General features: G+C 42.4%; 4 protein-coding genes across 11 annotated transcripts in view; all 4 read left to right on the plus strand.

Moving 5' to 3' along the window:
- Positions 1-3,762: 3,762 nt before the first annotated feature.
- LOC106597314 (lectin) lies at positions 3,763-8,168 on the plus strand. The gene is made up of 6 exons (XM_014188521.2): positions 3,763-3,866; positions 3,976-4,076; positions 5,473-5,600; positions 6,073-6,222; positions 7,314-7,422; positions 7,667-8,168. The coding sequence occupies exons 2-6, from the start codon at positions 4,004-4,006 to the stop codon at positions 7,810-7,812; spliced, it is 606 nt and encodes a 201-aa protein (XP_014043996.2). The 5' UTR covers positions 3,763-3,866; positions 3,976-4,003; the 3' UTR covers positions 7,813-8,168.
- Positions 8,169-27,476: 19,308 nt separating this feature from the next.
- bfsp2 (beaded filament structural protein 2, phakinin) lies at positions 27,477-39,515 on the plus strand. Of its 3 annotated transcripts, none has more exons than XR_001326818.2 (8): positions 27,478-28,133; positions 33,997-34,079; positions 34,346-34,502; positions 34,809-34,970; positions 35,263-35,391; positions 35,635-35,902; positions 36,173-36,255; positions 39,363-39,515. XR_001326818.2 is itself a non-coding variant. In XM_014188240.2 (8 exons), the coding sequence occupies exons 1-8, from the start codon at positions 27,687-27,689 to the stop codon at positions 39,383-39,385; spliced, it is 1,320 nt and encodes a 439-aa protein (XP_014043715.2). In that variant the 5' UTR covers positions 27,482-27,686; the 3' UTR covers positions 39,386-39,515. The 3 variants fall into 3 exon arrangements, 2 of the variants coding, with proteins under 2 accessions (XP_014043721.1, XP_014043715.2); XM_014188240.2 differs by having other exon boundaries at positions 27,482-28,133; positions 35,635-35,870; XM_014188246.2 differs by lacking the exon at positions 36,173-36,255 and having other exon boundaries at positions 27,477-28,133; positions 35,635-35,870.
- Positions 39,516-44,398: 4,883 nt separating this feature from the next.
- abcf2a (ATP-binding cassette, sub-family F (GCN20), member 2a) lies at positions 44,399-56,881 on the plus strand. 3 transcript variants are annotated; one of them, XM_014188178.2, is made up of 15 exons: positions 44,399-44,593; positions 47,665-47,836; positions 48,116-48,328; positions 48,608-48,790; positions 49,365-49,536; positions 50,293-50,388; positions 50,955-51,057; positions 52,048-52,143; positions 52,433-52,552; positions 53,212-53,301; positions 53,469-53,579; positions 53,679-53,741; positions 54,234-54,362; positions 55,356-55,559; positions 55,857-56,881. In XM_014188178.2, exons 1-15 carry the CDS (start codon positions 44,414-44,416, stop codon positions 55,971-55,973), a joined length of 2,049 nt encoding a protein of 682 aa, XP_014043653.2. In that variant the 5' UTR covers positions 44,399-44,413; the 3' UTR covers positions 55,974-56,881.
- A 5,120-nt stretch (positions 56,882-62,001) lies between these two features.
- faim2a (Fas apoptotic inhibitory molecule 2a) overlaps positions 62,002-71,778 on the plus strand; it is a 15,632-nt gene continuing 5,855 nt past the window's right edge. Inside the window, exons 1-10 of one of the 4 annotated variants that reach the window (XM_014188263.2) lie at positions 62,002-62,091; positions 63,180-63,385; positions 64,490-64,614; positions 67,518-67,582; positions 68,475-68,528; positions 70,042-70,092; positions 70,618-70,657; positions 70,836-70,873; positions 71,043-71,130; positions 71,758-71,778. The exon at positions 71,758-71,778 is cut by the window's right edge and continues 75 nt beyond it. In XM_014188263.2, the coding sequence (XP_014043738.1) occupies positions 63,214-63,385; positions 64,490-64,614; positions 67,518-67,582; positions 68,475-68,528; positions 70,042-70,092; positions 70,618-70,657; positions 70,836-70,873; positions 71,043-71,130; positions 71,758-71,778 (654 nt within the window). In that variant the 5' untranslated portion in view covers positions 62,002-62,091; positions 63,180-63,213. Of the gene's footprint in view, positions 62,092-62,129; positions 62,384-63,179; positions 63,386-64,489; positions 64,615-67,517; positions 67,583-68,474; positions 68,529-70,041; positions 70,093-70,617; positions 70,658-70,835; positions 70,874-71,042; positions 71,131-71,757 lie in introns of those variants that run through there. The other 3 variants (XM_014188258.2, XM_014188281.2, XM_014188255.2) reach the window with 3 other exon arrangements.

Here is a 71,778-nt window from a genome sequence, read left to right on the forward strand (position 1 = left end):
TCCTTCACAGACTCCATGAAATGATGACCTCTTCCTAAATATCACTTATTTTCTTTCTCCTATCTCCCTTGTTCTCACTCTTTTAGATCAGGCAACAGTTGGCCCAAGCAAAGATTTTGTATTTGAGCAATGCCCTGGCCATGTTACTTGGTACAAACTGGGGTCCTACTGTGTTAAGCACTTCAACCAGAGGTTGGACTATACGTCAGCTGAGGTAAATTCAGACTTCTTTCAGGTTTTATCCCACATACCCATGATGTCTCAGTTAAAGGTAGACATACAGTAGCGTACCTCACCACTGGGCACAGACGTCAGTTCAACATCTAGTTTTGATTTAACATTTGACTGAGTTGTCAAATAACATCACCGACAACGATGAGATAGCCTATAGGGACGAGGTCAGAGACCTGGCAGGGTGGTGCCAGGACAACAACCTCTCCCTCAACGTGAGCAAGACAAAGGAGACGATCGTGGACTACAGGAAAAGGAGGACCGAACACGCCCCCATTCACATCGACAGGGCTGTAGTGGAGCAGCTGGAGAGTTTCAAGTTCCTTGGTGTCCACATCACCAACAAACTATCATGTTCTAAACACACCAAGACAGTCTTGAAGAGGGCACGACAACACCTTTTCCCCCTCAGGAGACTGAAAAGATTTAGCATGGGTCCCCAGATCCTCAAAAAAATCTACAGCTGCACCATCGAGAGCATCCTGACCGGTTGCATCAACGCCTGGTACTGCAACTGCTCGACATTCGACCGTAATGCGCTGCAGAGGGTATGCGTAAAGCCCAGTACATCACTGGGACCAAGCTTCCTGCCATCCAGGACCTATATACTAAGCGGTGTCAGAGGAAAGCCCAAAAAATTGTCAAAGACTCCAGTCACCCAAGTCATAGACTGTTCTCTCTGCTACCGCACGGCAAGCGGTACCGGAGCGCCAAGTCTAGGTCCAAAAGGCTCCTTAACAGCTTCTACCCCTAAGCCATAAGACTGCTGAACAATTAATCAAATGGCCACCCGAACGATTTGTTTTTACACTGCTGCTACTCGTTGTTATTATCTATGCATAGCCAATTTACCCCTACCTACGTGTACAAATGACCTCAACTAACCTGAACCCCCGCACATTGACTCGGTACCGGTACCCCCTGTATATAGCCTCTATATTGTTATTTTATTGTGTTACTTTTTATTGTATTTTTTAATTGAGTTTATTTAGTAAATATTTTCTTAACTCTATTTCTTGAACTGCATTGTTGGCTTAGTAAGCAAGCATTTCACGCTAAGGTCTACCTACACCTGTTGTATTCGGCGCATGTGACAAATCAATTTTGATTTGATTTGATATGTGCTGGTTGGGACAACATACCACGAATAGATGATACTTTAGTTAACATCCACTATAAGATTAAAGGATGCTGCATCAGAGTGAGGGGCTGAAGCAGCCTTGACAGGTTAGAGATGGACAATAGGTTGAACCCATAGATTTAGAATGGATCCCATACCTTCCCATTCATTGCCCTGTTGGAGTAGTGCACCCAAACAGAGACTGGCATGGCACAGCCTAGTATTATAAGGGTGCACGTCTTTCAAAATTGCTCGGTTGGTAGATCAGGGCGCTTGTAATGCCAGGGTAGTGGGTTTGATTCCTGGGACCACCATTACTTAAAATGTATTCACGCATGACTGGGAAATGCTTTGGATAAAAATGTCTGCTAAATGGCACATTATATTATATTATTATTACGTCAAGGTGAAATGAATAAATGTTGAATCTAAATAACATAATGTGTAGAGAATGAGTCTTACATTCCTTGATAAAATATATTTATCGTTCCAAAACCTGCTCATGACAATAGTTCAGGCACAAACCGCAGCTGAAACACAAATTGCTCAAAAACGAATGGTACGTAAGTGGTTTCTGACTGTGCAATTGAAATCAAGGTGAGAGTGAGGTTGGCTCTAAAATGCAGGTGCTGGGGAATGCAGTGCAATCAGGTTTAGGCAACTGCCTTATCTAGCCATATCTCCTAAAATGTGGGTCTGAACCACTTTTGAAGGCTAAAACGCAGCTAAACTAAAGACACTATAACAGCTGCTTGTCTTCACTATTCAAATTGATCATCATGATAAAATCCAGAAGAGTTGTCATGGCCCCCCAACTGCTTCTGTCCTCATGCTTGGTCTCTGTCTGTCTGTTCTCCCATAGCCTCACCAGTACCTCTGCACTGTCAGATACCTTTCACCTTATAGCTTAGTCTCAGACATCACAACCACACCAAAACTCTACAAAATGTTAGAGAAAGCCCATGGTTCAAAGACAAAGCCTTTGTCAGTTCAAGATTTCCATCACAGTCAAGATTTTACAAAAAGGACTGTGATTAAAAAGGCTAAACACAGTGTACTTGAGACTTCTGTACATCGATTTCTTGCTCTTTGTGAATCTATTTTCATAATGAATGATGTTGATATTGCTTCAGTTATTTTAATTTGAGACATCATGCATTGCTACAAATATCTTCATTCATCAATAATCTTTGCCCGACTTTTTTGGACCTGGCCTTATACCAATATTTAGGAATCCGATGGGGACAAATACCAATACACCCTAATGTCTATTGGTGTAATGTGTGGGAGGAGTAGCTGACCAGGAGGGTGAAGTTAATGATTACAGTATATTATGAAATGTTCAGATAGAAATGCGTTGTGTAGAACAGATTATTATTAATATTTTTGTTATTTTTATTTAACTAGGCAAGTCAGTTTTAAGAACAAATTCTTATGTACAATGATGGCCTACCCCAGCCAAACTCGGACGATGCTGGGCCAATTGTGCACCGCCCTATGGGACTCCCAACCACGGCCGGATGTGATGCAGCCACAAACGTGTCCATTTGATATCTAAGATTAAAACAGAGTTGAGTTTGCATATTAATGAATAGTTTCACAGACCAAATCAATCTGTAATATTGTGCATTTATCCCTGTTCTTTTCAAACCCCACACACATCTGTTGTGAACTACTCAGGTCAAGGCCTAGGGTTACCAGGTGCCATAGGCCTATGCAGAGCATAAAGATAAAAACCAAAAAAACAGGACAGTCCAATGATGCCATGAGTGAGTAAATATCCCAACTCAACTCTGTCTTAATGGGATAGTTCACTCAAATCACAAAATGTAATATTGGTTTCCTTACCTTGTAAGCAGTCTAAGACTGCGATCCATGCTTTTGTTGACCTGCCCATTGTCTCCAAATGCTAACGTTGTGTAAATAAAGTTTGATTTGAAAATGTCATTCAAAATAGCAATGCAAAACACTTTGCTTATTTGTCAAATCCTTCAGAATCTATGTGTTCTATTTGGCCTGGTTAAATGAAGGTTACATAAAAAATACATTAAATGTTGACATGAACCCAGTTAAAGCCAGTGAACATGTCTTCTATTCAACAATCTAACGTCAAATAAATATACCAACATAAAATTATAATTGACACATCTCTTCTCTCTAGCGGGCCAATATTGTGTTGGAATGCACAACTCCACTTCATGATAAGCCTAACTTCAAATATGCTCAATAGGCTACTACATTTTAAGATGATAAAATATGATGAACTTTCTTCGTTGTTATGACATTTTGTCATATCTTCTGAAATGCTTTTAAATGGTTAATTGTACTCATAAGGTACTGAATTAAAAACAAACCAAAACAACAGACCTTATAAGGATAGAGACAAACAAGGAAGCATGCAGAGGTGAAGAGGAGATAGAGGAGGGGTATGAGACAGATACACTATAAAAGCAGAGAGCGGTGAGTGAAAGAATTAGAAAGTCAAAAGAATAGAAAAGAAAGAGTTCACACTTTGGTAAGACAATTGTTTTACTTCTTGTATCCATTTTTTGCATCAATCTTTTATTTTTCTCCTTTAGCTAACTTATGCTCTTTTACCTGTGTTAATCAATACAAACAAACAGATAGAGAGACAGACAGACAGAAGACAAGATGAAGGTCCTACTCGTTCTGGCGATGATGTTCCTCGGGGCCTCTGCCCACCCCTGCCCCCATACCTTTGCAGGTGAGCATCAATGCTATCATGATCATGTCAAACCCAGAGTGGCTACTGTATACTTTGAGTTTGGAAGTGGTGTTGTTTTCAGTTTTAATTGTCTTTAGGGGTAAAATAACCAAATTATGAAAGAGGTTGGTTAAACATTTCCAGTTAAGATAGTCTGTTTATAAGGAATTGACTTAAGTCACAGAGTAACATATTTCTAATGTAAACTACTCAGAAGTGGTAGGGGGTATGTTGAGTCATTTTTTACATTCAGCATCACTACATCATAGTATTCTTTCTAACAAATATATCTACATATATCTCAAGATGTTGTGTATCCCTGGAAATAATCAGAATTCATGTAAACATAACAGTTTTGAAAACATAGCTTGTCCAAAAAAAGAGGTCTCAGGGTATGGGGTAATAGAGAATGGGTAAGTTGAGCCGCCAGTTGTCTTGAACGGGGATGTTGTGCCAATTCATAGGCAAGTTCTCTACATTTGAGTCTACTAAACCCATGAAAATGTCTGCCGGATTCTTGATATGTTTAATAAGATCAGACTCCATGTCATGACTCTATCAGACTCTATCAAAGCCTCTCTTTCTCACAGGAACATGTTTGTTTTCTTGTTTGTCAATGTTCCTCTTCAGTGTCACTCTGTCAATTTTTCCTCCCTAACTGCTGCTTGAATGGACTTTTTCCCTTCTCTCACTTCCTTGGCTGCTCTTTCAAGAACCTCAAGGGAGGCTAGACCCCTGCTTGTTTTGCATTTGTATACACGGGGCATGATCGTGCATTTTTATTGCTACAGAGCAGACACTACCTTGAGTTCATATGCATGACAAATGGAAAAAATACTATGCATATTATGTATAAAACTGAGTAAATGTAATTAGCATTTGTATGGGGTGTGTTGAGCTATTGGCTTAACTTGTCCCTGGCCAAATGACACAATTTACCCCAAAGCAACCATTTTGACTGTATTAGCTCATGCAGCTACAGGGATGCACTTTCATGCTAGGTTTAGGACCTCATTTTGTTGCTTATAGAGACCCCAACTGATATATGAAAGAGTCTTAAAACAACCTATTTTGTTTTAGATACAAGCACCATGAAATCTATAACACAATACATTTATTTGACTTTGTGGAATTCCGTTTTTTGGAACTAGCAACACTTTCTCCATGTTTCTTCCTTCATGAAATGATGACCACTTCCTAAATGTTTGGTCACATTCATTTAATTAATGTCGTGTATGGTTTCCTAGAAACAAGGGGTTGCTCAACTAACCCGTTGGCACAACGTACCCCACTCTCCCCTACAGCCTTACCTCTGTTTTACTTGCTATATTATTAGCTCTGTCTGTTTGTATCACTTGTTTTCTCTCTCCTATCTCTCTTGTTCTCCCTCTTTTAGATAATTCAACAGTTAAACTACTAGAGAATTATGTCATTGAGCAATGCACTGGTCATGCTGCTTGGTACAAACTGGGGTCCTACTGTATTAAGCACTTCAACCAGATGTTGGACTATACGTCAGCTGAGGTAAATTCAGACTTCTCTCAGGTTTTATCCCACGTATCCATGATGTCTCAGTTAAAGGTAGACATACAGTAGTGTACCTCACCACTGGGCACAGATGTCACATCTAGTTTTGATGGATTGAGTTGTCAAGTATCGTGAATTCAAAGTGAAATAAACAACAATTTGAACCATGTCATTGGATTTAGGTTAAACTTTGGGTGAAAAAAAATCCTAAATTCCTGTACTGTACGCTAATGACTTTTTCCTAATCCAACCAGTTTTCCACATTGATTCAATGTCATCAGAAGGAAAAACATAGATTTTTTGATTGAAACGACATGGTAACAACTTTGATTTGATTTAACAAGTTTGTGCCCACTGGGTCTATATCTGCTGTGTGATTTTACCTCCATAAGTAACTCTCAAAGCATCATCAATATTAATCCAACTCTAAATATGTTTTCTCTGTTTCCTTAATGTCTACATCACACAGAATCACTGCAAATCTGTGAAGACTGGTGCTCATCTGGTATCAACCCACAATGCTGAGGAAAACAATGCCCTGGATGAATTCACTCAGTGGAGCAGCCGACCAAACCCTCGCATCTGGCTCGGTGGTTATGCACTAACTGACCCTTCACAGGTGTTAATAATCATAAGAACTAGTGGTGGGCACCAAAATCCATGATATCGATATTGCTTGATGTATCAATATGAGCAAGGCATATCGTGATATTGGTTTATCCCTTCCTGTTAACATACACTTTTATGTAAAAGGGAATACATGATTGTGCCTCTCACAGACCTTCTCACAGGCTCTCAACTGAGCATACATAATTGCCTGCTATTGGGCCATCGACAATGGATGGAAACTGGTTGGGTGGGTTTAGGCTTCTAGAACATTCACACCTGGTCCAATGGGCAATCAGCAAGCCGTTGTCTAGACTTCATAGAACCGTGGAAGTCAACAGAAAAGTGAACATTCATGTGGTTGCAAGGTTGTCATAAAGCCAGTACATACACTGAGTGTATAAACATTAGGAACACCTTCCTAATATTGGTTTTGAAAGCATTCCACAGGGATGCTGGCAAGGGAAATGTTGACTCCAATGCTTCCCACAGTTGTGTCAAGTTGGCTGGATGTCCTTTGGGTGGTGGACCATTCTTGATACACACGGGAAACTGTTGAGCATGAAAAACCAAGCAGTGTTACTTTTATTCACACACTCAAACCAGTGCGCCTGCCACCTACTACCATACCTCGTTCAAAGGCACCTAAATATTTTGTCTTGTCCATTCACCCTCTGAATGGCACATATACACAATCCATGACTCAATTGTCTCAAGGCTTAAAAATCCTTCTTTAGCCTGTCTCCCTTCCTTCATCTATACAAATGTAAGTATATTTAACAAGTGACATCGATAAGGGATCATAGCTTTAACCTGGATTCACCTGGTCAGTCTATGTCATGGGAAGAGCAGGTGTTCCTAATGTTGTTTACACTCATTGTATATCAATATTGTTTGGGGAAAAAATGCAACTGTATTGACATCAACTTTTTGATATCGGTGCCCATCACTAATATGAACTGACTAAAATGAATCTCAAAACAAGTAGTGTTCACTGTTCAAATTGGCCATCATTAGCAAAAGCAGGTGGGCAACACCAGTTATACCCCCTTGCTTGCCCCTATGTTTTGGTCAGTTATATGTCCTGCTCTCTCTCTCTCACAGGCTAGCAACTTCCTCTGGACCGATGGGTCTAATATGGATTTCTCTGCCTGGATTCAGGAACCCAAGCAACCATCCGGTGATGGACGTTGCATGGAGATGAACTTGTTCGGTAAGCAAGGGATAACTGGCTGTGGTTGGAATTGTGCTGGTGAAACCTTTACATTTCTACTGCTTGAGTACTGGCACTTCTTCTAGAATATTCTGGGACCTTTTTTTTTATTCCAAAAGGTGTTGTGGGGGTGGGAGGCAAGAAAATGTTTCATTTTATTTTTGTTTCTGACATATCATGACATATTCTAAGAATACTATACATTTCTTTCATTTAACGTCTCCATCTCTATTCATCTTCTCAGAAACCGGCAAATGGAATGATAAACCATGTAGCCAGAAGAACTTCTTTGTGTGTGCCTTTAAACCTGACGGAGGCTGCCCAAGAGTGGAAGATACCGATAGATTGGAGCCTGAGGTGTCTCAGTTGAATCCGATGACAGATGAGTAGTATATACCTGTCAGATATGCTTTGCCTTATATAGCTTTAGTCTCAGACATCACAACGACACCAGGACCCTGTAAAACGTTAGAGAAAACCCATGGCTCAAAGACAAAGCTTTTGTTGGATTAAAGATTTCCACATCACAGTCAGTTTCAATCCACCCAAAGTATGAATTTCTGATACTGGTTGTATTTGAATATTCTAAACACATTGCATTTGAGAATACTATATTTTGTCAGAAAACAATGTAACCCAATCTATTTTCTGGATGAATGGTGTTGATATTGCTTCAGTTGTTTGGAAGATGAGACATTACGCATTGCTTGGTTAGCAAATAAAAATGAATATTTTCATCCATCTTATCCATGACCTCCCTCTCTTTTCTAAACTGGCGATTCAACAAGTGTCTCCACAATTCCCTCTTGTGATTCCTCATGCAGCTGTAGGCCTATACATTTACCACAACTATTCACTTACTATGTAGACAGACAGTAAGTAATGCACTTCAAATGAGATGAACCCAATTCAATTCCCTAAATGGATATGTGCTGGTTGGGACAACATGCCACGAATAGATGATACTTTAGTTAACATCCACTATAAGATTAAAGGATGCTGCATCAGAGTGAGGGGCTGAAGCAGCCTTGACAGGTTAGAGATGGACAATAGGTTGAACCCATAGATTTAGAATGAAATCCCATACCTTCCCATTCATTGCCCTGTTGGAGTAGTGCACCCAAACAGAGAGCATGAGTGATTGGACTTCAATACATTTTCACGCAAGGCCACTTATTTTAAAAACAAGTAGACGCTATTGTAGCGTCGTTAGCTTAGCTCTGCTTTAGAAAGATTATACTCAAATCAGTCACATCGTTGGTTTAGAGCGCAGCTGTGCATTAGGTTAAACGTGATTGCTCTGTCCAAACAAGAATGAGTTCAGCTGAATTGCTGCAAAACTGTTAACAAGTCAAGTGTCTGTCCAATCAGCAACCTCTGATAAATAATGGGAAGGGGGCCGGTGCGGTTTTAGACACATGAACCAATGTGGCGTGCTTCTTTACATATGGCCAAAATATGTTTATCTTGTTATTAGAATTGCAGACTTCGCCCTCATTACAGGTAAACTGTCAAATTGTACAAATGCTGTGATTCCTTATAAACACGAGGGTTTCTCATGTGGAATTGCAAGGATTAATGTAGCCTAAATAAAGATGAGATTGTAGTTACATGAAAACATTTGTATTATTTGCCTTCCAGGTTTCTATTTTATGGAGCTCGATTGGTGAAATTAGGCTACAGAAATGATTGTAAATGAAGATGTTTCCATAATTGAATGATTTCTAATGAATAGCCTTGTTTTACATGGAAATGCTAAAGAAATATTGGACTTCCACTGTAGCCTAGGCTAACCTAGTCTTGTTTTCGATGGTGAGAGTTAATATATTACCCTGTTCAATTTAGAGTTGATCATTTAGGACATCTGTCTACAAAATTGCCCTGCATGGCACAGCCTAGTATTATAAGGGTGTACGACTTTCAAAATTGCTCAGTTGGTAGAGCAGGGTGCTTGTAACACCAGGGTAGTGGGTTTGATTCCTGGGACCACCCACATGTAAAATGTATTCACGCATGACTGTAAGACGCTTTGGATAAAAGTGTCTGCTAAATGGCACATTATATTATTATTATTATTATGTCAATGTGAAATAAATTGTAGTAAGATAATGTGTAGAGAATGAGTTTTACATTCCTTGATAAATGATGGTTTATTTGTCCTAAAACATGTTCATGAGGTTAGTTCAGCCACAAACCGCAGCTGAAACACAACTTGCTCTTCCACTAATGGTACAAGAGTAATTTTTGACTGTGCAATTGAAATCAAGGTGAGAGTGAGGTTGGCTTTAAAATGTAGGTGCTGGGGAATGCAGTGCAATCAGGTTTAGGCAACTGCCTTATCTAGCCTTATCTCCTAAAACGTGGGTCTGAACCACTTTTGAAGGCTAAAACGCAGCTAAACTAAAGACACTATAACAGCTGCTTGTGTTCACTATTCAAATTGATCATCATGATAAAATCCAGAAGAGTTGTCATGGCCCCCCAACTGCTTCTGTCCTCATGCTTGGTCTCTGTCTGTCTGTTCTCCCATAGCCTCACCAGTACCTCTGCACTGTCAGATACCTTTCACCTTATAGCTTAGTCTCAGACATCACAACCACACCAAAACTCTACAAAATGTTAGAGAAAGCCCATGGTTCAAAGACAAAGCCTTTGTCAGTTCAAGATTTCCATCACAGTCAAGATTTTACAAAAAGGACTGTGTTTAAAAAGGCTAAACACAGTGTACTTGAGACTTCTGTACATCGATTTCTTGCTCTTTGTGAATCTATTGTCATAATGAATGATGTTGATATTGCTTCAGTTATTTTAATTTGAGACATCATGCATTGCTACAAATATCTTCATTCACCAATAATCTTTGCCTGACATTTTTTGGACCTGGCATCATACCAATATTTAGCAGGCTGATGGGGACAAATACCAATACACCCTAATGTCTATTGGTGTAATGTGTGGGAGGAGTAGCCGACCAGGAGGATGAAGATAATGATTACAGTATATTATGAAGGGGCTGAAATCGGAGGACATAACGTTTCAGAATGTTCAGATAGAAGTGCAACATGTAGAACAGATATGATTGACACGCACGACTCAGCCCGTACTCTACACAGACTGGTGAGGCATAACCAATCAGAGCTGCAGTAGGCCTATATGCAAATAGACCATTGCCATATATGGATTTGTGCCATTTACTTTGATCTGGACTGTGTTTACAGCTGTGGTCGTGAGTAGATGTGCTTGTTTAGAGATCACAGTGAGAGCTGCATGTAGCCACATGTGCACATTTTGTTCATATCCTTTGCCAGTTAGTGAGTTATTAGCCAAGTTATAGATCATTTGTAGTCAGCAATAGGGGAGGGATTGCTTCCTACAAGAGCACAAAACGTTTACATTTCTTTTCATCTTTGAAAAGCAAGTCAAGTAAAGAGCATTTTTATGTCTTAAAGGGGCAGTGTTGTATTTTGAGACAGGCTTGAATAAGTTAAGTAGCCAATAGACAGAGTGTAGCATAATTTGTCTGACTCTCTGTAATAATGCATTCTATTTTGTAAAGTGGTTTCTTGTATCAAACAACAACACAATTTTCAGTCACCTCCTTGTCTGAAGGACAAGTGGTTAAACAGGTTAATGTCAACAACTGGGGTACTGATCTCCCTCCATCTGATGGTTTCACCACTATTATGGTTGTTGTGGACAGATTGTCTAAATCCTGTTGTTTTATCCCTCTCTGTGGTCTCCCTACCACTCTCCAGGTCGCTGAGGTACTGTTCCAGCAGGTCTTCCGGAACTATGGCCTTCCGGAGGACATCGTCTCTGACCGTGGTGCCCAATTCACATCACGGGTATGGAAAGCCTTCATGGAGAAGCTGGGGGTCACGGTCAGCCTCACTTCCGGGTACCGGCCTCAGTCTGACGGGCAGGTGGAGAGGATGAACCAGGAGCTGGGGAGGTTCCTGAAGAGTCACTGCTAGGAGAGGCAGGGGGAGCGGGCACGATTCCTTCCCTGGGCGGAGTACGCCCAGAATTCATTGCGTCACTCCTCCACCGGGCTGACTCCCTTCCAGTGTGTTCTGGGTTATCAGCCAGCCATGGCTAAATAGACCCCGAGCCAGACCGAAGCTCCTGCGGTTGACGAGTGGTTCAGGCACGCAGAAAATGTTTGGAACGATGCCCAAGTGAGGCTCCAGCGCATCGTCCGCCGCCAGAAGGAGCAGGTGGATCGCCACCGTAGTGAGGCTCCCGTGTTCCATCCTGGTGATCGCGTCTGGCTCTCCACCAGGAACCTCCCACTCCGCCTGTCCTGTATGAAGCTGAGCCCCCGGTTTATGGGGCCGTTCAAGGTCCTCCAGAGGGTCAACAAGGTGACATATAGATTACAGCTCCCCACCAACTACCGGATCTTACCCTTTTTTCATGTTTCCCTCCTCAGGCCGGTGGTTCCTGGACCCCTGGCTGATGCCATCCCCACGACACCCCTCCGGAGGCCTCCCCTGGACATCGAGGGAAGCCCCGCCTATGCCGTCAGATCCCTCTTGGATGTTGTGGGGGTCGGCTTTGTGGGGGTCGTCAATCTTCAGCTGGAGCTGGGCGTCAATGGGGGGGGTATCGTCACGTCTACTCCCGCTTTGGCGCTTGATGTCGCCGGTTTACTAACCACCGGTCCTGGTAACCGATCATTATGCACACCTGTGCCCCATCATTAGTCTCACCTGGACTTCATCACTACCCTGATTACTTACCCTTTATCTAGCCCACTGTAGCATTACTCATCAGGCAGTATTGGTTTTGGTTACATTCAGTACGCTTCTCCTGTTTTGTATATTATTCATGTTTATTATTATTAAACTCACCTTCTGCACTTGTTTCCTGACTCCCTGCGTATACATTACAGTTATGATCAAATAGCTACAGTAACCTACTTGGCTGTAACTTAAAGCAGATACAGCCTCAGTGTTCACAGTAAACGTGCACTGGAAGTTACTGAATATTCAATTTTGTGCTCAGCAGAGCTGAAATTTGCTCAGTGCCGGAAAAAATTTGAGGGAACATTGGTGGCCACGCATGACGCCAACTCCATCAAGTTTGCTGACAACACAACAATGGTAGGCCTGGTCACCAACGGCAATGAGACAGCCTACAGGAAGAAGGTCAGAGAACTGGCAGTGTAGTTCCAGGACACCAGAGGGTTGGAGAGGGTCAAGAGCTGAAAGTTCCTCGGTATCCACATCACTGAGGACTTAACATGGTCCTCTCACACCAGAACAGTCGTGAAGAAGGCACGGCAATGCCTCTTTTCCCTCAGGAGGCTGAAACAATTTGGCATGGCCTCTCAGATCCTCAATAACTTTTACAGCTGCACCTAACTGGTTGTATCACTGTATGGTATGGCAACTGCACCGCCCGCCGCCGGAAGGCCTTTGGCAGAGAGTGGTATGGACGGCCCAGCGCATCACAGGGGGCAAGCTCCCTGCCATCCAGACATACTTGCCAGGCGGTGTCTGAGAAAGGCCCATCTCCAGCCACCCGAGACATGGACTGTTCTCCATGCTCCTGTCCGGCAGGCGGTACCGGTGCATCAAGGCTCAGACCAACAGACTCCTAAACAGCTTCTATCCCCTGGCCATAAGACTGTTAAATGGCTAACAACTACTGCTCTCCCTCTCCCACATACTATACATACTGATTCTATGCCCATCCACATATCTCTACCCTCTCTTACCAACACTGCTGCTGAAATGATTATTGTTCCTTCTTTAAAAGGAAATGGCAGATTGAGGATTACATCAAGTAGTTCCAGAAAATAAATGTGAGGAGCTCTCCATTAAAACAACATAACTTCCTGATGAGCCAGGTCACATGACAGAGGTCAAGGTAACATTAACTGGGCATATCTAAAACAACCAGCAGGGGGAGACAAACACACCCAAATGGTAAATGAATACTCACGTAACAGAACGACTATTGATTCGATGCATTACTCCATTACGCTGCTGTCCACTGATTATTGATTGCCATTACCATTAGAATGTATCTATTTATCCTGCTACTGGTCACTATTACTCCTGTTTGCATGTATATATTACCATCAGTATATTACCATAAGTATTTACACTGAGTATACCAAACAGGAACAATTTCCTAATATTGAGTTGCACTCAATGCCCCCCCCCCATTTGTCCCCCAGAACAGCCTCAATTCGTCAAGGCATCGACTCTACAAGGTGTCGAAAACTTTCCACAGGAATGCTGGCCCATGTTGACTCCAATGCTTCCCACAGTTGTGTCAAGTAGGCTGGATGTCCTTGGTGGACCATCCTTGATACACACGGAAAACTGTTGAGTGTGAAAAACCCAGCAGAGTTGTAGTTCTTGACACAAACCGTTGTGCCTGGCACCTACTACCATACCCCGTTCAAAGGCCCTTATATCTGTTGTCTTGTCCATTCACCCTCTGAATGGCACACATACACAATCCATGTCTCAATTGTCTCAAGGCTTAAAAATCCTTCTTTAGCCTGTCTCCCTTCCTTCATCTATACAAATGTAAGTATATTTAACAAGTGACATCGATAAGGGATCATAGCTTTCACCTGGATTCACCTGGTCAGTCTATGTCATGGAAAGAGCAGGTGTTCCTAATGTTGTGTCTACATCACACAGAATCACTGCAAATCTGTGAAGACTGGTGCTCATCTGGTATCAACCCACAATGCTGAGGAAAACAATGCCCTGGATGAATTCACTCAGTGGAGCAGCCGACCAAACCCTCGCATCTGGCTCGGTGGTTATGCACTAACTGACCCTTCACAGGTGTTAATAATCATAAGAACTAGTGGTGGGCACCAAAATCCATGATATCGATATTGCTTGATGTATCAATATGAGCAAGGCATATCGTGATATTGGTTTATCCCTTCCTGTTAACATACACTTTTATGTAAAAGGGAATACATGATTGTGCCTCTTACAGACCTTCTCACAGGCTCTCAACTGAGCATACATAATTGCCTGCTATTGGGCCATCGACAATGGATGGAAACTGGTTGGGTGGGTTTAGGCTTCTAGAACATTCACACCTGGTCCAATGGGCAATCAGCAAGCCGTTGTCTAGACTTCATAGAACCGTGGAAGTCAACAGAAAAGTGAACATTCATGTGGTTGCAAGGTTGTCATGAAGCCAGTACATACACTGAGCGTATAAAACATTAGGAACACCTTCCTAATATTGGTTTTGAAAGCATTCCACAGGGATGCTTGCAAGGGAAATGTTGACTCCAATGCTTCCCACAGTTGTGTCAAGTTGGCTGGATGTCCTTTGGGTGGTGGACCATTCTTGATACACACGGGAAACTGTTGAGCATGAAAAACCAAGCAGTGTTACTTTTCTTCACACACTCAAACCAGTGCGCCTGCCACCAACTACCATACCTCGTTCAAAGGCACCTAAATATTTTGTCTTGTCCATTCACCCTCTGAATGGCACATATACACAATCCATGACTCAATTGTCTCAAGGCTTAAAAATCCTTCTTTAGCCTGTCTCCCTTCCTTCATCTATACAAATGTAAGTATATTTAACAAGTGACATCGATAAGGGATCATAGCTTTCACCTGGATTCACCTGGTCAGTCTATGTCATGAAAAGAGCAGGTGTTCTTAATGTTTTGTATACTCAGTGTATACAGTGCATTCGGAAAGTATTCAGACCCCTTGACTTTTTCCACATTTTGTTTTGTTACAGCCTTATTCTAAAATTGATTAAATAAAATAAAATCGCCGTCAATCAATACACAATACCCCATAAGGACAAAACAAAAACAGATTTTCTGAATGTTTAGCAAATGTATAAAAAATGTCAAACTGAAATATCACATTTACATAAGTATTCAGACCCTTTACTCAGTACTTTGTTGAAGCAGTCTTCTTGGGTGTGATGCTTGGCACACCTGTATTTGGGGAGTTTCTCCCATTCTTCTCTGCAGATCCTCTCAAGCTCTGTCAGGTTGGATGGGGAGTGTCGCTGCACATCTATTTACAGGTCTCTCCAGAGATGTTCGATCCGGTTCAAGTCCGGGCTCTGGCTGGGCCACACAAGGACATTGAGAGACTTGTCCCGAAGCCACTCCTGCGTTGTCTTCGCTGTGTGCTTAGGGTCGTTGTCCTGTTGGAAGGTGATCCTTCACCCCAGTCTGACGTCCTGAGCGCTCTGGAGTAGGTTTTTATCAAGGATGTCTCTGTACTTCGTTCCGTTCATCTTTTCGATCCTGACTAGTCTCCCAGTCCCTGATAATGAAAAACATCCACACAGCATGATGCTGCCACCGCCATGCTTCACCGTAGGGATGGTGCCAGGTTTCCTCCAGATGTGGTTTCATCAGTCCAGAAAACCTTGTTTCTCTTGGTCTGAGTCCTTTAGGTGCCTTTTGGCAAACTCCAAGCTGGCTATCATGTGCCTTTTACTGAGGAGTGGCTTCCGTCTGGCCACTCTACCACAAAAAGCCTGATTGGTGGGGTGCTGCAGAGATGGAAGAACTTTCCAGAAGGACAGCCGTCTCCACAGAGGAACTCTGGAGCTCTGTCAGAGTGACCATCGGGTTCTTGGTCACCTCCCTGACAAAGACCCTTCTCCCCTAATTTCTCAGTTTGGCCAGGCGGCCAGCTCTAGGAAGAGTCTTGGACGTTCCAAAGTCCTTCCATTTAAGATTGATGGAGACCACAGTGTTCGTGGGGACCTTCAATGCTGCAGAAATTTTTTGGTACCCTTCCCCAGATCTGTGCCTCGACAGAATCCTGTCTCGGAGCTCTACAGACAATTCCTTCAACCTCATGGCTTGGTTTTTGTCGGACATGCACTGTCAACTGTGGGACCTTAAAAAGACAGATGTGTGCCTTTCCAAATCATGTCCAATCAATTGAATTTACCACAGGTGGACTCCAATCAAGTTGTAGAAACATCTCAAGGATGATTAATAGAAACAGGATGCACCTGAGCTAAATTTCGAGTCTCATAGCAAAGGGCCTGAATACTTATTTCAAATAAGGTATTTCAGTTTTTTTTATACATTTGCAAACATTTCAAAAAACATGTTTTTGCTTTGCCATTATGGGGTATTGTGTGTGGATTGATGAGAATTTGTATTTATTTAATCAATTTTAGAATAAGTCTAACGTAACAAAATGTGGAAAATGGGAAAGGGTCTGAATACCTTCCAAATGTACTGTATTTTCCTGAAACCACCCACTGGGCACACACAGGTTGAATCAACGTTGTTTCCAAGTCATTTCCATGAACAACATGAAATAGACATTGAATTGACGTCTGTGCCCTGTGGGCAGTCACTTTTCACCCGTGTTAACATGTATATCCTACTACCAGTCACTTGTTATGTATAAACCCACCTCAACCACTCCAGTACCCCTGCACATTGAATAAGGTTCTGACACTGACCTGTATAAACTTGCATTCTTGTGTTCTTTAACTCTCCTCGTAGTTCTTGTGTGGTTTTTATTCTTGCTTGTATTTTGTATTCTATTTTCTATTATTATTATTATTATTACTGAATTGTTGGGAAAAGCTCTCAAGGTAAAAATTTCACTGTACTGTTTTACACCTGTCATGTGAACGTGGCGAATAAACTTTGAAACTTAAAGTAGTTAGTGTCTATAAATGAGCTAGGCCTAGGGTTACCAGGTGCCATGCAAAGATCCCCCCCCCCAAAAAAAACATATTATATTATTTGGATAGCTCTTTCTGCTTGTCTCACTTGCTTTCTCTCTCCTATCTCTCTTGTTCTCCCTCTTTTAGATAATGCAACAGTTGACCCAAGCAAAGTTGTTGTATTTGAGCAATGCCCTGGCCATGTTACTTGGTACAATCTGGGGTCCTACTGTGTTAAGCACTTCAACCAGAGGTTGAACTATACGTCAGCTGAGGTAAATTCTGACTTCTCTCAGGTTTTATCCCAAATACCCCTGATGTCTCAGTTAAAGGTAGACATACAGTAGTGTTCCTCACCACTGGGCACAGATGTCAGTTGAACGTCTAGTTTTGATTGATTGAGTCAACTAATGTGAATTCAAAGTGAAATAAACAACAATTTTGAAACATGTCATTGGATTTAGGTTAAACATTGGGTGAAAAAAGGCTAATTCCTTTACATTGATGACTGTTTGCTAACCCAATCGGTTTTCCCACATTGATTCAAAGTCATCAGATTTCACTCAAATTGCCATAAGTGAGTAAATATCCCAAATCAACTCTGTCTTAAAGGGATAGTTCACCCAAATTACAAAATGTAATATTGGTTTCCTTACCCTGTAAACAGTCTATCAACAAGGTAAGACAGCAATCCATGCTTTGGTTTTGTTTACCTGGCCACTGTCTCTAAATGCTAACGTTTTAGCATTTGTGGCAAAAAATACAATGCATGTCAATGTCCAATATTAGTATTTTTCGAGCTTCAGGTCCACGTCATCTTAAAGTAACGTCATGGAGTGACACAATCCGTTTTAGACACTTTGATGATTTGGACATGAACAATGCTAATATCCAGGCTATTGACTTGCATTGGATTAGTGCCTGCCACAAATGCTAAAAAGTTAGAGTTTGGAGATGGTAGCCAAGTAAACAATACAACATCATGGATTGCGTTATTATCTTGTCCATTGACTGCTTGGAGGGTAGGAATATGCTAAGTAGTCGGACAAAACAAGTATCGTAACGGATATGGGCAATTTTCTGGATACACCTTATGATCTGATTTTTTTTTAAATTATTATCATCAATTATTATCTTTCTCATGACAGTCAGTCATGTGCAAGGTACTACATGGTCTAAATAACTCAATTGGCTGGCTGTAAAGAGAAGGGTGGGCTGTACGTTTATCCTGCTGCTCTGATTGGACAGAGTGAGAGTGAAACTGTATTTCACCCAATCAGTTTTCCTAGCATGTTTTCGGTCTGATAATTTAGATAGTTGCTGCCCTCTATTATGATAAATCACATGGCGAGGACATTTGCTATCCAGCTATCAATGTGTATAATACCTAACAAGGGGGCAAGGGTAGGGAAAAAAATATGAAATGCTGATGCGCATTCTGACTGAGCGACAACAAACTTGGCTGTCCACTGCAAGTTGACAATACGCCCTCTGCACCTAATCTGCATTTTTTTTTATTTGCAGTAAGAACATGCAGGGAGATATTTTGCCAACATTTATTTAGGCATATTAAAACATTTTTATGATCACGAGTATCATGTCAATTTACGGATACTATTACGAATATGAGTATGGCAACGTTGGCACACCCCTTTTAGAGGGTAATGCTCTTCCCCACAGTGCTTTTTTAATGTTTTTATCCTCAATCTTTAGATATGCTCCACCAAAGCTATCAGCTATTAAGCATCAGCTATCTGAGCAGCTTACCAATCGCTGCAGCTTTATACAGCCCATCTGTAAATATCCCATCCAACTACCTACCTCATCCCCATATTGTTTTTATTTACTTTTTGCACACCAGTATTTCTACTTGCACATCATCATCTGCACATCTATCACTCCAGTGTTCATTTGCTAACTTGTAATTACTTCGCTACTATGGCCTATTTATTTCCTTACCTCTTTATGCCATTTGCACACACTGTATATATACTTTTTCTATTGTGTTATTGACTGTACATTTGTTTATTCCATGTGTAACTCTGTGTTGTTGTTTTTGTCACACTGCTTTGCTTTATCTTGGCCAGGTCGCAGTTGTAAATGAGAACTTGTTCTCAACTAGCCTACCTGGGTATATAAAGGTGAAATAAAAAATAAATAAAAAAGCTGCGGGAAGTAGGGGTACTGGGGGTGCTGCAGCACCCCCTGGTGGTGAGATGGTAAAACTGCAATAATTTGTGTTGTTGCAACAAAAACGTTTTTATTTTTTTAAATGGTCGCGTTAAGTGCCTTGCTCAAGGGCACAATGCCGTATTTTTCACCTAGTCGGCTATCCAAAATGATTGACACCCTTGATAAAGATGAGCAATAATAAGCTCTATTGTATGCTTAAATTATTTTATACTAATATAATTACTCGGAGAAAAAGATTTTGTTTAAGTAATATTTTTTTCTTCTCAAAAATGGTAGGGGTAAAAATTATTGACACCTTTAAAGATTCTTATAAATAAAGTAGTCAAAAATTGCAAATGTATTGAAAATTAAATACAGAAATATCTATATTACATAAGTATTCACACCCCTGAGTCAATACATGTTAGAATCACCTTTGGCAGCGATTACATCTGTGAGTCTTTCTGGATAAGTCTCTAAGAGCTTTGCACACCTGGATTGTACAATATTTGCACAATATTATTTTTCTAATTCTTCAAACTCTGTCAAGTTGGTTGTTGATCATTGCTAGAGTGCCATTTTCATGTCTTGCCATAGACTTTCAAGATGATTTAAGTCAAAACTGTAACTAGGCCACTCAATGTTGTCTTGGTAAGCAACTCCAGTATATATTTGGCCTTCTGTTTTAGGTTATTGTCCTGCTGAAAGGGAATTTTTCTACCTGTGTCTGATGGAAAGCAGACTGAACCAGGGTTTACTCAAGGATTTGCCTGTGCTTAGCTCTATTCTGTTTCTTTTTATCCCAAAAAAACTCCCAAGTCCTTGCAGGGGACAAGCATACCCATAATATAATGCAGCCACCACCATGCTTGAAAATATGAAGAGTGGTATTCAGCGATGTGTTGGATTTGCCCCAAACATAACGCTTTATATTCAGGACATAAAGTTAATTTCTTTGCCACGTTTTTTTGCAGTTTTACGTTAATCAATCAATGAATCAAATCTATAAAGCCCTTTTTACATCAGCAGATGTCACAAAAGTGCTACACTAAAACCCGGCCTAAAACTCCAAACAGCAAGCAATGCAGATGTAGAAGCACGGTGGCTAGGAAAAACTCCATAGAAAGTCAGGAACCTAGGAAGAAACCTAGAGAGGATCCAGGCTCTGAGGGGTGGCCAGTCCTCTTCTGGCTGTGCCAGGTGGAGATTATAAGAGTACATGGTCTTCTTTAGTGCCTTGTTGCAAACAGGATGCATGTTTTGGAATATTTGTATTCTGCACAGGCTTCCTTCTTTTCACTCTGTCATTAGGTTAGTATTGTGGAGTAACTACAATGTTGTTGATCCATCCTCAGATTTCTCCTGTCACAAACATTAAACTCTGTAACTGTTTTAAAGTCAGCATTGGCCTCATGGTGAAATCCCTGAGCGGTTTCCTTCCTCTCCGGCAACTGAGTTAGGAAGAACGCCTGTATCATCGTAGTGACTGGGTGTATTGATACACCATCCAAAGTGTAATTAATAACTTCACCATGCAACTTATGTCACTTGTTAAGTAAATGTATATTCCCAAACTTATTTAGGCTTGCCATAACAAAGGGTTGAATACTTATTTTTTATTAATTTGTTAAACATTCTAGAAACATAATTCCACTTAGACATTATGGGGTATTGTGTGTAAGCCAGTGACACAAAATCTCAATTTAATACAATTCAGGCTGAAACACAACAAAATGAGGCAAAAGTCAAGGGGTGTGAATACTTTCTGAAGGCGCTGTACGTTATCAATTACATTTAGACTTTCTTCTAACTGAAATCCAATATTAGGCTATCCCTAGACAAGTTGAAATATTTTCAAGCCTAGAATAGCCTCCGGGCTTCTGTCATAACTATAAAAACAATGTATGATATTGAAAAACAATTTTTTTACAGGGGGCAGTTTGTAGTTTAACACTTTTTTGGTTACTACATGATTCCATATGTGTTATTTCATAGTTTTGATGTCTTCACTATTATTCTACAATGTAGAAAATAGTAAAAATAAAGAAAAACCCTTAAATGAGTAGGTGTTCTAAAACTTTTAACCGGTAGTGTATGCGAGAGTGGCGTATCTGAGAGAGAGAATGCATTGTTATATTGTTTTTCAGTAGCCTAATTACGAGTGCAACTTAGAAATCACACAAACAGGCTATGAACAACATACCTTAGACCGTTCTTGTCTGTTTTTACGAGGAATGAGTTGGACTTTAATTGTCTGTTCCCCTCTTTTCCTCTTCGACCCAGATGTAACTGGAGGTCGAACCACACTTTTTGGACCAGACCCCTTGGTGTACCGGAATTCAGAGCCTGGAGGTTTTGGAGTTGGGCCATGTCCTTATTGGTGATGGGAGGGTGGTTGTTTGTGATATATTTCCTTGCCTTCTGAGCTGTTTGATGTTGCCCAGAAATACATGATTCGAGGTGGTAAATTCAGATTCCTTCATAAGGCACCAGCTGCGACCGATGGTTGGGTCATTTAGAAACCGGTTGAGCCCACTCCGGAGTGCCAGGTAACTACTTATGCTGTACTGCTCCCCATTCCCATTTTGTACCTTTCCATAAAACTGTCGGAGAAGATGTTAAACTCTTTCTTTGTGACAGTTTTGAAGTCAACAACTTTTTTCTTCTCTGCTAGCCAGTCCTCGTAGCCACGCACACTGTATTTTTCACTGTGTTTTTTCCGTCCTTGGCTTTTCTCTCGGTCAGTGGTTCCCAAACTTTTTATAGTCACGTACTCTTTCAAACATTCAACCTCCAGCTGTACCCCCTCTAGCACCAGGGTCAGCGCACTCTCAAATGTTGTTTTTTGCCATCATTGTAAGCCTGCCACACACACAATATACAATACATTTTTTTAAACATAAGAATAACTGTGAGTTTTTATCACAACCCCTCTCGAAGGAAGTGACAAAGAGCTCTTATAGGACCAGGGCACAAATAATAATAGTCAATAATTTAGCTCTTTATTTAACCATCTTACATATAAAACCTTATTTGTTCTTTAACTCACGACAGGTTAATGAGAATGGTGTGTTTGAAAGGATGCAGATCGGCTCTCTCCAATACACCCGAACATTGCAGAGTTATCTTAAATAATTTTCCACATAGTCTGTGCCTGTATTTAGTGTTCATGCTAGTGAGGGCCGAAAATCCACTCTCACATAGGTACGTGGTCCACTATGTCTCCCTGCCATGGCTTTTGCACCATCAGTACAGATACCAACACATCTTGACCACCAAAGTCCATTTGATGTCACAAAGCTGTCCAGTACTTTAAAAATATCCTCTCCTGTTGACCTGGTTTCCAGTGGTTTGCAGAAGTTGTCTTCCTTAATTGACCCCCTATAAACGTAACTGACATATTCTAGGAGCTGTGCCAGGCCCGCCACGTCTGTTGACTCAACAAGCTGTAACACATAGAATTCACTGGCTTGTATGTGAAGCAGTAATTGGTTCAAAACATCTCCTGCCATGTCACTGATGCGTCGCGAAACAGTGTTATTTGATGGAGTCATTGTCTGTATAGTTTTTTGGGCCTTTCCCCCCCAGTATTGTCCCAGCCATATCTGCGGCAGCAGGAAAAATCCCAGCCAGTTGGTAGCTCACCATATAAGACACTTCTAGCCCTTGTTATTAATGGTATCTGTTGCTTTTATACATTACTACTCGAAAGTCGTCTTAATTCTCGCTCAGAAAAACTCCCGTGGCTTATTTTTCAAATTGGCATGTTTCTAAATGTCAAGAGTGAAGGTTTCATCGAGTTGTGAGATAGTACTGTAACGACCCTGGGTTTATAATAATGGATATCGACTCTGCGCGATGTACTTCGGGCTAGAAGGTCGAGGGTTCGAGACCTGTTCCCTGCCTGTTTCATTACAGTACTTTTACACATATAACACACTGTGGCTGACGAAAGGCACTACTCCCAATATAAGTGAACCACCAAATCAATGTAGTTCTCATCATATTTGTGCCTCTTCGAAGTTTGGGAATACCTGCTCTAGGTCATTCAATGCAGTATCCTTCAAATCTGCATGGCTGGGTATTATTGCCATCTCTTTTTCACATTCATCCATAGTCATGCAGCCGAAAAGATGAAAATAAAATGTTCCCCTCAACCATTTTATTTTTCGCAACAAAGTATCGATTTATCCAGTCAACAGAAAGAAATAAAATAAAGTTTTGTGTGTTGCTATGACAACCAGCTCAATGCGCTGCCAGTGTCGTTCGGATACATTCACTTTATATGGGACGGTGGAGATCGCAATTCAATATTGAAACAATATTGGAAAAAGGTCGGAGAGACAAACAGCACGGTTCAAACAAATCTCTGCTGTTTAAAAACCAAATGCTATTCTAAAAAAAAGAAATGGGAGATAATAATAATATAAATAAAATAATAATCTGCTAAATGACTTAAATGTAAATGTAAATAATATCTAGATGCTTTTTATAGTGGAGATCAAGTTTACATTTCCTTTGCTGGGATGACGAGACAGAGGATTACGCAGTGAGATGGAACAGAGTAAATAGGCATTTCAACGTCATAGATTTAGCTGGTGGTGATTTGTGAAATAGACCCCGGCTGGAATGCGGTTTTAAACCAATCAGCATTCAGGATTAGACCCACCCGTTGTATAAAGTAATACTAGTCCCATCCAATAAGAGTTTTAAAAGGGAAAATTCACTTATTTTACATCAACGCGATGATGTGGAAACACTGGACAGTTACTTAACAATTTAATGTCTGTATGAAATATAATCCTATATTCATAAAATAAGTATATCAGATGAATTACCAGCCTTGAGAATTTCAATCATGCCGATAGGTTGATATTTTATTGGGGCCGGGAGTAGATGCAGGTGTCTGATATCAAACTCGTTTGACACGGTAACAACATGAGATCTAAGACACAGCATGTTAAATTCTGCCAATTGTTTGCAATTGGCCGCCCAAAAATATTTTTTCGTGATATTTCTAACTTATCGGTCATCTATTACAGGTCATGAGAACATCCAGGTAGACCCTTTCCATCGTGTGCAAACATTGGCACGATAAGTGGATGCCAGCACGTTTAGATGGCAGTAGCTACATTCAGTGAAGAAGTTGTATCTTTGTAACCACTCGGGAGCAGACGAAAAACACAACAGCTGATGTTATGAAGAATACGTTTGATTTCAATGTACACATTTGAAGCTAAAAGCTTATTTACTTTCTGCATTGCCTACGACAACAAAAAAACAAGATTAGATAAAAATGTGGCATAGCTGAAATCCCTTGCGCCAAAAGCACCTGTACTCACTAGCACAGTGACATTGACACAGCGTCAGGGGAGACCAACACAGAGGACCTGTCAGAGCCACTCACGGCTCTCTATGTCGCCAATCTAAGGGACCTCTCACCACATGAAGTACAGGAGAAGAGGCTTTTCCAGAGGATTGAAACAGAAACTGACGTGTAATCAGTGTGAAACCATTGAGCTTATGTCCAAGGAGCAGTCCAAATGCCAGGCCTGGCACACACACCGAATCGGACGAATAACAAGCACCGCCTTCCATCGTGTGTGCGAGGCAGGCGAAAACACAGATAAAATCAACTTGGTAAAAAAAGACAATGCATTACAATGACAGTGAGTTGCATCATGTCCCTGCTGTACTTTGGGGGAAAAGACATGGAGGACACAGCCAGAAAGAGCTACACAGAAGAAATTTGCAAAATACATCACAATTTCAGTGTGAAGCTCTCCGGTCAATCTGATCTCGGGGCATCCCCAGATGGAATGGTAAACTGTTCCTGTTGTGGATAGAGGAACCCATAAAGTTAAGTACCCATACAAATACTGCCTTACAGGGTGCCGTGATGACACACAGTTCTGTTTGGAGGAATCACTGCACCTAAAGAAGAATCATCAATATTACCACCAAGTTCAACTTCACATGTTTGTATGCAATGTCTAACACTGTGACTTTGTGGTTTGGACAAGTGCAGAGGTCAATGTGCATCACATAATCAGATATTAAAAAATGCTGCAAAAAGCCCTACCTAAGGCCGAAAGCTTCTTTCTTGCAAGTGTTTTGCCGGAACTGTTGAAACAAAGCCACGACCCTCTCCTAAAAACACTTCAACATTTCTCACTGTGATATGCCAGAATCTGTACAATCTCAAGCAAGTAAAAACACAACATGTAGTGAATTGTTTATAAAATTAATTAAACTATTTTACTTTAGTAAGGATGTTGCAATATCACATCACACATATAGCACAAAAACACCTTATATGATCACATTGTAACAGTTTTCTGTTCTTATCTTCTAGCAATAACACTCTTGGTTAGATTTTACATGACACACTATCACCACCATATCATCTAATAGAATTATTTCAAGATTTTACAGTCCTGTCTACAGATGACTCTTCAACATGTATTCTGACACGAGACAGTTGCGTTGATGTATCCACCTTTTGGTGAATAATAGATTCAAAGTGTCTATGTTAAAATCCTCTTTAAAAAAAAACAAAAATCAATAAATAATAATAAAACGTGCCATATTCTGATATAGCGTTTAGAGCTCCCAACCCTGGATCACGTAACCCCTGGCGACGGAGTTCGAGCCTCGACTTCGCTGAGCCTCTCCCTGTCTGTCTCCTTATCTGCCATATTACTGTCCTTTCAATAAACATGGACAAACATACAAAAGGACATCGGGAATACGGTCACCTTAAAAAAAAAAAAATTCAATCAGCAAATATCTCATCCCTCTAACCAGTGCTCGAAATCCCCATTTAATCCAGATGATATGACTTGATCTATTCCGTCACCGCACGGCACACAACAGGACATTTCCAACTTTTGGAGTTTTACACCTGTCTGTTTTTATCACTGTGATCAAACGCACTTCACCTAATTTCAAAATGGGCCAGTCTCTTCTTTTGACACCAACTTGTGCGCACATTAGCTTGTCTGGTATGTGTGACATGGCAGAAAAACCATCCAATCCACTCACTCATACTGGAGAGAATTTAGGAATGGTGAGTGGTGACTCAATTGACTCTGGTATTTGACCTGGGCTCTATGGTCTATGTTGTATGGCATTATCACATGGCCTTTGTTCCCCACAAAGCTAATAGAGGCTTCTACAGAATACCACATGCAGTCTTGACAGTACTCTCTGGAACATCTAGTATATTTCTGTGGCTAAGAAGAAGACCACACTTAGGACAGAAGTCGTGCTCTCCAGGGTGGTCAATTCAGGACATGTTGAAATGTAAACGCAACACTTTTTTTTAACATTTGATAAAATTATCCTTGGAAATACCAGATTTATAAATCAGATTTCAGTTCATTCCTTCACTGACTATGTCACGGTTGTGTGGAGAGACGGACCAAGGCGCAGCGTGCTCTGAGTTCCACATAATTTTATTTAGTGAAACTTACAAAAGGAAACAAACAACTAACCGTAACATCAGCGGTGCTACATGCACTAACTCAAAACAAGATCCCACAAAACGCAGTGGGGAAATGGCTGCCTAAATATGATCCCCAATCAGAGACAACGATAAACAGCTGCCTCTGATTGGGAACCATACCAGGCCAACATAGAAATAAAACACCTAGATAGAAACACCCTCCCTAGTCACACCCCGACCTAACCAAAATAGAGAATAAAAAGGCTCTCTATGGTCAGGGCGTGACAGACTATTTGAATCAAACATATCCCAATTATGGCCTTTTTAAAAACAAGCTATACTGAAAAATCTTTTGGCCCTTCTCCAGTCTGTCATATTAAATGGATACTTCAGAACTCACTCACACACACACCTCACACACGCACCTCACTCATGCACACACACACCTCACTCATGCACACACACACACCTCACTCATGCACACACACACACACACACACACACAACTCACTCATGCACACACACACACACTACACACGTGCACACATACAAAAAGAGGCGGTAGAAGCATCTCCAGTCAGATTTTGTCCAGTCAGAAGTATCGGTGGCAGTGTGTGCTTGGGGATGGGGTGAGCATGCCAGCACTCGATGGAGTTTTCCTGAGAGGGCTCCAATGCTGAGTCAGCCAAAAAAAGAACAATCAGCAGCCACACACAAAGAGCCCCAATCCACCAACCTGAGCCAGTCCCAGTCACAATCACAGCACAATCACCACAGGAGAACAATAAGCCCCTCTGCTTTCCAGAAGCTCAGGCCACAATAAAGAGCCATGCGCACAGGGACCACGGCTGTTTGACACGATCAGGCCACCGAAAAGATTCTTAAGCCTCTCAACGATGTCCATGCAGGGTGACTAGCCTTCTTCTGACACCCACACACCCTGCTCTCTCCCATCTCATACCCGCATTGTCCAAGAACGAGGGCCATGCCTCTGCCGAGACGTCGATCCTCCTTCCTGAACCAACCTGCCGCCAAGGAGCGCCCAGGTAGTGCCAACACCAGGGTTGGCACCGCAGGCATCACCAATGCCCCCCGGGGCGTCTTTGTGGGGACGGCCCCCACGGGCGTCACCTCCAGCATGGGCACGCGAGTGTCGCGACGCGCCCTGGGCATCAGCAGTGTGTTCCTGCAGGGGCTGAGGAGCACGGCCGTGCCTGTGATGCCCCACGGGGTCGGGACCGGTGGCAGGCAGTACCCCGGGGGTGCCGAGAGCCTCAACAGCTGCCTGATGGAGTACAGGGACAAGGTGCGCGCCCTGGAGCAGCTCAACCAGCAGCTGGAGGAGCAGATCAAACACTGCCTGGATCGTAAGGCGTCCAGCGCCGGAGCCTGGGGCCCCCTCAGACAAGACTGGGAGGATGTTTACAGACATGTAAGTAAGGAAGAAAGAGAGAGAGAGAAAGAGAGAGAGAGGAGGGATTTGAAAATTAAGAGAGGGTACAGACTGGTAAGGGGGGAGTGAGAGAGAAGTGGAAGAGAGAGAGGGAGGAGAGGAGTAGAGAAGGAAGGACCTCTGAAGAAAAGAAGGATGAGAATGAGAGGATGATGGGAAGAGAGGGTACAGACAGGTAGGAGAGCAGGGGAAGAAAGGGTACAGACAGGTAGGAGAGCAGGGGAGGAGAGGGTACAGACAGGTAGGAGGGGAGAGAGGAGGGGAAGAGAGGGTACAGAGAGGTAGAAGGGGAGAGAGGAGAGGAAGTAAGGGTACAGACAGGTAGGAGAGCAGGGGAGGAGAGGGTACAGACAGGTAGGAGGGGAGAGAGGAGGGGAAGAGAGGGTACAGAGAGGTAGAAGGGGAGAGAGGAGAGGAAGTAAGGGTACAGACAGGTAGGAGGGGAAGAGAGGGTACAGACAGGTAGGAGGGGAAGAGAGGGTACAGACAGGTAGGAGGGGAGAGGAGGGGAAGAGAGGGTACAGACAGGTAGGCTGGAAGAGAGGAGGGGAAGAGAGGGTACAGACAGGTAGGAGGGGAGAGAGGAGGGGAAAAGAGGGTACAGACAGGTAGGAGGGGAGAGAGGAGGGGACGAGAGGGTCCAGACAGGTAGCAGGGGAAGAGAGGGTACAGACAGGTAGGATGGGAGAGAGGAGGGGAAGAGAGGATACAGACAGGTAGGATGGGAGAGAGGAGGGGAAGAGAGGGTACAGACAGGTAGGATGGGAGAGAGGAGGGGAAGAGAGGGTACAGACAGGTAGGAGGGGAGAGAGGAGGGGAAGAGAGGGTACAGACAGGTAGGAGGGGAGAGAGGAGGGGAAGAGAGGGTACAGACAGGTAGGATGGGAGAGAGGAGGGGAAAAGAGGGTACAGACAGGTAGGAGGGGAGAGAGGAGGGGAAAAGAGGGTACAGACAGGTAGGAGGGGAGAGAGGAGGGGAAGAGAGGGTACAGACAGGTAGGAGGGGAAGAGAGGGTACAGACAGGTAGGAGGGGAGAGAGGAGGGGAAGAGAGAGTACAGACAGGTAGGAGGGGAAGAGAGGGGTACAGACAGGTAGGAGGGGACAGGAGGGGAAGAGAGGGTACAGACAGGTAGGAGGGGAGAGAGGAGGGGAAGAGAGAGTACAGACAGGTAGGAGGGGAGAGAGGAGGGGAAGAGAGAGTACAGACAGGTAGGAGGGGAAGAGAGAGTACAGACAGGTAGGAGGGGACAGGAGGGGAAGAGAGGGTACAGACAGGTAGGAGGGGAAGAGAGAGTACAGACAGGTAGGAGGGGAGAGAGGAGGGGAAGAGAGAGTACAGACAGGTAGGAGGGGAAGAGAGAGTACAGACAGGTAGGAGGGGACAGGAGGGGAAGAGAGGGTACAGACAGGTAGGAGGAGAGAGAAGAGGGGAAGAGAGAGTACAGACAGGTAGGAGGGGAGAGAGGAGGGGAAGAGAGGGTACAGACAGGTAGGGGGGGAGAGAGGTGGGGGGAGAGGGTACAGACAGGTAGGATGGGAGAGAGGAGGGGAAGAGAGGGTACAGACAGGTAGGAGGGGAGAGAGGAGGGGAAGAGAGGGTACAGACAGGTAGGAGGGGAAGATAGGTGTAAAGAAGGACATGAAGACATCTACAGACAGGTAAAGAAGAGAGGGAGTTGTTGGAATTGTTCACAAGGTTGAAAAATCAAATCTGTTTATTTGTCACATGTGCAGAAAATAACAGTTGTAGACTGTTGAAAAACACATGAGAAATAAAACACAAAAGAATGTCAGCTATATACAAGTCCAGTATCTGTACCATATCCTGGAATTAAGTTAAGAAGCTCCTGCTGAGTCTTCAGTGATGCAACATTCTACTGTTCTATACCTGCCACCTGATGACAACGATGCAACATTCTACTGTTCTATACCTACCACCTGATGACAGCGATGCAACATTCTACTGTTCTATACCTACCACCTGATGACAGCGATGCAACATTCTACTGTTCTATACCTACCACCTGATGACAACGATGCAACATTCTACTGTTCTATACCTACCACCTGATGACAACGATGCAACATTCTACTGTTCTATACCTACCACCTGATGACAACGATGCAACATTCTACTGTTCTATACCTACCACCTGATGACAACGATGCAACATTCTACTGTTCTATACCTACCACCTGATGACAACGATGCAACATTCTACTGTTCTATACCTACCACCTGATGACAACGATGCAACATTCTACTGTTCTATACCTACCACCTGATGACAACGATGCAACATTCTACTGTTCTATACCTACCACCTGATGACAACGATGCAACATTCTACTGTTCTATACCTACCACCTGATGACAACGATGCAACATTCTACTGTTCTATACCTACCACCTGATGACAACGATGCAACATTCTACTGTTCTATACCTACCACCTGATGACAACGATGCAACATTCTACTGTTCTATACCTACCACCTGATGACAACGATGCAACATTCTACTGTTCTATACCTACCACCTGATGACAACGATGCAACATTCTACTGTTCTATACCTACCACCTGATGACAACGATGCAACATTCTACTGTTCTATACCTACCACCTGATGACAACGATGCAACATTCTACTGTTCTATACCTACCACCTGATGACAACGATGCAACATTCTACTGTTCTATACCTACCACCTGATGACAACGATGCAACATTCTACTGTTCTATACCTACCACCTGATGACAACGATGCAACATTCTACTGTTCTATACCTACCACCTGATGACAACGATGCAACATTCTACTGTTCTATACCTACCACCTGATGACAACGATGCAACATTCTACTGTTCTATACCTACCACCTGATGACAACGATGCAACATTCTACTGTTCTATACCTACCACCTGATGACAGCGATGCAACATTCTACTGTTCTATACCTACCACCTGATGACAACGATGCAACATTCTACTGTTCTATACCTACCACCTGATGACAACGATGCAACATTCTACTGTTCTATACCTACCACCTGATGACAACGATGCAACATTCTACTGTTCTATACCTACCACCTGATGACAACGATGCAACATTCTACTGTTCTATACCTACCACCTGATGACAACGATGCAACATTCTACTGTTCTATACCTACCACCTGATGACAACGATGCAACATTCTACTGTTCTATACCTACCACCTGATGACAACGATGCAACATTCTACTGTTCTATACCTACCACCTGATGACAACGATGCAACATTCTACTGTTCTATACCTACCACCTGATGACAGCGATGCAACATTCTACTGTTCTATACCTACCACCTGATGACAACGATGCAACATTCTACTGTTCTATACCTACCACCTGATGACAACGATGCAACATTCTACTGTTCTATACCTACCACCTGATGACAACGATGCAACATTCTACTGTTCTATACCTACCACCTGATGACAGCGATGCAACATTCTACTGTTCTATACCTACCACCTGATGACAACGATGCAACATTCTACTGTTCTATACCTACCACCTGATGACAACGATGCAACATTCTACTGTTCTATACCTACCACCTGATGACAACGATGCAACATTCTACTGTTCTATACCTACCACCTGATGACAACGATGCAACATTCTACTGTTCTATACCTGGCACCTGATGACAACGATGCAACATTCTACTGTTCTATACCTACCACCTGATGACAACGATGCAACATTCTACTGTTCTATACCTGGCACCTGATGACAACGATGCAACATTCTACTGTTCTATACCTACCACCTGATGTCAACGATGCAACATTCTACTGTTCTATACCTACCACCTGATGACAACGATGCAACATTCTACTGTTCTATACCTACCACCTGATGACAACGATGCAACATTCTACTGTTCTATACCTACCACCTGATGACAACGATGCAACATTCTACTGTTCTATACCTACCACCTGATGACAACGATGCAACATTCTACTGTTCTATACCTACCACCTGATGACAACGATGCAACATTCTACTGTTCTATACCTACCACCTGATGACAACGATGCAACATTCTACTGTTCTATACCTACCACCTGATGACAACGATGCAACATTCTACTGTTCTATACCTACCACCTGATGACAACGATGCAACATTCTACTGTTCTATACCTACCACCTGATGACAACGATGCAACATTCTACTGTTCTATACCTACCACCTGATGACAACGATGCAACATTCTACTGTTCTATACCTACCACCTGATGACAACGATGCAACATTCTACTGTTCTATACCTACCACCTGATGACAACGATGCAACATTCTACTGTTCTATACCTACCACCTGATGACAACGATGCAACATTCTACTGTTCTATACCTACCACCTGATGACAACGATGCAACATTCTACTGTTCTATACCTACCACCTGATGACAACGATGCAACATTCTACTGTTCTATACCTACCACCTGATGACAACGATGCAACATTCTACTGTTCTATACCTACCACCTGATGACAACGATGCAACATTCTACTGTTCTATACCTACCACCTGATGACAACGATGCAACATTCTACTGTTCTATACCTACCACCTGATGACAGCGATGCAACATTCTACTGTTCTATACCTACCACCTGATGACAACGATGCAACATTCTACTGTTCTATACCTACCACCTGATGACAACGATGCAACATTCTACTGTTCTATACCTACCACCTGATGACAACGATGCAACATTCTACTGTTCTATACCTACCACCTGATGACAGCGATGCAACATTCTACTGTTCTATACCTACCACCTGATGACAACGATGCAACATTCTACTGTTCTATACCTACCACCTGATGACAACGATGCAACATTCTACTGTTCTATACCTACCACCTGATGACAACGATGCAACATTCTACTGTTCTATACCTACCACCTGATGACAACGATGCAACATTCTACTGTTCTATACCTACCACCTGATGACAACGATGCAACATTCTACTGTTCTATACCTGGCACCTGATGGCACTAGGTCAAATCAAATCAAAAAGGTTGAAGCACTGATTGAGTGGGTGGTCGGAGCTGGAGATTGTGGCGGGCTTTGCATTGGACAGCGCTTTCATTTAGAAGTGACAGTTTTGGAATGGGAGTCTAACCTCGATGCAGTGTTTCTGGGCCCGGGTTGCATAAAAAGCGTTTCCCTTAAGGGGTAATTGTCCCTTACCTTAAGGAATTGTTTAAGGGTGTTGCATAGAGCCCCTCAGACATTTCCTTAGGTGAGGACATAATTTAAGGGTTTACGGTAGTTTGAAGGCATGTAAGGCAGAAAGAGTCTCTGGCAGAGATGACCTGATTCACTGACTTAAAGTCTCTTCAAAAGAGATCACATTTATTTTGGGGAGAAAAATAGATGTGTTAATGCTGATCACTGTTCGAGGGGGGAATAAAGTATATTTGGTTTTCAGCGATAGGTGGGTAAAATCCTTGCGCAAAATAAAAGAGGTGTGCATTCGACGTTTACCTGCTTTAACCCTCCAATACACCACCGGTCTTACTGTCCTCTCATAATGATCCTGACCAAATAAGACATTTTGAGTCCCCTGACGATGTCCTGCATAGAAAGACTTCAGATATCATAAGGGTTATATTAAGACATTATAAAAGGTGTTTAACAAGTAATAGTGCATTATACATGCATGCAGAATACCCATTTATGTTGGACTTCAGAGCATCTGTTGCGCTGTAGTGGATAGACTGACAATTTGCTAAATCTCCCCCACAGGTTAGTGAGTCCATCCTTGCCAATGCCAGGCTAATGCTGCAGACAGAGAATGTGCAGGCCAACGCTGAGGACTTCAAGGACCGGTGAACATACACTCTCCTAGCATCCTCTCTCCTAGCATCCTCTCTCCTAGAATCCTTGCATCCTCATCTCCTCTCTCTTCGCATCCTCTCTCTTCACCTCCTTGCATCCTCTCTCCTCCCCTCCTCTCTTCTTGCAACCTCTCTCCTCATCCCCTCACATCCTCTCTCCTCATCTCCTTCCCAAAATGTCAGAACCTAGGGAATCGAGAAGATCACCTTGACTTTCAAGTTTCACTCTTTCTCCGTTTCCTTCTGTCGTCCTGTAGGTATGAGAATGAACAGCCATTCAGGAAGGCGATGGAGGAGGAGATCAGTTCTCTGTACAAGGTGATTGACGACGCCAACCTGACCAAGTCGGACCTGGAGAGCCAGATGGACAGCATGAGGGCTGAGCTTCGGGACATGGCCTGCAACCACGAGGAGGTGGGTCCAACATGAAGGAATAAAGCACATAAGCCAGATAATCCACTCAGAATACCAAGCTATTGGATATTCATTTAGTTTACTTACCCAGCATAGGAATAAATACGGCACATATGAAACCCTAACTACTAAAATGTTCATAGGATTCCTTTCTTGTGGGGTTTCAAGTGTTATGACAAATGTTCCACTGACAATCATTTGCCTTCAAAGAGTGAGAGACTACAACTCATTGTTATCTAAAATCAAGATCATTAGTTGATTATATGAATCCGGTGTGTTAGTGTTGTGTTTCGCTGCCCCCTACAGGACGTGAGGGTGCTCTACAAGCAGATGGCAGGTGGCGAGATGGACGAGCCGGACGCTCCCATTGAGACCAATCTGGACCAGATACTGGCCTACATTCGCTCCCACTGGGAAAGAGTCATCGAGAAGAACCGTGCCGAGACCGACGCCTATCTGGAATGCAAGGTAAATTAATACTGTAGTTCCCCCCATCTGTACAATCTATAACACCTGAATAAACAAGGGGGAAAAGAAACATTTACTTTTAAACAGATTAATGTGTACTTGACATTTATTTACATTCGTCTGTCAGTTGTTTATCTAATTCTGAGGTCAGTTTGAGGTTTATTGTGTTTACTAAAAGGGCCAGTCAAAACAAATGAAACACACCTGCTCTTTGATGTAGCTTGACGGCTGTACATTTGTATGTGTGTGTGTGTGTGTGTGTGTGTGTGTGTGTGTGTGTGTGTGAGTCCAGCAGGCGGAGAGTGTGGGCAGTAAACTGAGCCGTGAGGAGGAAGAGCTGGAGAGTCTGAAGACAGAGTGTAACGATGCTGGCTGTAAGATCCAGAGTCTGCAGGCCCAAACTGAGTCCATCAGAGCACTGGTACGTACGTATTGTGATGCTGGCTGTAAAATCCAGGAGAGGGTGGGAGGGTTGGAGGTGTCAACAGCTTCAAAGCCGGCACACCTCCCAACACACCCGCTCTCAAAGACTGATATATTGTGGACATTTTTCATCTCCATAAATATTTATTGCTGTTTTGTACGATATGAAGTATGTTTCTTTGTGGGTATTTACGGTTGAATTCTGGCCTGATCCTTCGTGTTGTTCTTATTGTTTCAACAGAAGCGAGGTCTGGAGAACTCCCTGAACGACGCCAGGCATTGGCACGACATCGAGCTGCAGAACCTGGGATCCGTCATTGGCAAGCTGGAGTCGGAGCTGGGTGACGTCCACGGCGACATCGAACAACAGCGTCGCGACTATGAGACGTTGCTGAGCAACAAAATGCGTCTGGAGCTGGAAATCGGCACCTACCACGGCATCTTGGACGGGGAGGAGAGCCGCTACCACCCCTCCATGTGAGTAGGGTTAGGGTAGCTAACTTCAAAAGGTAACCGATCAAAGAAGAAGATTAATAGCCCAACAGGCAAAATTTCACACATGACGTTGTAATGACATCATTTTAGGCCGTCATTGTAAAATAAGAATTTGTTCTTAACTGACTTTCCCAGTTAAATAAAGGTTACATAAAAATTCAACTACATTTTCTGGTTGTAAACTGGTTTTGTGTTTATGCTATGATTGCAAGGTGAACTGCACGTAATGTATTCCAATGGGTGAAATAGCATGACCTTATTTGACACAGTGTTCCTCTCAACAGGTGCACAGGTGCATCAGAGCCCAAGGGGAAACAATCTCCCCTTCCTCCCCTTTCAGAGCCCTATGGCAGCCCAGCCCTCCAAGGTAAAGTCTACAGCCCGGTTCAAAACACAAGGAGGAAGGAGCAAGGCACTCTTTATGACATCAAAATGGCTCTAATGTAGTGGCAAATTCAATTGAACAATATCTTAAAAACTCAACACTTGTTTCGGAATGTGAAGCATTCGTCAGGGAGAACAGCTTGCTGAGAATATTGACAAGAGGCATTTAATCTCTTGCTTAAGCATAAATCCACACACAGATCACAATGATCTTGAATTTCACAAACATTTCACACACCTGTGAGATCTGACTGGCGTGTGAGAGGTGTGTGAAGTTGTTCCGTGTTTTTGGAAACATCTTCCTTAGAAAAAAGGGTTCCAAAAGGCTGTCCCCATAGGAGAACCCTTTTTGGTTCCAAGTAGAACCCTTTTTGGTTCCAAGTAGACCCCTTTTGGGTTCCATGTAGAACCCTCTGGGCTCTATTTTAACTAACCTAACACAATGGTAAAGCTAAGTGCAGGCGGTAGTGCTATAGGTTCAGGGATGTGTCAGAAATATTTTTTTGCTATTTTTACTGTCACAATTATCAGAGCGCTTGCTGGCGTTGGCGTGAAAGGGCTGGGCTTTGATGAATAAATAAGTTGTGGGTGTGTCGAGGCTTGACCCCCTCACTGGCCAATCAGAACGTGCTCCGTATGTGGTTGCTTCAAGATGTGTACTTACGTTCTTTTATGTATTGCCTTGGAATCAACTCCGATTCCAATGTTAGTTCGTTATAGTTTGTTAAATGGCTTACAGAAATGAAATAACAAAATGTAGACCTATGCCATCTTTGCTAAATAGGTTAACTTAAACCCATTTGCAGTCCACATTGTTCTAAGTAATTGTGTAGCTTTAATAGCATTCACACTGATATAGGAGCTATGCCTACTGTAAATTGCATTATGGCTGAGCATGGACATGACAAATATTGTCAATAAGCACGATTCAATTCATTATTGATAAGGCCTAACAAGAGAACGAATAATTCGAATCAAATTATAAAACAAAACAACTTGTTTTAAATAGGTAACGTCACACTTACAGGCACCGTCATTTCTCCCCGTGGGGCATATCATATTAAAACAACGCAGACCATGGAGTTTTACGCACATCCAAAATGGGACCTGCATGGCTAAAATAATGTGGGCCTACCTCCAGGAAAGTATTCAGACCCCTTGACTATTTCCACATTTTGTTACCTTACAGCTTTATTTTTTTTTTAAACATCCTCAGCTATCTACACACAATACCCCATGATGTATTACAAATAGAAAACAGAAGTACCTTATTTACATAAATATTCAGACCCTTTGCTATGAGACTCGAAATTGAGCTCAGGTGCATCCTGTTTCCATTGATCATCCTTGAGTCCACCTGTGGTAAATTCAATTGATTGGACATGATTTGGAAAGGCACACACCTGGCTATATAAGGTCCCACAGTTGACAGTGCATGTCAGAGCAAAAACCAAGCCATGAGGTCAAAGGAATTGTCCGTAGAGCTCCAAGACAGGATTGTGTCAGATCTGAGGAAGGGTACCAAAACATTTCTGCAGCATTGAAGGTCCCCAAGAACACTGTGGCCTCCATCATTATTAAATGGAAGAAGTTTGGAACCACCAAGACTCTTCCTAGAGCTGGCCGCCTGGCCAAACTGAGCAATCGGGGGAGAAGGGCCTTGGTCAGGGAGGTGACCAAGAACCCGATGGTCACTCTGACAGAGCTCCAGAGTTCCTCTGTGGACATGGGAGAACCTTCCAGAAGGACAACCATCTCTGCCACACTCCACCAATCAGGCATTTATGGTAGAATGACCAGACGGAAGCCACTCCTCAGTAGAAGGCACATGACAGCCCGCTTGGAGTATGCCAAAAGGCACCTAAAAAAACAAGATTCTCTGGTCTGATGAAACCAAGATTGAACTCTTTGGCCTGAATGCCAAACGTCACGTCTGGAGGAAACCTGGCACCATCCCTACGGTGAAGTATGGTGATGGCAGCATCATGCTGTGGGGATGTTTTTCAGCGGCAGGGACTGGGAGACTAGTCAGGATCGAGGCAAAGATGAACAGAGCAAAGTACAGAGAGATCCTTGATGAAAACCTACTCCAGAGCGCGCAGGACCTCAGACTGGGGTGAAGGTTCACCTTCCAACAGGACAGCAACCCTAAGAACACAGCCAAGACAACGCAGGAGTGGCTTCGGGACAAGTCTCTGAACCCGACTTGAACCCGATCTAACATCTCCGGAGAGACCTGAAAATAGCTGTGCAGCAACGCTCCCCATCCAACCTGACAGAGTTTGAGAGGATCTGCAGAGAAGAATGGGAGATACTCCCCAAATACAGGTGTGCCAAGCTTGTAGCGTCATACCCAGGAAGACTCAAGACTGTAATCGCTGCCAAAGGTGCTTCAATAAAGTACTGAGTAAAGGGTCTGAATACTTGTGCAATTGTGACATTTCAGTTTTTCTAAAAACCTGTTTTTAGAAAAACCTGCATGGAGACACATCGCCAATACGATTGGATTACCTGGTCATTTGAATGTGAAACAATTAGCTGACAAGTGGAAGCTAGGTGCTGGCAATTTATTAGCTAAACTATCTTGCAACATCGTTAGCTTTGTAGTTAGCTAAGACATTGTTGTTAGGTTGTTTTGTAATTATGGAGAACCAGGAGTGACAAAAATCGAAAAAATGAATAATGAAAATGTATTTAATTCCTCTTCATCATTTTCAGAATTTGTTATCTTTTTAATGATCACAAATGAATTATCATTGCATTCATTGTCAATTACTTTTCTAATTTAATCATGGGTTTATGTGTATGCGTTTATTTATATTTTATTTCGTATTTTCCAAATGTTGTATTTATTTAGATATTTTAATATGTTTCCAGATATATTTTCTTTCCACTCCTGGTTTTCCAGACTAGTAGGTTGCTGGTTCGTAGGGTACAGAAATAATTTCTGCAAGTGAAGGCACACTCAGTCTCACCTTCCTTCATACTATTTTAATAGTATGATATATATATATTTATTATGCATTTTTCCAAGTACTTCATACTATTTTGGTAAAATTAACTACTTATTATTAATTTTTGTCTTATCAGGCTCCAACACATCTAGTCCCTAGTGGAAGGACTTTGGACCATTTGGGGAATGAAGCTCTCACACCGTTGTTCTCCAAGGTATCTGTGCAAAGTTTCATTTTGAAACCATGTTTTTACTACAGAGTTGAATAAAATCGAAACCTCGGCAAGAAAGCTTTTGGACCTCTTTTTTTCAACTCCTCCTCTATTCAAATAGATTGGGGTTAGAATGGGAAAGGATTCACACAAAGTATTCACACCCCTTGACTTTTTCCACATTTTGTTGTGTTACACAGCCTGAATTTACAATGAATTAAATGCAGTTTTTTTGGGGTCCTGGCCTACACACAATACCCATTAATGTCAAAGTAGAATTGTGTTTTTCGAAATGTTTACAAATTAATTGAAAATGAAACGCTGAAATGTCTTGAGTCAATAAGAATTGAACCCCTTTGTTATGGCAAGCCTAAATAAGTTCAGGAGTAAAAATGTGTTTAACAAGTTGCATAATAAGTTGCATGGACTCACTCTGTGTGCAATAATAGTGTTTAACATGATTTTTTTAATGACTACCTACTCTCTGTACCCCACATATACAATTATCTGTAAGGTCCCTCAGTCGAGCAGTGAATTTCAAACACATATTCAACCACAAAGACCAGGGAGGTTTTCCAATGCCTCGCAAAGAAGGGCACCTATTGATAGACAGTAAACATTGAATATTCCTTTGAGCATGGTGAAGTTATTAATTACACTTTGGTCACTACAAAAATACAGGCATCCTTTCGAACTCAATTTCCAGAGAGGAAGGAAATCGCTCAGGGATTTCACCATGAGGCCAATGGTGACTTTAAAACAGTTACAGAGTTTAATGGTTATGACGGGAGAAAACTGAAGATGGATCAACAACATTATAGTAACTCCACAATACTAACACAACTGACAGTGAAAAGGAGGAAATCCGTACAGAATAAAAATATTCCAAAACATGTATCCTGTTTGCATCAAGGCACTAAAGTAATACTGCAAAAAAAAAACTTGGGGCCAAATCCAATACAACACATTACTGAGTACCAGTCTCTGTCAGAGTGACCATCAGGTTCTTGGTCACCTCCCTGACCAAGGCCCTTCTCCCCTGATTGCGTGATTTAGCCGGGCAGCCAGCTCTAGGAAGAGTCTTGGTGGTTCCAAATTTCTTCCATTTAAGAATGATGGAGGCCACTGTGTTCTTGTGGACCTTCAATGCTGCAGAAATGTTTTGGTACCCTTGCCCAGATCTGTGCATTGACACAATCCTGTCTTAGAGCGTTACAGACAATTCCTTCGACCTCATGGCTTGGTTTTTGCTCTGACATGCACTGTCAACTGTGGGACCTTATATAGACAGGTGTGTGCCTTTCCAAATCATGTCCAATCAATTGAATTTACCACAGGTGGACTCCAATCAAGTTGTAGAAACATCTCAAGGATGATCAATGGAAACAGGATGCACCTGAGCTCAATTTCGAGTCTCATAGCAAAGGGTCTGAATACTTATGTAAATAAGGTATCCGTTATATTTTTTATTTTTTAAACATTTGCTAAATTTTCTAAAAACCTGTTTTTGCTTTGTCATTATGGGGTATTGTGTATAGATTGATGAGGAAATGTTATTTAATCCATTTTAGAATAAGGCTGTAACGTAATAAAATGTGGAAAAAGTTAAGGGGTCTGAATACTTTCCGAATGCACTGTACACTACATGACCAAATGTATGTGGACACCTGCTCATCGAACATCTCATTCCAAAATCATGGGCATTAATATGGATTTGGCTGGCAGGGATGTTCCTGTCCCATCGCGCACTTGCGACTCCTGTGGCGTGCCTGGCGCAATGCACGCTGACACCGTCGCCAGATGTACGGTGTTTCCACTGATACATTGGTGCGGCTGGCTTCCGGGTTTAGCAGTCGTTGTGTCAAGAAGCAGCGCAGCTTGGCTGGGTTGTGTTTCGGAGGACGCACGGCTCTCGACCTTCGCCTCTCCCGAGTCCGTACGGGAGTTGCAGCGATGGTACAGGACTGTAACTAAGCCCAAGCCTGAACCATGAAAAACAGCCCCAAACCATTATTTATCCTCCACCAAACTTTACAGTTGGCACTATGCATTGGGGCAGGTAGCGTTCTCCTGGCATCTGCCAAACACAGATTTGTCCGTTACACTGCCAGATGGTGATGCATGATTCATCACTCCAGAGAACGTGTTTCCACTGCTCCAGAGTCCAATGGCGGCGAGCTTTACACCACTCCAGCTGACGCTTGGTGTTGCACATGGTGATCTTAGGCTTGTGTGCGGCTGCTCGGCCATGGAAACCCATTTCATGAAGCTCCCTACGAACAGTTCTTGTGCTGATGTTGCTTCCAGAGGCAGTTTGGAACTCGGTAGTGAGTGTTCCAACCGAGGAACAGACAATTTTTACGCGCTACACACTTCAGCACTCTGGGTTCCTGTTCTGTGAGCTTGTGTGACCTACCACTTCACAGCTGAGCCGTTTTTGTTGCTACGAGATGTTTCCACTTCACAATAACAGCACTTACAGTTGACCGGAACAGCTCTAGCAGGGCAGAAATTGGACGAACTGACTTGTTGGAAAGGTGGCATCCTATGACAGTGCCATGTTGAAAGTATCTGAGCCCTTCAGTAAGTCCATTCTACTGTCAATGTTTGTCTATGGAGATTGCAAGGCTGTGTGCTCGATTTTATACACCTGCCAGCAACAGGTGTGACTGAAATAGCTGAATCCACTAATTTGAAAGTGTGTCCACATACTTTTGTATATATAGTGTATTAGTTTTTCCTTTTTTTATTTATTTTTATTTTTACAAATGTTAGACTTTTTCTTCCACTTTAACATTAAAGAGTATTTTGTGTACATCATTGACTAAAATTTTGAGTAAGGTGTGGGTCGGTCCTATGAATTTCTCCACTCAGATGGTTTTGGAGTTGTAATTAATGCTGTGCCATAGTTTCAATTACTCATTTAAAAATAAATAAAAACAATTGCGTCTCATGCAGGCTATATGACTCAGTTAGCCTGGGTAAACAACTGAACGCTGACGTAAAACAATGGTGAGCACAGCATTCAGTCTGGTTTAACCAGGCTATGACTTAGCACGTGTAGAGCTCTAAATTGAAGTCATTGATAATGACAGGCCCAAATTATAGCTCTTGCCCTTGTGAGTCAAAAAGAGGATGCGGGGAAAGGACATTTCAATTGCACGCTCCCACAAGACAACATTCATCCATATACAATACATGACACCGCACAATTTATATGAAACAGAGACTTTCATTAATCTAGAGAAAACACATAGAGAAGTTCAACGATACAGTTCAACAACACAGTGTGTCCTCAATATAAATTCTGGAATTGTGAAAGAAGTGGGTGTCAGTGATGACATTCATATTGATGATAGTTCCTTGGAGGAAAGTTGCTCGAGTTTAGTATTTTGTTCTTTCTTCAGTTACTGGGGATTCTGGGTTGTTTATTTCCCCTATGGAAGGAGGAAACCAGATTCTGCAGGGTGTGTCTAGGCAGTTGTACAACTTATTAAGAAACAGCTCAACTTAAGTTAAATTTAGATACAGTACATGTAGTAAAAAAAAATGATCTGAGGGTATTCAATAAATAAGGACTGTTATGGACTGTGACCTCAGTGGTGTAAAGTTACTTAAGTAAAAATACTTTAAAGTACTATTTAAGTAGTTTCTGGGGATATCTGTACATTACTTTTACTTCACTACATTCCTAAAAAACATTGATGTACTTTTTACTTCCACTTGAGTCATTTTCTATTAAGGTATCTTTACTTTTACTCAAGTATGACAATTGAGTACTTTTTCCACCACTGTGTGACCTTATGGTTCACCTCGCTGGCGTGGTGATTGTGTTGTAGCGAGGTCACATATGACAGAGTAGCAGCCAGAAGAGCAATGTGAGGGTTTCTGGGAGGAGTCATCGGCCCCCCTTCTCCTGCACAACTGGCTCCTGCTGATGTTCTGCATTTTCTCACTCTGCGGAGGACAATGGATCAACTGTTAGTTGACAAGGTGTAATGCATAATTCATGTGAACGTAAAGACTAACACACACAGATCTGAAGATAAGCTTGGGTCTATAAGGACAATGAGAAAATCACCAAATGTTATGACCAGGGATATTTCCTTTTTATGAAAGACGTTGGAGGGGGACATGCATTCATAGGAGGTACTTTGTGCTTGTAACCCTTCAATTATGATTGACTGTGGGGTAATCTCTATAGCTAGAGTGCCTACACGTCAATCAAAGGTCTTACATCACAGGGTAATATGGTACATTTCTATTCCAAAGCAACATTTTAGGAAATGCTGCAATGAATGTCCCACATTACAAAAGTTCCCTCTGATCCAAGAGTCAAAGAATCAAAGGACTGCTCACCAATGATAGCCTACTCTTCAAAAGCAATCACAAAAAACAATAACAAACGACAAAAAAAACTATTAAGATACTGAATAAGTACTCATAACAAGTTTACCTGAAGAGATCGGAGGATTATTTCACTACTTGTTTCTATGGGCTCCATGTGTAACTCTGTGTTGTTGTTTTTGTCGAACTGCTTTGCTTTATCTTGGCCAGGTCGCAATTATAAATGAGAACTTGTTCTCAACTTGCCTACCTGGTTAAATAAAGGTGAAATAAAAAAATAAAAAAATTGTGTCGTAATCATTGCAACGGTGAAAATGACCATAGCGACTGCATTTTCTCTCTTCTAACAAAGCCTATGGCGGAGGGAGTCTGCTGTATTCAAGACAGCCGTGAAACTATACTGAACAAAAATATAAACGCAACATGCAACAATTTCAAAGATTTTATTGTGTTACAGTTAAGGAAATCAGTCAATTGAAATAAATAAATTTGGCCCTAATCTATTGGTTTCGCATGACATGGAATACAGGTATGCATCTGTTGGTCAAAGTCATCTTAATAAATAAAATAAAAAGTAGAGGCGTGGATCAGAAAACCAGTCAGTATCTGGTGTGACCACCATTTACCTCATGCAGCGCGACACATCTCCTTCACATAGAGTTGATCAGGATGTTGATTGTGGCCTGTGGAATGTTGTTCCACTCCTCTTCAAGCTATGCGAAGTTTCTGGATATTGGTGGGGACTGGAACACGCCGTCGTACACATCGATCCGGAGCATTCCAAATATGCTCAAATAGTGAGATGTCTGGTGAGTATGCAGGCCATGGAAGAACTGGGACATTTTCAGCTTCCAGGAATTGTGTACAGATCCTTGCGACGTGGGGCCGTGCATTATCAAACTGAAACATGAGGTTATGGTGGCGGATGAATGGCACGACAATGGGCCTCAGGATCTCGTCACGGTATTTCTGTGCATTCAAACTGCCATCGATAAAATGCAATTGGAGGCGGCTTATTGGAGAGAAATTAACTATCAATTTTATGGCAACAGCTCTGGTAGACATTCCTGCAGTCAGCATGCCAATTGTATCTTTCCACAACTTGAGAAGTGAAAACTTCCTATAATTTATATTTAACATATCTTATATTATAATAAAAATATGCAAAGTCTAACCATGTTTGAGGCTTATTTACAATGACTGCCAAACCCGGACGAAGCTGGGCCATTTGTGCGCTGCCCTATAGCCTCGTGTTAACTTTTTTTTAAATTTAATTTTGTAAATATTTTCCTAATTCTATTTCTTGAACTGCATTGTTGGTTAAGGGCTTGTATGCATTTCACTGTAAGATTGAGGTACCTGTTGATAATTTTTTTGCCCATGTGACAAATACCATTTTATTTGATTTAGATGTCTAAACAAGCTTGTCTACTGTTCAATAGTTAACAATCACAGGAGTTCTGGCGCTGACATGTGACACACTATCAATGATGTTGCAATAATGAATCATTTCTCGTCTTGGACACTTGTCGGTAATGACGCACAGAATACACCATTTCCCAGAAACCCTTGTGACTATATTAAAATGAGAAGGTGGGGCTACAAAAGACAACTCGGCGTTTCATTGGTCGGTGAGCCGGCGTTGGGAACACGCGACAACGAGATCATTCTTTCTTGTGCGTTTCCAACCGTCGTCGCCGCCGCCGGTGAACAGGTACAAGACCGGTAAGAAAAATATTTCATTATATTTAAACGTATATGAACCACACCTCACATAGTCACGAATATATTATTATTTTTCGTATGTGGGTTTTAGTAAGAAGGGAAGTGATACATTTATTGATTCGATCAGTAACTAGCTAACTAAAATCGAGCTAGCTAGCTACACAATGCAGTGAAGTGGACCACGAGTTGCTTCGGCATTAGCCACCAGTTAGCTTAATCATTACTTGGGAGTCTGACTCAATCGTTTTTTGGGGATTTCTAGCCAGCGGAATTTATTGGCATCTGTCAAATCAAAGGATAAGAAGGTCCACACGGGATTCCTGGATTTGTGATAAGATTTCTAACTCTAGATTTTGAGGTGATTTTTAGCTAGACAAATTTTGCCTTTGGTTGAGTATAACCGTTGTATTTAATTTTTTTCGACCTAGCCTTTAGCTAGCCAACGTTAGCTTGGTAATTTAGGGGCCTCTATTTCAGCCTCCATGTAAAATGGCCCAGGGCGCCAGTTTAGTTAGCTACCGCAGTTGGCTAGTTGATTAAATTATGTAGCTACTAGTTACGCACAGTTCTTACAGGATATTGGTTAAAATAGCTAACTAGGTAAATGGCAGGAAAGGCGTGTGAGATGACATTACCCACCTGGCTAACTACCCCGGTTCTTCAGCACTTAACGTTACTGCTATGCTGTAAGAACGAACTAGCTTGCTAAGCTAGCTACAAGGGAAATGATGCTGGTATCTGGCATTTATTGGTGTTGAGTAACGATGCTAGGCCCGGAATGTACTGATGTTGCAATCACCACGGCACAAAAATGATTAGCTAGTTACATACCGTTAGCGATCTTGGCGTAGAATCCATTAGCGGTGTAACCAGAAATTAACTAGCAATTTCGATGTCTCGTCTTTGATTGCGATTAATATGAATGGCAACCAATGATGTGTATGAACACTAGATTGTGTTAATGCGATGTAGCTAATGAGGCTTTGAAGCCACCGGCCTCCATATTGGTGCTCCTCAGAAGGCCCAGTCCTCCATAGGAATGAATGGAATTCTGCACTATTTCAATAACATTTAAGCACCAAATTAAGTGTATTTGTTGTAGAGGGAGCAGTCAAATTGGTACAAAAATGTTGTATTTCCTTAGTAATGTTTGTATCTCTTCTTTTGACCCCATTTTCTCCCCAATTTCATGATATCCAATTGGTAGTTAGTATTGTCCCATCGCTGCAACTCCCATACGGGCGAGGCGAAGGTCGAGCCATGCGTCCTCAAACTCGACCCTGCCGCACTACTTCTTGACACACTGCTCGCTTAACCCGGAAGCCAGCCGCACCTATGTGTTGGAGGAAACACCGTCCAGCTGGCGACCAAAGTCGGCGTGTATGCACCCGGCCTGACACAAGGAGTCGCTAGAGCACAATGGGACAAGGACATCCCGGCCGGCTAAACCCTCCCCTAACCCGGACAACACTGGGCCAATTGTGCGCCGCCTCATGGGACTCCTGGTCGCGGCCGGCTGCATCCTGGGATCAAACCCGGGTCTGTAGTGATGAATCTAGCATGGCGATGCAGTGCCTTAGACCGCTGTGCCACTCGGGAGGCCGTGTTTATATATATATATATATATACAAAAATATGCATTGAGGAGTCTAATAACGCTTTCAAATAATTTTTTACTTTGGAGTACCAAAATGGCTGTGCAGTGGCTTCAAAACAATGCCCCTTGTATATAATCTAGAGTTGATACATATCATCAATGGCAACTAAGGCTGGAAGGGAGGACTTGCAAGCCTTTACACTAAAGCCCGATCAAGCAGGGCTTTATCAGGGTTAAATGCATTGAATTTCTCATTTAGCTGGTCAGCAACAAGTCACCTTGAATCTAACACAGGCATCTTAAGTCAACCATTTTATATAACGTTACTTTAATTTGTTTACTCTTATGCTAGCTAATGGAAATTAGGTGTTGGGATACACCCGACATTGGCTTGCTACTCTTTTCCATTTTAGTGGCTGTATCAAAACAATACAAAATTACTTTCACCTGAAGACTGCTTAGCTACTGTATTAGCCTCTCTGATAATCCAGATGCCGGGAACACAAAGTTACTGACCCAGTTTCCCCTGCTTTGTCCCCCTGCTCGCTGTGTCTTCAGGTTGAATTTTCTTTCTCGAGGTTCGCAGCAGCCATGCCCTCCGACCTGGCCAAGAAGAAGGCGCAGAAGAAGAAGGAAGCCGCCAAATCCCGACAGAAGGCCAAAAAACCAGGAGAGGACGGAGAGGGAGAGAAACCAGATCAAGGCCAGCAGAATGGAGCAGAAAGCAACGGTAATAGTTATCTATCATAAAGAAACTAAAGGGCTCAAGTCTAAATCCTCTTCGCTGCTACTTTAGGTGCTCAGAGGTGTATTTTCTGTTCTTCTTCTACTAAAATGTAAATGGCTCTTGAGCGTCTGCTAAATTACTGTGATGTCATGTAAGTGGGTGGTTGGTACCTCATGTTAAATATGGGTTGACTGGTACGCATATGTCTGTCAGTGGAGATGGATAACCCCCTTTTCATGTATAAAAGAAAATGACCAACTAAAACATCCCACTGTGTCACAGGAGTGGATATCCTGACCAAGGAGATGGACGAGTTTGAGCTGAAGAAAACTGAGGCGCGGGCGGTGACCGGCGTGCTGGCGTCGCACCCAAACAGCACGGACGTCCACGTCGCCAGCTTGTCGCTCACCTTCCACGGGCAGGAGCTGCTGCAGGACACCAGCCTGGAGCTCAACTCGGGCCGTCGCTATGGCCTCATTGGCCTCAACGGCACTGGTAAGTAGTTACCGCCACCTGGGTCGTGTTCACTAGGCATAAAACGGAAGAAACCCCTCAAGAAACACACATTTTTCATTGCAAAACATTTTGCTACGGTGTGCTCTAATGAAGATGACCCAGCGCCTTTCGGACACCTTTTTGCGATGTCATTTTCAGCAGTGGGTACAACCGTCTCAGTGGGACACCTTTTCAACCAATTCAGCCATTTATTGGAACAATGACCAATTTATTTACGAATACAACATTTGATCTCCTATGGGGACTCTATTTTTCCAGGTAAATCCATGTTGCTGTCAGCCATTGGCCACCGCGAGATACCTATCCCAGAGCACATTGACATTTACCACCTGACCCGTGAGATGGCGCCCAGCGACAAGACGGCCCTGCAGTGTGTCATGGAGGTGGACGAGGAGAGGATCCATCTGGAGAAGGAGGCAGAGCGCCTGGCCTCCGAGGACTGTGAGTGTTTTGCATCCATCCTTCGCTTACTTTGTCCTCGTAGGAAGACCATTGCTAAAAGTGTCTCAAATGGAGCAATTCAGATTGTTCCTATTCAGCTAAACATTTTGTACCTTGCTGTGGTGCTAGTGATTGCTTTATAATGGTGGATAGGTTGTAGTAGTTTAGAGTATTTCCACGTTACCATGGGAACTGTGCTCACCGTGGCAGCTTCCCTTCCTAGGCGTGGTACACTACTTCCCATGTCCCGAACAAGTCCTACAGAATGAGTTCCCTTCATGATGTAGCGTCGGGCAAAGGGCACAAAGGCTTATTTGGTGGCACGACAACCGTGATTACATTTCACCCCCCAACCAGTTAAAATGAAAACCATTGAGTAGAAGTTCCCTCCCTTCTGTCCACCACTCCCTTCCTCTTCTTATCCTACTCCTCTACTTTTTCACTCTTACACCCAAATTGCATTTACATTTAAGTCATTTAGCAGACGCTCTTATCCAGAGCGACTTACAAATTCTCATCTCCCTTCTCTTTTCCTCCTCCCTTTCTCTCTCGCTCCTTTTTCTCTCCCCTAAAGCTGAGTGTGAGAAGCTGATGGAGCTGTACGAGCGTCTGGAGGAGCTGGACGCAGACAAGGCCGAGGTACGGGCCTCCCAGATCCTCCACGGCCTGGGCTTTACCGCCGCCATGCAGCAGAAGAAGCTTAAGGACTTCAGCGGAGGCTGGAGGATGCGTGTCGCTCTGGCCAGGTAAAACCCACCCTGTACAATACACACCGGACCTGTATTCACGTCTGAGTGTAAGAGTGCTGATCTAGGATCAGGTCTTCATTATCCACAGCTGTGGGTCTGTATTGATAAAACATCTCGGTGAAGGAGTGCTGATCTAGGATCTGTTATATAACCTTTGAATCATAACAGGTGGGGACCTGATCCTAGATCAGCAATCCTACTGTGAGACACTTTATGAATACAGGCCTTGAGCCCAGTGTTTTTCCTAGACTCTCAAGCATCGCTACAGAAATTCTCTTTTTAACATCTGTCTAGAAAAAAAATGTCAGATCTTTATGGAAGGGGTAGGGGCCGGGCCGCTGGGGTTCTGAAGGGCCTAGGGGTATGGGATATATTTTAATGCTGCGTAGGCGTTTGGCTCAGAACTGTTTGGGAAGTGATGTAAAGAAAGGCCGAATGATAGCGCCGCCGCCAAGCAGTATGTTCACAGTGTGGCGGCGCAGTGACAAAAATGGACCGAAGCGTTTATCTGATCCCTACAGTTCTGTGCACTCCTCTCTTGCGTTCCGTTTCACTTTGCCCAAATGCCTTTAGTCATATTAAACAATTATAGATTTAAAAGGTTTTAAGATTAAAAAATACATCTAAATCATACATCAATAAGACCTAAGAGTGAATGGGTGTTTTTCATTCGCAAATGCCGTTTGAGAATTGTTTTTGGGGGGGGTAGGCCCCCCAGAAGTAACGTTTTGTTTGTGTGTTCCTCGTCTCCAGAGCTCTGTTCTTGAAGCCCTTCATGTTGCTGCTGGATGAGCCCACCAACCATCTGGACCTGGATGCCTGTGTGTGGCTGGAGGAGGAGCTTAGCCAGTAAGGCCATTTACGTGTGTGTAAGATGTAGGACATTACTTTTCTAGACAGAATTGTGCCGTTTTATCATTTACTTTTATTAACCTGAAAAGCTATCTTAGATTGGTTGAAGGCAGGTTTCTGCTATGACCTAGTGTGGTTTGAATTGATCGACAACTCCAGAGGGAAGTCATGCAAACGTGTTTCCGCCATCTACTCCTTTAAGATATTACTGCTGCTGTGACATGATGTAAACAAAAGGCCGAATTATAGTGTCCCTGCCTGGCAGTATGTTGTCAGTGCGGGGGCGCGTTGACAAAAACTAGACCGAAGCGTTTATCTGATCCCAGCAGCATGCCAAAGTGTAGAACGGACGCCACAGGGTTTGTTAGTTCCAACATGAGATGTTTTAGACATTGCTCATGGAGATTACTCAGCTGTGCTAACCACTAGCTATATAGTTACTTTGACTATAATCCTTTACATTTGGATGAAGAATCCCCATGTTTGGTGTAACTCAAGATTAGCTTTGTCGGTATTTTGAAGTGTCCACTTTTTTTTCCTTTTTTTTTCTTCCAATTCAACAGATTTAAACGTATTTTGGTCCTGATTTCCCATTCGCAAGACTTCCTTAACGGCGTGTGCACCAACATCATGCACTTACACGAGCGCAAGCTGAAATACTACACGGTAAGAGCAACTACACCCTGCCACGAGCCAACATGGACCAATGAGATGTTTGTCTGGCTTAGAATAATGCTCCAAGTCAGAGCAGTTGCATTTCCTGTCTTCAGTTGATCAATAAATCACCAGTTTATCATACTTACCAGGGCCTAAAATTAACACCTGCCAAACATGGGTAGATTTCGGCATTGGCGGGCAAGTATGTCTAATTCACCAGCCATGTGAATTACAGGGATGTAAACACATTTGTGCACAAATTGAGAGAAGCTTTTTGTGCGTATGGACAATTTCAGGGATTGTTTTATTTCAGCTCATGAAACATGGGAACAACACTTCTTGCGTTTTTATATTTTTGTTCAGTGTAAATTAAATTGAGCAATATACCACATCACTTATTACATTTGTTTTAGAAACATTACTAAGTATGCTCATGATTTGTTGTGTAATTATGGCAAAAATATTTTGGCTGGGAAATCAGTGGGTGGTAGATCATATTTCTACCTGCCACCGTGGCTGGTTTATTTATTTTTTTTAAAGTTAGTTTTACGCCCTGCTACTCAGACTTCACCCATCTACTAGTTTTATATTGTATTTGCCCTTGGTGAGTTACTCTGGATAAAAGTTACTATATTCAAGTCATAAGAACAAATGAAAATGACTCCGGTGTGCGAGTACATCCCATTTCAAGTGTAAAATGGTACTCATGTAAAAACAACAAATGTTTGATCAATTCCTGGTAGGCCAACTTTGATGGGGGGGGGGTGTGAGCTACAGTTGTGCTTGGGTCTGTGTACCAACATCCATCCTCCCCCTGACATGGGCTAATTTAATTGAGTGACTATCAAGTGACTGACATAACAAGACAAACTACTGATGGACAACCAAATTTCGCAAAATTGTACCTTGTGTATTCTACTCTTGATCCGAGGGCCTTCAAAGGGGGACACCAGTTGCCTATCCCTGTGGTAGGGTAACGGTTTGTTTACTTCCTGGTAGGGCAACTACGACCAGTACATAAAGACCAGGGAGGAGCTGGAAGAGAACCAGATGAAGAGATTCAACTGGGAGCAGGACCAGATCAAACACATGAAGGTATCTAAGATTCCTTTTCTCTAAACACACTTCCTCATTCACTAGTGGTTTGGTGATTTTATTTATGTGAAATTTGGGCTGACGCCAGTATTATGTGATGGATCAACATAGTGATGGGTTATTTTGGAACCACCTAGGGCGTGGTCGTTTCATACAAACCGTTTTTAAGTTCAATAAACTTAAGTGACACACAATGATGAGAGGAAGTGTTGGGAGTGAAGGGCTTCACCAAACAAGTTATTTTTTATTTTTTTGTAAACCTCCCTTTCTCTCCTTACCACCCCACCAGAACTACATAGCCCGGTTTGGGCACGGCTCAGCCAAGCTTGCTCGCCAAGCCCAGAGTAAAGAGAAAACCCTGCAGAAGATGGTGGCCTCTGGCCTGACTGAGAGTGTTTCTAATGACAAAGTAAGTCTGTTTAGTGACTGACTCGGTGGACAAAGGTGACAGTGCTTCCCATATAGGGTTTGAACAGGTGCTCTTTTTTGTATAATTCGTTTTTACTCTACAGCCCAGGGCAAGTCACATGGTCAGAAAATTCTCTGGAATATAGTAAAAGTGGATATTACTGCAGGCAACTCTTATTTTAGAATATTCTGAACATAGTTCTGGTCTATTGTGACGCAAAGAAGTGTACAGTAGATGCCACAGAGTGAGTTAGTTCCAGGATAATAGATTTGTTTTATAGAATTGCAAAATAGAAACCAAAATCTCACAGCTCCATTTAGGATGGTAGGTAGAACCTGCGAATCATCATTACTCCCTCAGAACTGAGGACAGAAAGCTCATTCGGGGTGGTAGGTCACAAAAGGCAGGGATCATCCTAAACTCCTCCCTGAGGACAGAAAGCTCATTCGGGGTGGTAGGTCACAAAAGGCAGGGATCATCCTAAACTCCTCCCTGAGGACAGAAAGCTCATTCGGGGTGGTAGGTCACAAAAGGCAGGGATCATCCTAAACTCCTCCCTGAGGACAGAAAGCTCATTCGGGGTGGTAGGTCACAAAAGGCAGGGATCATCCTAAACTCCTCCCTGAGGACAGTAAGCTCATTCTTCTCTTTTCCTTTAGACCCTGTCATTTTGTTTTCCTCCCTGTGGGAAGATTCCCCCTCCGGTCATCATGGTACAGAATGTCAGCTTCAAGTACTCTGATGACCAGGTAGGTGATTGTCCAACCTTCTCTCACTTCCGCCTAACTGAATTTTTTTTATTTTTATTTTTTTATTTATGAGAAAAGAGAAATTCCAGCTCCAAACTACTTGATCATGTTTTTCGCAATATTGTAAGTGTGAATTTATCTTGCTTTTCCCTTGTTTGACATTTCAGCCCCATATATACAAGAACCTTGAGTTTGGCATAGACCTCGACACCCGAGTGGCCCTTGTGGGGCCCAACGGGGCCGGGAAGTCCACCCTGCTCAAACTTCTCACTGGAGAGGTGAGTCTTGACTTCTCAAAGTATAAATGTTTCTGATCAGACATCCCATCCCTGTCCTCTCTCTACCCCGACTCACGTCTCGTCATTCTTTGTCCTCAGCTCCTCCCTACTGACGGTATGATTCGCAAGAACTCCCACGTCAAGATTGGCAGATATCACCAGGTGCCATAGCATTTTAAAATGCACTAATAGCCTAAACTGTCTTGACAATTGTGTCCGTAATGGACAGAAACATTTTTTTTTAAAAGTGTGTGCTCCTACAATGGCAAAAATTGGAGTAGACTGCAAATTTTGAGCTGAAGGGATGGTCAGTGGCATCTTTAGTTTTATTACTTGAAGTTAAAGACGTCCTCAAGTGATTTTATTAATTATTATTTAAATAAATTGAACTTATGGTTGAAAGCGACGTTCCAACTATAAAAAGTGATGTACACACATTAACCCCCCTAGAGTCGATGTCTGCGCCCCTGCAGAAATCTAATTGGCATTAAAATAAATCCCCACAAATCTCAGTATAAGCTAGATATATATTTTTTTGTATTGGATGTGTGTTAATCCACCGCATCCATCACGGGACAACTTCACAAGTTAGACATTTTTTACAACTCTGCATGATTCACATGGCTGAACCTACTCCTTATTTCCCCTCTAAAGCATCTTACAGAGCAGCTGGAACTCGACCTCTCGCCCCTGGATTACATGATGAAGTGTTACCCAGAGATCAAGGAAAGGGAGGAGATGAGGAAGATCATTGGCCGCTATGGGCTGACAGGCAAACAGCAGGTCAGTTTGATCATTAGTGATCCTAAAACATTGTCATGTTGCAGGGTTTGACTGAGCCCGTCTGGCATGCCACGGGAGTGGGGTTTGACTGAGCCCGTCTGGCATGCCACGGGAGTGGGGTTTGACTGAGCCCGTCTGGCATGCCACGGGAGTGGGGTTTGACTGAGCCCGTCTGGCATGCCACGGGAGTGGGGTTTGACTGAGCCCGTCTGGCATGCCACGGGAGTGGGGTTTGACTGAGCCGCTCATGCCACGGAGTGGTTTGACTGAGCCCGTCTGGCATGCCACGGGAGTGGGGTTTGACTGAGCCCGTCTGGCATGCCACGGGAGTGGGGTTTGACTGAGCCCGTCTGGCATGCCACGGGAGTGGGGTTTGACTGAGCCCGTCTGGCATGCCACGGGAGTGGGGTTTGACTGAGCCCGTCTGGCATGCCACGGGAGTGGGGTTTGACTGAGCCCGTCTGGCATGCCACGGGAGTGGGGTTTGACTGAGCCCGTCTGGCATGCCACGGTGGGGTTTGACTCGCCGTCTGGCATGCCACGGGAGTGGGGTTTGACTGAGCCCGTCTGGCATGCCACGGGAGTGGGGTTTGTACTTTCTGGACACTTCCATTGGTTCCATTTGCACCATTCAAGCTCTAAGGGCAGCTTATGTATTTGGAGAAAAAACGAATTGTATTTGAGCCCAGGTTTGCAGGGCTGTCAATTTAAATTAAACTGAAGTCGGAAATTGAATTAAAACCCTATATGAATTGGGGGACTGTTATGACAATTTACATTTTAGTCATTTAGCAGATTCTTGTACAGAGTGACTTACAGGAGCAGTTAGGGTTACCTGCCTTGCTCAAGGACACATTGGCAGATCTTTCACCCAGTCGGCTCAGAGATTGGAACCAGCGACCTGTCGATTACTGGCCCAATGCTCTTAACCACTAGGCTACCTGCCGCCCTTAAATTGGCACCAATGTCAGTAAATTTTCTGCATTTTACCAGGTGAACCCCATCAGAAACCTATCTGATGGGCAGAAGTGCCGGGTGTGCTTTGCCTGGCTGGCTGGTCAGAATGCCCACATGCTCTTCCTGGATGAGCCCACCAATCACTTGGACATCGAGACCATTGACGCCCTGGCCGACGCCATCAACGAGTACGAGGGCGGCATGATGTTGGTTAGCCACGACTTCAGGCTCATCCAGCAGGTTCGGATAAGAAGATTACAACACTTTTTTTTTTATTATTTATTTTTTTGTATGAAAGGGTTGATTTTTTTTTTTTTTTAAATACATTGTTGAACAATTGCCACACTGTCTGAATATACTCCACCATGCCATTGGCACACTGATGCTGCACTGTTACACTCCACTAATATACAGTAGCAGAGTCAACATATTTTGAATGAGCTTATCAGAAATATTCCTAGTTTACATATACTTACGGAAAATCTTTGTTGGAAGAATTGTACATTTGTCCCTTTTCAACCCCTTTTTGCTCTCTAGGTGGCCCAGGAGATCTGGGTTTGTGAAAAGCAGACCATCACCAAATGGAACCGGGACATCTTGGCTTACAAACACCATCTGAAAAAGAAGATTGACAAAAATTCGCATGGCGTATAAAATACAAAAAAAAACTAAAACAATTATTTAACAAAAAAAAAAAACGTTCTCCCCAGATTCAAGACTGGACTCCCAATTTCCCATTCCATCTTCACTTCACTATTTATCTCAAGAAGCATGTTGCTCCATTTCTAGATGCCCATTTCCTTCCTGCTTAAAGCCTCTTTACAGACTGCTGGAAGGTTGTGGTGCGTCCTAGTTGCCTTCCATTGCTACCCCTTCAACAGGCATACATACGGTATCTTAATTTCTCTGAATTAAAAAAAAAAAAACGTTTTTAAAATATGTATCCATTAGTGGAGAAGATATGCACTTTGTTTTTAATTCACGGTTCATGACTTTAACAGTTCAGCTCTAGTAGGATATAAACTGCCTGCAGGGTTGGGTAGATTCAAAATGTAATCCGTTACTAGTTACATTGTCATCGGTAACGTAACTTTTGGATTACCCAAACTCGTTAACGTAATCTGATTACTTTCGATAACTTTCCCCTTAGGAGTCATTAAGACAATGATCCATGAAACGCATTTGTCGTCATCGGTGGTCTGACTTGTCAGACTCGCTCAGGTGGAACAAATTTAAACTTGTACCTCCCCCCCCCCCCCCATGCTGATTTGTCATTGAGAAAGGTGTCATAATGTATTTATTTTTTTCGTAATCATACTTTGAATTCAAAAGTAATCCAAGAAGTAATCCAGTTCAAGTGTGTGTGTAATCTGATTACAATATTTTAGCTGGGAACGTAACTGATTAGTTTTTTTAGTAATCAGATTACATGTAATCAGTTACTTGCCGCCTATACCAATTTTAGTTTCCTTTCACTTTAAAAGAGCTTTATTATTTTGTCATTATTTAACACTGTACCTGCAATAATGGGAATGTCTGAAATAAAGGAGCAAAATAACTGACTTGGTTTGTTTTTAGTAACATGACAATGATAACTTTGATTTAAATCAGTAAGTTGACAGTGCTTTAGCATAAATTAATGTGCTTTTTCAGTGTCTCTTTTTTACCCTTTTGAATGTAGATATTTTAATTGATTGGCGTTAGAGCCCACATACTAGGTTTGGTTAGCTCTTAGCAGGGTTAGGCCATGCCAAAGTCTGTGCCTCGCATACTCCCTTAAGACATTTGCTTGAAAAACGAGCAAAGCAGCAATATCATTAGTCCCTCTTGAGATGCCATAGTAACAGGAGCCAGTATACACTTCCTCAAAATAGTCAACTAGGATAAATCAAGAAATTTGTCAAATTGACATTTTTGCCAAATAGGTCTGTCGTGTAATTTTACATCCAAGATGTTTGGTGCAGTATTTGTCAAGTGAAAAACTAGTTTCTTGTTGAATGACAAACACTTAATTGAAGAATCCTGTCTGTAGTTGCCACTCCTATTAGTACTGTTGACCTTCACACAGCTATGGCTAGAGGGATCTATCTTTTGTCAAATATGAGCAGAGATACTTTTGAGGAAATACGATTCCAATGTATGGCCATTGTGTACGTTGCCTATGTGTCGTCAATTGCATTCTGGGGAAATGTTAAGCACGCCAAGTAGTGAATGGGAATCAATTGGGCTCAACAAAAATACATTTTGTGTCAATTTTGTGAACTACAAATATTTGTGAGATCATTTACTTGTTCTCTGTAATATAACTTTAGTTTTTTCCTTTCAATTAAGACCTAAGCTGTGTTCGAATACTCACTGTACTATTTGTGACGTAAATTGAGTGTCGTGTGCTTATTGACTTTTCAAATAAGTAACTTGTTTGAGAAGTCATGACTATTACATTGCTTAACATTTGTACCCGCTCTCGTCAGACTTCAGTTGCATATTTTCTGCCATTTCTAATTTTTGTGAAGCCATGCCCATTTTCTGAAGAATTGCATTATGGGCCCTAAAACCATGGAAATAGTGTCCACTGCTTGTGTAACAGTGTAGGTTCTGTCCCTCTCTTCGCCCCAACCCGGGCTCGAACCAGGGACCCTTGCACACATCAACAACTGACACCCCACGAAGCATCGTTACCCATCGCGCCACAAAAGCCGCGCCCTTGCAACGCAAGGGGAAACCCTACTTCAAGTCTCAGAGCGAGTGACGTCACTGATTGAAACGCTATTAGCGCGCACCACCGCTGACTAGCCATTTCACATCGGTTACATATGTATACTTCGTATTTTAGCAAATGTATGACATCCGGGAACTTTTGGCATACTGTTTGACCAATAACCATACTACATACTCAATTTACGTCACAAATAGTGCAGTTAGTATGAGTATTCTAACACAGCTTAGGTCTTAATTGAAAGGAAAAAAAAAATAAGCCCACAGAAACTAGGGTAGGCCCTCCGTGGAATAAGTTTGGCCATAGGCCAGGGGTGTCAAGTACAATCAGGGGTGTCAAACTCATTCCATGAAGGGGCTGTGGGTTTTTGTTTTTTCCTTTCCAATTAAGACCTAGACAACCAGGTGAAGGGAGTACCTTACTAATTACAGTGGTGGGAAAAGTACCCAATTTGTCATACTTAAGTAAAAGTAAAGATACCTTAATAGGAAATGACTCAAGTGAAAGTCACCCAGTAAAATATGCCTTGAGTAAAAGTCAAAGTATTTGGTTTTAAATATACTTAAGTATCCAAAGTAAATACAAAAATGTACTTATGTATCAAAAGTAAAAGTATAAATAATTTTAAATTCCTTATATTGAGCAAACCATATGGCGCAATTGTTCATGTTTCTTTAATTTCTGGATAGCCAGGGACACACCAACACTCAGACATCATTCAGAAACAAAGCATTTGTGTTTAGTGAGTCCGCCAGGTCAGAGATGACCAGGAATGTTCTCTTGATAAGTGTGTGAATTGGACCATTACTGTCCTGCTTGCATTCAAAAGGTAACGAGTACTATTGGGTGTCAGGGAAAATGTATGGAGAAAATAGTACATCTTTTTTTTGTTGTTGAAATGTAGTAAAGTAAAAGTTGTCAAAAGAAATGGTAAAGTACAGATACCCCAAAAAACTACTTAAATACTTTACACCACTGACTAATTAGTGACCTTAATTCATCCATCAAGTACATGGGTGTACCCTACGTGGAATGAGTTTGATACATGTGCCATAGGCTTTCCCCAACGAACGAACCATGACGGAATTGGTGCCTACAAAAAGACACCATTACGATTGCTCGCTATTTTGAAAACGGGATTACCATCTCCTCCTTTCTCTAATATCGCTGGTGTAGGGGCTTTTATTTTGAAGGCAGAAACCGGAAAATACTTTAGTGGTGTGTTTTATATGAACGTTCTTGCTACTTGGCATCCTTGGGACGTCCCAACCCCGACGTTACCCCATTGAAGTTTACATTTAAAAAAAAAAAAAAAAATGGGATGCATGCCAGCAAAGCCACTACAAATCACATCACTAAACCAGTTGGGACAGCTTGATGTAGGCCCTAACAGTTTGTGGGTACCGTTAGTCACCGTTATAGGATAATTTATGTATTGTTTAGTGTTGTGTAGTGGCTTTGCTGGCATGCATCCCACTTTTTAAAAAATCCACCAAGATTTACATGCTAAAGTCGCCAGTGCACTAAACAATACATTCATTGCACTATAACGGTGACAAACGGTGCCTACATAAAGTTGTCTCAACATCTTACCCATTGCTACACCTGGCTATCAGTGGAGCCTTGTCTGGCAGCGAAACAGTTCATTCAGCCTCATTTACTGCCTTTAAAAAAAACATGGCTGACTTGCGTAAACAAATGTGGTTTCTAATGACAATTGAGATTTACAAACTATGGCATTAGAGGACAACAAGCAGATAAGAGGCAATCCGAAATTTGTCGCATTCGAATTGTGTACAGACATGTCGATAGAAAAATATGTACAAACTATGGAATAAGGGGGCAACAAGCAGATAAAAGGCAATCTGCAATTTCGATTAAGAGATTAATGAGCGAGCTAGGACAGACGTAGTCAATATTACTATTTGTTCAGCGCTTTTGAAATGTACAGCGACAGAATTCAGAACATGGGCCGTTCTTACAATGTTCTCCCTGTACACAAAGTCAGAATCGTAGGATAAATAAAGGGGGCATATAAGCAGACAATGAAAGCTCTTACAATATTCAATGATTACATTTTTCTAAAACAGGTTATAGGCTACATGTGCACCACCAAGTCAGACCAGTAGGTGAAATTAAGAGGGGTAAATAGACCAAATTATTATGGTGAGGCACATTGGCTACTAACATCTTACTACACAACATACACTTAGTATTACTTTCTTAGCTACAGTATACATAGCTACCTGGCATATTACATAATTTATGCAGCAGCATACAATACATTTTTGGACTCACCTTGTGCTGTGCTCATGTAACCGATGTGAAATGGCTAGTTAGTTAGCGGTGGTGCGCGCTAATAGCGTTTCAATCGGTGACGTCACTCGCTCTGAGACCTGAAGTGGTTGTTCCCCTTGCGTTGCAAGGGCCGCGGCTTTTGTGGCCCGATGGGTAACGATGCTTTGTGGGTGTCAGTTGTTGATGTGTGCAAGGGTCCCTGGTTCGAGCCCAGGTTGGGGCGAAGAGAGGGACAGAACCTACACTGTTACACTCACTTGAACAGGAAGGCGGCGCGGCGGTCCTCCGTGGGCAAATTTTGTAATCAAAGTCTGGCATTCTCTGAATTTATGGTACTTTTAAAACAACTGGGAACTCTGGAAAAAAACAAGGTTGAATCATGATGACGTCATTGATTTTCAGGTCGTAGCTCTAGAAAGAGGCTGGAATTACAAGTCAGAGTTGGAGGACCATTCAAAATGTATTTTCCCAGTCGGAGCTCGTTTATTCCCGACTTCCCAGTTGTCTTGAACTCACTAAAGTCAAGTTTTCGCAGTTCCGAGTTAAGAGTTGTTTTGAGCGCACCACAAATCATGCTTCATTGACAGCATGGCCAATGTTGAATGTTTATCATTTTAAACTTGGAAAAGAGCCCCTTAATCCCAGATTTGGGACCACACAGCCACTCCACTGAATAGCAGGCTAGTGATTGCTTTGCAATTCATGCAGTTAGCCACGGTCACCGATTACTTCCAACCACTCATTGTTGAATTAGCAATTTCAAACTTGTTGTGTAATGTTTATGTCCAATGGCCGATGAGCACCGATATGTTTATTCTATAATTTCTCTTCACATGGCAAGGATTAAAAAGGATTTGCCAGTAGATTGTCAACTTGATTCATGATGATGACTGTTAGCTAAGATTTTGAAAGTATGATGTTGATGTAACAGTGTAAGTTCCGTCCCTCTCTTCGCCCCAACCTGGGCTCGAACCAGGGACCCTTGCACACATCAACAACTGACACCCACGAAGCATCGTTACCCATCGCGCCACAAAAGCTGCGGCCCTTGCAACGCAAAGTGAACAACTACTTAAGGTCGCAAAGCGAGTGACGTCACCGATTGAACCGCTATTAGCGCGCACCACCGCTAACTAACTAGCTATTTCACATCGGTTACATTGACATGATCAGTCCAATCAAAGCTACTGTACATATAACGTGATTTGACTTCATTTTATCTGTGGCCAATGACCTTGAGCCTTCTTGGATGGGCACTTCTAATATAACTCTATGGCAGCACCCAAGGGGCTAAAATGTTCTAGCTCTACCCTTAGACTTGGCGGTGACGTAGTGTCCCCATGAGTAACACAACACTGAGCCAATCACGGCACAACGCTCCAAATTTTCTGCTGGCTTGACCCACCACCACAGAAAGCACCTAGCTAGGCTAAAACACTTGCATTTAATAGCAGGACTTATGCCACGTTCAAAACAACTCGGAACTGGGCACTCGGAAATCTCCCCGACTTCTGGATTCAGTGCTTTCAAAATAACTGGGAACTTGGGGGAAAAAAACAAGCCCTGAATGGGGAAAAATCGATTTGAATGGTCATCCAACTTGGGAACTCGGCCCCTCTGTAGAGTTCCGACCGGAAGATCAAGGACGTCATGATTTAACCTCTTTAAAAAAAAAAATATTTTCCCAAAAAGCTCCCAGTTGTCTTGAACGCACCAATTTCAACCAGAGGATTTTAGAATTTGTGCGCCGGCTCTCAGGTAACCATGACAACGGACGCAGCGACAGGGTCAAAGTTGATTTATTAAAAAAATAAAAAAATCTGTCTGTTTCACAGGGAAACCGACAGTCTATAAACATTCTACCGAAGTATAAATTAAATGTAGTTTTGACCAGCGACACTTGTCGCATTCGAATTGTCTACAGACATGAAGATAGACAAAGTCTAAACCAGCCTTTAGGTTAGGGACGTCTCAAGGATCCCGGATTGCATTAAGCTTTTCTATGCGCGTTATTATTTGGGTCATTGAACGATTGGCAACTGTGTAACAGGTAAAAATATTGTTTCATTGGCATTTAACTAGTGTACGACAACTTGAAATTATTGGATATCTGCAGTCCAGCAATAACATGTAAAAATAACAGATATAATGTTACCTGGCTAATAGTACAAAAGTGGATGTGATACTCGTTAGCTAGCAAGCTTACAGCTAGCTACAGTAACTAGCTAGCTAATTTAGCTGTTCATTCTCGTTTTAGCAACGATGGCAAATAGTGTCAATTGTAACATTACAGATTATGCGTTTTAATGCATTTGTGTGATGCTAGCTAATATGTTAGACTTCTATAGAACCTCGGCTAATAGCTTGCTAGCTAGAGTTGAGTTAGCCACCTGTTGTGTTGCTACGCGCAGAATCAATATTTTCACCTTGTGAGAGCTAGTGAACACTAACGTTAGTAGCTAGCTAACTAGCCAACAAATATTATTTAAGAACAGCTACCTGTCATGCCATGGTCTCTCGTGCAGGATTTTGAACCAGCCCCAGTCTAACATACCTGACTAATCAACTTCTCCTCGGTGTTGAATTAAGTGTGTTTATGCAGGGCTGGACCAAAAGCCTGCAGTTGCAGCAGTTCTCTGAGAGGAGGCTTGGCACCCCTGCCTTACGTTTACCCCTTCAATGTTTGCAGTTCTGAACGGACAGCCAGGAGACGTGTAGCCTTCTAATGGCTATGGAGAGTTTGGTTTCCTGACACACTGCTCAGGTCTATCTGGTTCCTTCAGAGTGGAGTTGAGGGGAAAGAAGTTAAGGATTGTTTAAGTCTCAACGTCCTTTGTCATCCTCAGCTTTTTCCCCCACACAGACTGCCTCACCTCACCCATGAGTCTACCGGCCGCCCCGCCCAGTTATGCTGAAGCCATGGCAGGGGACAAGGAGCAGACGTACGGTGGAGTGATGGTGGCAATGCCCCCCTACAGTGACAACCTGCCCCCCATGCCCCCTCCACCAGTGCCCATCCACACCAGCTGGGCCTACGTGCACCCCAGTCCCAGTGAGTCGAGGGGCAACATGGTCTACCTCCTTATCTTATAGAAATGGAATTGCTATGTCCTAACTAACCCCCTTTTTTTTTATGTTCTCCCTAATCTTCCTGACCTAGATAGTCTGTGTGTATGCATTGATATGTAGGCTACGTGTGCCTTTATTTTTTTTTTAATGTAGTTCTGTCCTTGAGCTGTTCTTGTCTATTGATGTTCTGTATTATGTTACGTTTTATGTTTTGTGTGGACCCTGCTGCTTTTGCAACAGCTAATGGGGATCCCAAAAAAAAACCAAAATACCTAATCCCGTTTTATAACGTTCTCCCTAATCCCGTTTTATAACGTTCTCCCTAACCCCGTTTTATAACGTTCTCCCTAGTCCCGTTTTATAACGTTCTCCCTAGTCCCGTTTTATAACGTTCTCCCTAGTCCCGTTTTATAACGTTCTCCCTAGTCCCGTTTTATAACGTTCTCCCTAGTCCCGTTTTATAACGTTCTCCCTAACCCCGTTTTATAACGTTCTCCCCGTTTTATAACGTTCTCCCTAATCCCGTTTTATAACGTTCTCCCTAACCCCGTTTTATAACGTTCTCCCTAACCCCGTTTTATAACGTTCTCCCTAACCCCGTTTTATAACGTTCTCCCTAACCCCGTTTTATAACGTTCTCCCTAATCCCGTTTTATAACGTTCTCCCTAGTCCCGTTTTATAACGTTCTCCCTAGTCCTGTTTTATGGACAGAGTTTAGCCTTGCTTGTTCATCATAACTGTCTTGGTGTGGTCAGTGCGTGGCCACTGTTATTCCCAAGAGTATTGTCTTTTCATTCCCCCCACACCCTCTGGACCCAATTTGTATCGCTGCAAAATGATCACGTTAAAAGAGACCAGGTCACTAACTTCATTGTACAATGTCCAGAAAATAGCTTTTTAGCTTATACATGTAAAACGAGTGTGGATTTGCAATACAGTCTCCAGATCTGTTGCATCCCAACCTTTTTGTTGTTGCAATAAGTTATGACCTGAGTTTTTAATGACACGGTCTGTTCTGAAATGAGTGCTACTTTATTTGCCCAGTTTTCCTCTCCCCTTCTAATTCTCTTTTTCTGCCTCTGTTAGGCCCGGGCTACACCAACCCCTACGCTTCCGACATGTCCTCTCCCTTCTCCGACCCCAGCACCAGCGACAGCTTGGATGGAAGCAGCTGGGAGGACAAGAACATCCGACGCATGTTCATTCGCAAGGTGAGAGGCTCTAGTGTCCTTTTTTTCCTTTTGTCAACATATTTTTATTGACAAAAGGCTCACCGCCATATCACGTTCAAGAGGTGGGGGATGAGGTTTTGGTTCGGTTAAAATTCTCTGCTGTATGCTATTAATGGTGATTTGTATAATTTACAGGTGTTTCTGATACAAGACAGTGATCGAGAAATAAGCCATTCATGGAATAGCTAAGCACTTTTGATCAATCGGCCATCAATTTCTAATGAGTTCTCTGGACAACTTTTTCTTCCAAACTTCTCTGCGTTGCTTTCCTATATTTACACCTAGTGCTTGATATAATGTTCACCCATGAAAGGATGAATTAATTCAAGGTTTATACAAATGTCCATTCAATAGAAAATTATGTCAGAAAAACAGTAGTCCAAACCCCATGTCTCTGAATACAAAACGGGGACTAAATATATATTAATTTACAAAGCTAAGACTGAATTTCAATATCCACCCTCCGCGAAGACAATCTTCTCCCTTTTTTCACTGTGTTTTTCTGAGTCTTTTCCTTTAAATTGCCATAGAAACGGCCCCTCTCAACTTAGTTTGATCGCCAATATAGGCACTGAAAGCCAAGGATCTGTAGGTGAAAATTACAAAGGTATCAAGTTGATTTTGATTGGTCCAACCAGTGGAAACGCCTCCAAATGTTACCACCTCACATACCAAATATGGAAGAGATACAACCAAGAGCGGTGCAGTCTAAACTAGCAACGGTCACAGCAAATTAACGTTTTTATTTCATCAACACTGTCAAGTACAAGTCTGTTTTCTACAATATTATAGCCTCAACAATCTAATGATTCATTCTATGTAATTGATAATGACATAGGGCAAAGAAAACAACGTTTTGACACACACACACACACACACACACACACACACACAGCAGTGAGTGAACACCCTATATACAGCACTAATGTGTAGCACCACCGTGTCTAAATGTTGTTCTGCCTGAGCTAGGCCATTTCACTGTGCCCTTCTTGAATGGCCACAGTGAGTGTGTCCATATTTACCTTGCTGGATAGTCTTCTTTTTTTTTTTTTTAAGGACCAAAACGAGCTTACTTCCTGTTGTAACCACACTCTGTTTCTCCTTGTCGTTGTTACCATATCTATTGTTTTTAACCGCTTCCTGTTTCAACAAGTCATGACACCCATCATTTCTGAACCATCTGAGATGGTGGGTGTCAGAATCCTCTTTCTTGTGTTAATCTGTGTCAGTTGGTTTAGACCCGTTCTTCTGTAAGGTTGCTGCCCCTATCATCGCAAAGCCTGTCTCTCCTTTCTGGGGAGGTTCCCATTGCTTGGAAGGCAGTCTCAGTTCATCCTTTATTTAAAGGGGGAGATCAAGCTGATCCTAACTGTTCTATTTTGCCCTGTTTATCAAAAGTGTTGGAAAAACTCATCAATCAACTGACTGGCTTTCTTGATGTCTATAGTATTATCTCTGGTATGCAATCTGATTTCCGCTCAGGTTATGGATGTGTCACTGCAACCTTAAAGGTCCTCAATGATGTCACCATTGCCCTTGATTCTAAGCAATATGCTGCTATTTTTATTGACTTGGCCAAAGCTTTTGATACGGTAGACCATTCCATTCTTGTGGTCCGGCTAAGGAGTATTGATGTCTCTAAGGGGTCTTTGGCCTGGTTTGCTAACTACCTCTGTCAAAGAGTGTAGTGTTTTAAGTCAGAAAATCTGCTGTCTCAGCCACTGCCCGTCACCAATCCTTGGCCCCACGCTCTTCTCAATTTACATCAACAACATAGCTCAGGCAGTAGGAAGCGCTCTCTCCATTTATATGCAGATGATACAGTCTTATACTCATCTGGCCCCTCCCCGGATTTTGTGTTAAATGCTCTACAACAAAGCTTTCTTAGTGTCCAACAAGCTTTCTCTACCCTTAACCTTGTTCTGAACACCTCCAAAACAAAGATCATGTGATTTGGTAAGAAGAATGCCCCTCCTCCCACAGGTGTTATTACTACCTCTGAGGTTTTAGAGCTTGAGGTAGTCACCTCATACAAGTACTTGGGAGTACGGCTAGACGGTGCGCTGTCTTTCTCTCAGCACATATCAAAGCTGCAGGATAAAGTAAAATCTAGACTTGGTTTCCTCTATCGTAATCGCTCCTCTTTCACCCCAGCTGCCAAACTAACCCTGATTCAGCTGACCATCCTACCCATGCTAGATTACGGAGACATAATTTATAGATTGGCAGGTAAGGGTGCTCTCGAGTGGCTACATGGTCTTTACCACTCGTTATGTGTGTTTTGTCCTATATTTATATTGTATTTATTTTTTAAATTTGTTTTAAATCCCAGGCCCGCATGCCATGCAGGAGGCCTTTTGGTAGGCGGTCATTGTAAATAAGAATTTGTTCTTAACTGACTTGCCTTGCTTAAATTAAAAAAATAACATTTTGATATGGAATGACCCATTTAGTCTTTCATTAACTCTTCTCTCAATCGTCCTCTTCTGACACTGTCCTATTGTTTTTTTAACACTCTTTACATCACTGTCAAAAGACTACCGTCAGAACGTGAAATCATGTGTCAACAGTGAGTGGTATTTCATCAGTAGAGCACTAGATGTAACCATAGAAACGTAGATCAATCTTATCTGGTAGATAGTATAGTGTGAAACAATCTATCGTGCCGACCTGAACTAAACTGCGCTGTCACTTTTACATTATCTTCTTCGGCAACTATGTTGGATGGTTACCAGGCCAGTTCAGTGCAGCTTGGTTTGGCTCGGCTCGATTCGCCTCAGTACTGTGTAAAGCCCAATAGTGTCGTCTGTCTCAGTATTGTGTAGTTCTCACAGCTGGCCTCTTGTGAGAGACGCTCTAACCGGTCTTATTTCTATCCTCAGGTTTTCTCCATCCTCATGGTCCAACTGTTGGTGACCTTTGGTATCGTGGCTCTCTTCACGTTTTGGTGATGGCCACTAACATGAATCTACACTCCAGAAAACATTTGAGAGCCCAATTTCACAAAGCATTTTTTTTTTTAACTGGCAAACTCTGGTTATTTTCCGAATGGAATAAACCCCAAACACCTTAACATGTGCAAACTTTGCACGTGTACAAATGCTTCGTTAGAAAATGCTGTCTCCATATTGTGATCAAAAATGTATTCTCAACTTCTAATATATACTGAGTGTACAAAACATTAAGAACAGATTGCTAATGTTGCATTGCCACCACCTTTGCCCTTAGAACAGCCTCATTTCGTTGGGGCATGGACTATACAAGGTGTCGAAAGCATTCCACAGGGATGCTGGCCCATGTTGACTCCAATGCTTCCCACAGTTGTGTCAAGTTGGCTGGATGTCCTTTGGGTGGTGGACCATTCTTGACACACACGGGAAACTGTTGAGTGTGGAAAAACCCAGCGGCGTAGCAGTTCTTGACACAAACTGGTGCGCCTGGCACCTACTACCATATCCCGCTCAAAGGCACAAATGTTTTGTATTTCCCAGTCACCCTCTGAATGGCATACATTCTCAATTGTCTCAAGGCTTAAAAATCCTTCTTTAACCTGTTTCCTCCCATTCCTTCATCTACGCCGATTTGAAGTGGATTTAACAAGTTACATCAATAAGGGATCATAGCTTTCACCTGGATTCACCTGGTCAGCCTGTCATTGAAAGAGCAGGTGTTCATAATGTTTTGTACACTCGGTACATGCTGTGTGCTTCTCACTGGATGGTTTGATAAAGATGAGGCTAAGTAAAAAAAAATCTCTATATATCTGGAATGAAAAATGGGTGCCCATCCATTCATAAGTTGTTAAAAACTAATGTATTCTCTCTCACTCAACTTTACAGTGAACCAGTCCGGCAGTTTGTGCAGTACAATCGAATCCTCTACCTTGCCTCATAGTGAGTATCTCCAACATTATGTGCCGTCTACCAATGCCAAACTGGTAAACTAAGACTTGATGCATATCATAAAATGACTTAAAGGTAAGGATGATTCATCCCAATGTTCACCTCGAAGTTGGGTATTTAAAAGGGAAGACATTTTCTTACCTTGAAAGCAGCAACTTGTCCATTTATTGTGTAGATCTTTGGTCACCAACCGGTCAGTTGCGATCGACGGGTCGATCTTCAAGGGATTCCTAGTCGGTCTCAAAACATTTCTGTTAAAAAAAAAAAAAATCCTTGCGTTCTTATTTTTTAGTATTCATTTCACGCTGTTGACAGTAGGTGCACTTAATTCAGCAGCCCTAGCGCCGGGAAGGCAAAGTGTTTCCATTTTGAACCATTTCATATGTCTGAAGGTAGAACTCCGCCTACCTGGCAGACCCAGAGAGCAAATCAAGTGCACCTATAGGACTACCGCTGGCCAATCAGATAGCTCAGATCACGGTGCCTGTACAGTTTCCTCGCGCCGTAGACTGTTAAAAAAAAAAAGAAGCCTCGGACGCTCTGCAGAGTTGATACTTTGAGATTTTAAAAACTATTGAAACCACGACTAGAGAGAGACTCAACGAATACAACAAAGAGCTGCTGTTTTAATGAGTAAGTTCATGTTTAATTTGTTATTCAGCACAATACATTGTTCAACACTTTTATAAACCATAGAATGCACTGTAGCTGCAATGAATGGCTAAAGCAAAGTGTTCCGTTACACTTGTTATTATTATTAGCGTCTCTTTTTTTTAATATCGAGGAATATTTCACTTTCTCTGGTCATTGGAGTAAACATGAATTGGTGCATGAGGCAGAAGTAATGCAATGCAACTTAAGTTTTGCCATCAGCTGCAAGACCGTGACCCCTTTTGTCAGCGGAGGGAGGGAGAGAGGAAGGAGGGTGAGATGGGTGAGAGGCAGCCTTACCGCTGCTCCCTCCTTCCCCACTGACTGACCATCAGATGCAGGCCGTCAGGCCAGTAAAAAGAAAAAGCCAATTATTACGCTCACTCAGCTGTGCTTCACAAGTAATACAACAAATGATCTATTACCAGTGTGATCATAGACCTACATTTTGTAAATATAATTTCAAAATGGTCTCAGAAGAACAACATTGGCAGGGCAATTCAAGTATAGCCAATATGTAGTGATAATGTATTGGGCCTATAGCCTACTGCACAAACCTCAATGCTACAGAACTGTTTTTAATTGGTTAATGTTGCATAGGATTATGTTTTTTAAGTCATGTTTAAAAGAAATCTGAGGGGTAGATCTTGCCTTGCATTTTGACTCAGAAAGTAATCTTCACTCAGAAAAGGTTGGCGACCACTGGTGTTGATCCTTCAGTGAATGTTGTTATTTTCGGTGGTATTCCCACCATTTTAGATGTGGTGTTGTCGTTATTGGATTTAGGTGCACTCATATGGTACTCTGAACTGACCCGTCATAACTGCTGACCACACAACTGTTCCTGTTCCAGCATTACCTTCATGGGGGCATACCTGGTCCTAGTGTGCAGCACAAGTGCCCGGTAAGAAGCCAAGTCTTTACATTTACATTTTAGTCATTTAGCAGATGCTCTTATCCAGAGCGACTTACAGTAGTGAATGCATACATTTCTTTTATTTTTTTTTCTCGTACTGATCCCCCGTGGGAATCGAACCCACAACCCTGGCGTTGCAAACACCATGCTCTACCAACTGAGCTACAGGTCCCCTGTGGCTCAGTTGGTCAATCTACCAGTTGGTCAATACTACCAGTTGGTCAATACTACCAGCTTTACTTTTACTATTATTTTGTATTTCTACCACTTTCTTTGCCTTTTTATTCTTCTTCTTTACAACATTCTCAATACATACTTTCATAACTAAAAGATGGAGGCACTTGACTTTAACATGATCTATTTTTTATTGATGGCTATTTGATTTTTTAAATAAAAAAATATTGAAAAGGTTTTATCTGGCTAAGCTTCTCAAGTCTTATCTCATGAATTGGTGCTCTGTTCATACTAAAATGTTGTCATTGTATCCCGTTGTCTTTTTTAAATTTTTTACAGGCGACAGTATCCCACCAACCTCATTCTGTTGGGGATATTTGTAAGTATCAGCCAGAGGTACAGCATCTTGATAGTTAGTGGTATGCTTAGTTAGTGCCTCGATGATATTATGACCATTTTACTGACATTGTGGTACTCCAAATGATGTGAGGCGCAATTCATACTATACATACTACTCTGTAATATTTTTGTGTTTGTGATTCTCTTCTTGTCTCCAGACTTTGGCAATGTCTTACATGGCAGGAATGCTGGCTAGGTAAATTGTGTGTGTGAATGTAGACTGTCCACTCTTTTTCTACATGTGTGGAAATGCTGTCTAGTGACCTTTTTGTTGTTGTTGTTGTTGAGTGTATGACGGGTCACTTTGTGTGTGAGTGTGTATCAGAGGTGGTAGTAACTTGGTTATCCTTCCTCTGTGTCCATAGCTACCACAACACTAAAGTGGTGATGCTGTGTGTGGGTATCACCGCCATGGTGTGTCTGTTCATCACGCTCTTCTGTTTCCAGGCCAAGGTGAGCTGTTACAAGCAGATGGCGAAGAGCACAATCTGTGTTTCTCTCTTGTCAAGTTAAATCATTCTGTTTTGTGGAAGTAGTGTCATTTTGATCATTTAACTCGGTTGACTTGACGTCATTTTGATCATTTAACTCGGTTGACTTGACGTCATTTTGATCATTTAACTCGGTTGACTTGACGTCATTTTGATCATTTAACTCGGTTGACTTGACGTCATTTTGATCATTTAACTTTCGGTTGACTTGACGTCATTTTGATCATTTAACTCGGTAGACTTGACGTCATTTTGATCATTTAACTCGGTAGACTTGACGTCATTTTGATCATTTAACTCGGTTGACTTGACGTCATTTTGATCATTTAACTCGGCTGACTTGACGTCATTTTGATCATTTAACTCGGTTGACTTGACGTCATTTTGATCATTTAACTCGGTTGACTTGACGTCATGACATGCTTAGTCATATTCAGCAGAGAGAAAAACGTAATGGAACGTTCAGATGCCTCACTGACATGTAAAATAATGAATCATTTCTGCTCTATTCATTACATTTCTATTTGCTATGTTTGCCTGCTGAACGTGGCCCCCTGGTTTTCGGTCTTGTCTTGACGTTGTGTTCCAGGTTGATTTTACGTCGTGTCAC

The sequence above is a fragment of the Salmo salar genome, chromosome ssa03 (genome assembly GCF_905237065.1).
Source record: "Salmo salar chromosome ssa03, Ssal_v3.1, whole genome shotgun sequence".
Classification (NCBI taxonomy): domain Eukaryota; kingdom Metazoa; phylum Chordata; class Actinopteri; order Salmoniformes; family Salmonidae; genus Salmo; species Salmo salar.

Coding starts and splice junctions, on each gene's coding strand:
- LOC106597314 (XM_014188521.2), top strand. CDS start 4,004: ATGAAGGTCCTACTCGTTCTGGCGATGATGTTCCTCGGGGCCTCTGCC. Junction 4,077..5,472: donor CTGCCCCCATACCTTTGCAG/GTGAGCATCAAT, acceptor TCCCTCTTTTAG/ATAATTCAACAGTTAAACTA. Junction 7,423..7,666: donor CATGGAGATGAACTTGTTCG/GTAAGCAAGGGA, acceptor TCATCTTCTCAG/AAACCGGCAAATGGAATGAT.
- abcf2a (XM_014188178.2), top strand. CDS start 44,414: ATGCAGCGCGACACATCTCCTTCACATAGAGTTGATCAGGATGTTGAT. Junction 48,329..48,607: donor CATTGGCCTCAACGGCACTG/GTAAGTAGTTAC, acceptor CTATTTTTCCAG/GTAAATCCATGTTGCTGTCA. Junction 55,560..55,856: donor ACTTCAGGCTCATCCAGCAG/GTTCGGATAAGA, acceptor TTTGCTCTCTAG/GTGGCCCAGGAGATCTGGGT.
- bfsp2 (XM_014188240.2), top strand. CDS start 27,687: ATGCCTCTGCCGAGACGTCGATCCTCCTTCCTGAACCAACCTGCCGCC. Junction 34,971..35,262: donor ACGCCTATCTGGAATGCAAG/GTAAATTAATAC, acceptor GTGTGAGTCCAG/CAGGCGGAGAGTGTGGGCAG. Junction 36,256..39,362: donor TGGCAGCCCAGCCCTCCAAG/GTAAAGTCTACA, acceptor TTGTCTTATCAG/GCTCCAACACATCTAGTCCC.